The following is a 60,948-nucleotide window of genomic DNA, read 5'->3' as shown; positions in this document are numbered from 1 at the left end:
AACACGGACCTTTCAATGCTCAATCGTGATGACTTCAACATTAACATACGAATCAACCCCTTGCACATGGTTCCACACACTTTATTTAAAACAACTCCTTTTTATTTTATGATTTTAAATTGTTTTGCCTTTTTCGCAAAAATTTTCATTTTATTTTCAAACGGTGAGCTTTTTACATCAACTTTGACAAGAATGAAATCTTTTTTTTATTTTTTCATCATTTTCTTAATTTTATGACTATGTCTGATTAATTTATTCATAAATTTTTCACTTTAGTTTGGGTTGGCTTTTAGGTTTTCTTTTTGTATACATCATTTTCAAGGGAAATTTTATAATTTCTAGAACTTTTGTGTGGATTTGATGTGTTGAGATGGTTGGGATGAGGATATTGGTTCTGATTTTGAAGCTATCCTTGAGGTATCATCTCTATTTAGTGGATAATCCAAGGATATACCCAAAATCAAGATCGCTTCAATATCAATTCTAATGGACATAACACCGTTAGAACTAGTCATCAACTAGACATTATCTTGCCTTTAACTAGTCATAACGCATTTATGTCCACTCGGGCTCCCCAACCACCTCAATTTCCTTACAAATCAAATCATTTTAATCCTTAAAATTCTTATCAATATTCAAAAATTAAAATGCCATGCCTAATTGCATGTCAATTCTCATACTACATCCTAAAATTTTTCTCTAAAATTCATCATCATTTTTTTTGGCATAAAAATGTTACATTTTATAATATCTTGATATAATTACTGACTTCACTTATTTAAAAAAATTGTTTATCATCCTCATCATTTCATGTATTTTATCACTTAGATAAACTTGATATTTTTTCTTGGGGATAATCAAATGGAAGGAATACAATAGGATATACATTTATGAACATACAATGACATGCACAATTTTTATTTTTCTTACAAAGCATGTAAACTGTTGTTTTCAATGAATCCACTACTATTGTGCATATATATTTAATTTTATTACTGGAACTTTATCACCGACTTAGATTGAAAATATTTTTTGTTGTGTTTTGAGGGGTGGGGTTAGACATTTTTGAGTACAAGTTATGTTATTTAGGCTTAGGAGCTGGTTTATCTTGGATAAATCTGGACTGGAAAGTCCAAACTTCACAGATTCTGTTGAACGGATACCGTTAAATTGCCGTACTAACGATAACACGTAAAGTTGTCATATTGGTATCATTGGGGAGAGACACAAGCTTGCTATACTGCCCTTGGTTGGAATCCACAAGGGAAAAGTCATCCAGGTGCTCCAATAGCAACATGACGTAGGACGGTAATGAAAAAATGCAAGTTAGATGTCATAAATGAGAATTTTTACAAGCTTTGTTATACAGCCAGCAACAGAGTCACATGGAAAGCATTTTGTAGTAACCTAAGCTCCATTTGATGTCTGCATTCTTTTTTTCTTGTGGAGGCTTGCTTCCATGGAGGATTACCAACTCTGTTTTGATCCATTAATTGACTATTCTCAAACTATTCTTGATAATTAAGGTAAACGATTCGTGTTTAATGACTTAAGAGCCTACAGACTTCAAAAAACGTTTATCTTAGCCTAATTTACATTGTTTCTCAAGTCTAAACATCCCAGAATCTAACACAAAACTGCATATCCCATAAAGTGTCTAACCCTTCCACTCAAAAAACCTCAAAAACAACATAATTTCCTTGCTTTATATACAATAGAAGTAGAATATTATTCAACTATATCTGATATAAGATAAAATTGAAGATACATGACAATATATCGAATGTTTGTACAATATGTAGAATAAATGACTTACAATAATAATAAAAATAAGACAATATCTAAATATAAAATAAAACATGCTTGTTATGTCTATCATTTGGTAACCAACAGAAGAGTATTGCACTTAAATGTACATAAAATCTAACAAATTGCACTAAACATCATCTCATATGAGAAGATTTGGATTGGGTAATCAGTAAGGACGCCAAACAGCTGAATCACCAGGTGGTGGGGCATGTTGTGGTTGTTGTCCTCTCGGTCCATTCAATAACTGACGACTTGCATTTTCATCTGCAACACGTGCTGCCGTTCCACAATTTCCAATCAAGCTTAAATCTGTATTTCCAGCCATTAATTGTTGATGATGTTGTCGACCGCCATGTGATCCAGTTCCAGTGACAATGTGATCCATAACACTTTGTAATTCACCATGCATTAGTGAATTTTGTGATGAATGCGATTGAAGTGAATGCGAATGGAAGCCATGTGATTGATTTGCGGCTGTATAGAGCTGTGTATATAATAGACTTGCTGGCAAAACAGGATAAATTGAGCCATTACATCCATTGCCACCATTTCCATAAGAATTTTGATTTTGGAAATTTTGATTTCCATTGGAACCGCCCAAGTTTGGCGTATTTGATGTCAACAAATCATCTTGAACTGGCGATTCAGCTTGCGATGAATCACTCAGACTACGCGGACCATTTTGACTTGTATGTAAGCCATAATCATTTGCTTGATTTTGATTGTAACGCGCCACCACTAATCCATTTGCTGTTCCATTTACAGTAAGGTTGTCACCGTGATTTCCAGTCACTACACTCGCATTCATTAACGATTGATGATTCATTTGTGATGCTGGCGGTGTTCCAACTAAATTACTCAAATGCTGATCCAAGTCTGTTGCTGTTGAATCAGGTAACACTAATATTAAATTTTATTAGAATAAAACATTCAACAATTAATTCAATTTATTTTGTTACTCACTTGGTACACAATCTCGTCCTGTAAAGTCTTGCGATGACGTTTCTGTTGGTGAACATGAGAAGCCTAATGCAGGATTATTGAATTGTGCAGCTGTTGGTGTTGTACATGCAGCTGGCAAACTACCACTTGCAAGATATGGTGGATATGCTGATGTTGAACCGTAACCCCAATGGGCTGAGTTTGTTGAGCTCAAACCGAATTGTGACATGTCTGGAAATGAGAGGAATGGGGAATCGAGAGTTTTAGTAAGGAGTTTTTGAAAGTTTTTGATATTTTGGGTGGAATTAGAGAATTTCTATTGAACTTTGAATGTTTTTAGTGATTCGGATTTTTGAGATAATCTTGTGTGAAGTCAAATATTTTTGGAAACCTGAAATGGCAATGTGTAATGGCTTGTACGGTAAAAGGGTTGTCCACGAAAAATTAAAGTTTAGACACAGCTGGACTAGTCCAAACCCAATAAGCCAGTGCTTCTCAACCTTTCTCAAGCAGTGGACGTTTGGTGTGTTTTCATTCATTTTACGACACATTTGAGTGTTTTGGTGACACAATAGCGTGTCGCGGAGCATCATTTGAGAACCACTGTATGTAAACTGATGTCAAGTGGTTCTTACAGTCATGTTACATAGGATTGACACTATATTACCAGAGAAATGACTTATTTCTGCAGATTCACGCAATGCAGCAGCCCTAGTACCAAAATATCTCAAAAATATCATTATTAATCATACAGTCATGTCACTCATTAATTCCATATGTTTATTTTAGACGCCAATTTTCATGATAATGAGCTAACGTTTCCATGCATTAATTCTCATATAAGCTAATTTAAAATTATCATCACAATGATAAAAATCATCAAAACAATTTTTGTTTATGCTAATTAAAATAATTCAGCAAGTCACAAAAATTGTTCACATGACGAGGAACAAAAAATTCTTTTAATATATTTTAATTAAATCTTCACATCCTGAACTCACTCTCTAGAGCATCATATTTATAAATTTTTAACAATCTTTTGTAAAATAATTTTTTTTAGCGTGCAGCAACCCCTTCTTCATTAAATTTGCACCCACTTTCAGTCGTGTTTCTTTTGAATAAGTTATTTTTATGCCTTTTTTTGCTTATGATGTGTTGCTACCCACCACACTTGTTATCTTGATATGATATGCATGCATATTATTAATTTATATTTATGTATGTAGGATGAAAATATGTTCAAATTTTTTTTTTTGACTGTTTCTCGTGGATAAATGTAAGGAAGGAGGTTGAAATTTTAGGCATCATAAAAAGGATTACATGTTTAATATTCTCACCACCATCAAGAGTATACATACTTTTTTTCTTCTTTTATTAAATGGCATCATATTCATGTGAGTCATGAGTGGATTTACTTATGAGTAAAGATGGTGGAAAGTGGGTAGGTATTAAAGCTTTTTTTTCGTGAGATTATGATTAATTCTAAAGTCATTTTGAGAATTTATTGAAGGAGTTGCGTGATACTTGAGAAATACATCTTGGTACAGATACTGCGAGTGTTTGGCATGAATCTAGAATTGTCTAATCAGGTCTCATCAACAATAAATGGATTCAAGTTACACTTAATACAAAATAACTGAATTTGGCCTAAAAATTAAGATTGCATTATGTAAGAACCCAATTAGTGACTTGATTCTACCAAAGTTAAGTTACAGGTCACAATGACTTTGTTAGATACCAGAAGGTTAAAAAATGTCAGAATTGAACTTGGTTTCAAGATTTTCTGGCTCACGGCCAGAAATGATGAAAGATCTGGCACCAGGACGGCATGACTCTGACCTGAAGTCAAATTTGGTGGAATCTGGGCTCAGTACAGACTCAAGCCGTCGGCCTGGAAATGATTCTTTCAAATTTTCTACGTCATGAACCTCCTGCGATCCAATTTCGAAAATTAATTGCAATTCGACCAATAGGTATTTTCCTCCCAATCCAGAACCATGCCAGAGTCACGCCAGTCTGGTGCCTGATTTTGAATTGATAAACCGACTTTTTTTATTGTGATTTCATCAAAATTCATTTAAAAAGCAGATTAAACTCATGAATACTGACAAAAAGGATGGAGTTTGGCATTTAATCTCAATATTTGTGTAGGCAGTAAGCTTCATGGCTCTTTTCAAGAGTTAAAAAATTTTTTTTTAATTCATTCAAGTATTTTTAATAAAACTCATTATCCTTTTGAGTTGTGAAATTAAAATAAAAATATTTTCCGCTACAGGATGAATGAAAACTGTGTATGCTACTGCTATGTACGATGTAAATGAGAAGGAACCACATTTGAATAAAAATTATGATTATTACCTTCATCATACAACACAAAAAAAAAGTTAAAGTACTTTATGTTTACATATACATACATTCATTACACTTATCTCATGTGTAGAATCTCAACAATCTCTACATCTATGCATGTTTATATGATTTAATATCTTTCTCATGCCAAGTAAATAAAATTAAATCCAAATTTTGCACTGTTTTTTAAGGGCAAACATTTGATGTTGGATTATGTAGAATTAAAAATGTACTCGACATGATCAGGAATAGCAAGGAACATTTTATTTATACGTTGTAATCCTTTATTTTATTATAATAAATAAGATGATTAATGAACGAAAAAGTTTTATTTTTGAAAATATTCTGTGTATGAATAATTTTTCAATATTTTTTTGTTCCATGCCATGACCGCATGTGAATTTTTCATATTTATTGAAGATTATTCGGAAATATTTGCATGAAAAATTTCAATTTTCTGAATTATTTTCATAATAATGGTGTAATTTTAATGAATTATGGATGAATTTGGCAGGGAAAAAGTTTGGCAGTTAAATTTTCAAAAATTCATATCCGCCATTTTGTTTTTTTCTCCACTTCGAGTTTTGTTTTACAAATTTTCAGCTTATAATGCAATATTGAGAACTAAATCTTCTCCTATCAAATTGAAAAATTCACAATCTAAATTCAATCAAAAAAATCCAAATACTTACTTTGACAATTTCCAATCGGTGGCATTCGAAAACTAAGTGGATCAGCTGGAAAGTGGAAAGGCCTCTGTCCAAAAGCAAAATGAAATTGCTGTTGCTGCCCTGTTAAAACAATAAAAAATAAATAAATTCTCATTAATATTTTAAATTTTCATTTTTTAACGAGAGTGGATGAGGAAAAAAAATGGAAAATTTTCCGGTTCACTGATAATTTTCAAAAAAGCTAAAATGCAAAAATTATACGGGAAAATGGGAGGCGATGGCGAGAAAGAGAGAGCTGGATGATGGAGTGAGTGAAGTTTGCGGTTTTTCATCTATTTAATCCACCATTTTGTATAATTATTAATGTGCATTGCTGTTTAATCGCTGATACTTTTTATGCTGAAATATTTTTATGCATTTTTAATTAATTTTTTAGTAATTTTTGCAGTCAAGTGGAAACTTTTATATTTTTTGCAATTTCATTAAACGACAAGAGGATGGGAATCAAATTAAAGAAAAAAATTTCATCCTCAAGTTCCTGTCTTCTTTTACAATTTATCTAAAGTGACATGAACAACGTTAAGCAGAATGTAATTTAGTGTTTTAAAAGAGAAATGACATTCTATGGTGGTAAATACAGATGGAAGTGTGTACGGACAGATATTTTAGAGAAACTTTTACTATTATTCTTTATATCATCTGTTAAAGGAACGACAAAATATGTTTGTATGGGCAAAGTTAAATGTTGAAAGTTAGTCAGAGTTTAATTTTAAGTTCTTTAATGATTTAGGCAACATACGTCAGCTTTAATCAGGACTTGAAGACTGTGTTCAGCAAATATTCAACTGGTTTTGGTTCTGTTTGTTGTAATTCACTACTATCTTGCATAACTTAGCTGAATTCAGCATTATTTGAGTAAAATAGCTAAATTCAGTCGTATTTGACTAAATTAGTTGAATTCAGCATTATTTAATAGTTATTTAATTGATTGCAAAACTATTAAACTGAATTACCTGAATTCAGCTCTATTTTGTTGAATTCATTGAATTGGTCAATTTAGTCAAATACATCATTGTGTAGGTAAATGTAACTAAATTCAGCCCAAATCAGGTAAGTGCAACAATAGTCAGCTAAATTCAGCACGATTCAGTCAAGTTCAGCATTAGACAGCTAAGTTCAGCACAAATCAGCTAAGTTCAGCACAAGTCAGTTGAATTCAGTACAAGTCAGCTGAATTCAGCACTATATTTAGTCTACATTTTGTCCAAACAAACTCCAAAACATAACAATCCATAGAATCGTCCACTTATCAACACACAAATATCCAGATGCAGTAAGCGTAAATCCAGTTAGTTAGTTACAAAAAGCAGTAAGAGAAGTAGCATAAAAAAATATGACAGAAAGGAATTACAAGGATGTTAGTTTATAACTTTATCATGAAAACCAAAAAGAGAGAGAGAGTGAGACAGGATTTTAATGAAATGAAGAGTCAGGGAATTAAGGCATGTGCCTGTCATCTCTCTGTTTTTTACGACTATTTTAGAATGTCTACATTTTATACAATAATATAGTGTGGCATATTGCAAAAAGAGGACATAAAGAAGTAGTTGGCAGGAATAAGAAGAAGATTAAAATGCAATGAGTAAAAAAGAGTTTTTTTTTGTTGACACATTATGAAATGGACAAATTTAAGGACATTCACATGAAAATGAAAAGTTTTTCATCAAATCCTGCCTGCCTGCCTACCTATATCTCCCCCTTTTTTAGAATAAAATATTTGATCTGCAAAATTAATGAAGGACTTTCAATTAGAAAAATGGGGAAAAGAAAAGAGAACAATAAGATGTAGAAAAATATCCGTCTACAATTGCCACATCGGAGATACAAAATTGTTTCGCCCTTCCCTTTTAGTCATGCATGCATGTGTGAGTCGAAAAAAGCAATTAAATTGAAAATGTACAATAAATAATTTTCTAATTTGACAACACATTTTGTATAGCGTACATTCATGTATTATATACAGTATAGGATGATGAGGAGCATCCCCATATGTAAGTATGAATATTGAATATTCAATATAAAATATAGATGCGGTGAGTTTTTGTTTTAGTGGACTGGGTTATGGGTGATAAAAAACAATTGAACATTTTGTGCTACAATTAATCAAAATATTTATTTTATTATTAGAATTTTTTATTTAGCTTATGTAACTAATAGCTGCAATAGTTTTGTATCGGATGTGACATTTTGTGACATGTTGTCAATATTTTATGTTACAATGTTTTGCATATAATTTTTATATAATTACTTAAATTGGAAATGTTATTCGATTATTATTTGAAATAATTTCATTTCAATTTTGAATGCTTTACTTATTTTCGGACATCCGGTGTATGTCTCGACTTCGACAATTTCTTAATATCGATACGGATTCGAAATTGATCCGAGTTTGAGATCGAGCTGTATTCAAGATTGAGCCGAATTCAATATTGAGCAGGATTCGAGATCGAGCTGGATTCAAGATCGAGCCGGATTCGAGGTCCAGCTGGATTCATGATCGAGCTGGATTCAAGATTGAGCTGGATTCAAGATCGAGCTGGATTCAAGATCGAGCTGAATTCAAGATCGAGCTGGATTCGAGATCGAGCTGGATTCAAGATCGAACTGGATTTACAATCAAGCTCGATTTAAGATCGAGCTGGATTCAATATCGAACTGGATTCAAGATCGAGCTGGATTCAAGATCGAGCTGGATTCAAGATCGAGCTGGATTCAAGATCGAGCTGGATTCAAGATCGAGCTAGATTCAAGATCGAGCTGGATTCAAGATCGAGCTGGATTCAAGATCGAGCTGGATTCAAGATTGAGCTGGATTCAAGATTGAGCTAGATTCAAGATCGAGCTGGATTCGAGGTCGAGTTGGATTCAAGATCGAGCTGGATTCAAGATTTTTTTCCCGAAAACTCAGACTTAGATTTTAAATTAAGGATGAATTCCAACCTCGAAAATTCGATCCAAAATTACCAATTTAAACGCCAAAAATTTCAATCCAATTCCCTCATAGCTCTCTTTATATCCACACCAAATCCAATTATACATCGAAACAAGAAGAATTAAAATAAATAAAAAAAGGTTAGATCGTATAGGTGTGGTGTCTGAACAGAAGATAAGAATAAAAGGCAGCCATTAAAATCCTTCAATGAATGAATAAATTTTCTATAGCTAAATAAATTTAAATAAATTTATATTTATACTGTCTACATGTGCTCTATGAAACGATGATATAAAGAATATACTAAAGGAAAAATAGAATTAACAAAAAGGGTTGGATAAAAAAAAAAAGTAATGAAGGTGGTCAGAAGATTGAGATTTTTGCAATGAATATAAAATTAGAATAAAAAAATGAGGATGGATTGTGAGTTATGAGGTGGATTTGGAGCGCGTTTTAGTTGATGGTCAATTGGATTGTTTGAATTGCTTCTTCGTAAAAAGTAAACGAGAATGTGGTGACTGAACAGAGTAGTATCTAGGGTATCGAGTCATATTTAGGTGATTTTGTCAGTGAGAGAGTACGATCTCTGTAGCTGAGAAGCTAGACAACGGATCAGATATCTGTATTTCTCATTTGTAAGAGTGAGAGTTCGATTCCCACCAGACCGGTCTCTCAATCATTATATGAATGTGATTTGGAAATGCCATGAATTGTCACAATGGTTACGACGTTACAAAGAAAAAGATACAGCATCAGGTCGATGTGTGGACTATATAGAGCTATAATCGACATGGTCTCGGCATTATCGAGATATGAGGCTGTCTCCACATCACAATTTTGGTGTTAATGAGCTTTTGATCCTAATTAAAACTGGACTTGGAATTTCAGAAATAGAAACTTGAAAAATGGACACAAAAAAAGTTTCCTCCCGAGTAAATCGCGCTCAAAAAAATCCTATATCATCATCATGTGATGGAAGAACAAGGAAAAAATAATTAAAGAGATTTTGCATATATAACATAAAATTTTTATTGTCAGTTCCAGATTCTTTTTCTATTCAGCAGCAAAACTCTTTCCATGTATAAAAAACTAAGAGAATGAGTAAAGATCCCATTCGCCTTGATAAATGTCGTATTTCCCCAAGGAAATAAATTTTCAAAAATAGAAAACTATTTTTCATTGTCTTCATTCATTGCCTTTAAAATTTCTACTTATATAGTTTTCTGAAATGAGTTTGAGGATGATAAAAGATAGAAGCAAAAATTGTGGTTTTGGCGCCTGGAAAATTTTTTTTTTTCTTTTTTTTTGCTCCTCCATTTTCTATTTTCCTCTCGTTTTTCATTTCTTTTATATCTGTCTCCCATTTTCTATTCATCTTTTTTTGTTCCAACATTTTCATTTTATGCTTGTAGATGAAGATTCTCTTATTTTTTGGAAACCAGCATTTACAGTTCGCGACATCTGTGACATCTTTGTATACTACATGTAGGATGGTCACATTGCAGATTATATAAGAAATGGAAATAATAAAAAAAGTTTTATACTTACTTGTCTTTGATCGGGGCTCTCTGGAAGAAGAAGAATGGGAAAGTCTAATTAAGTTGACAATATTATTTTTCAGAAAATGAGAGTTTTAGTAACAAATTTTGCATTTAGAGTTGATAAGGAAGTGAAATTGGCAAGTTGTTGATTGGAAGATTACACATTAAAGCACATCCACATGGATACATCGACAATATAGGATTTCCGATTGGACAAAGAGCCGGAGCAGCACAAATGAAGAAGCCGCTTTCGTTTAGCGTCCATATAGCTACTTCCATTTTATGTTAATAAACCAGATTCAACCTTCCGTTGTGGAAGCTCGATTGTGGAACATTTTTCATTTGTGTCGCTCGTGTTGCCATTAAAACTAGTCATTAACAAGACATTTACTTGCCAAAAATCCCAAAATAATGATCTTAAAGATTGGATACAACTAGAAAGTGGATTTGTTATGTATTACGAAACATCTGAGCTATGAACATACTCAACAGTCACAGCCCTGTATTCATATGGAAGCTTTTTAAAGGCTATTCAAGGAGAAGTCATCTGGAAAGCACATGTCGTAGAAATGACGAGAAATGTGACCTTAAACTGGTGTAGGGCTTGATTTGATAAAACCATGAGTCACGTCAGCCTGTGCAACATTTCATGCTTCTTCTACGCTATGTAATTTCCGAGTTAAGTTGCAATTTTATGATATGACTGCGTTTAGGAGCTACAAAATCAAATGTCATAGCTTTTTACTTGCTTTATAGCTTTTAGAAAAAGCTTAAAATTGCTTCCATATCTATCAACTCTAAAATCTGCCACATACAAAACTATTCTTATGATTCTCTTACCTTGGTCCATCAACAGTTACTGTTATCATCAAATTCGAGTATTTCCATGAAATTTCATTAAGTTGATTGGTCAAAAATTCATCATCCATGTCAAGAAAACATTCCAGATTGGCAATAAATAAGATAAGAAAAAATAATCAATAAATATCAAGTCATAAAATCAAAATTAAGCCTAAATTATCTTACCTTTAATAGCTTTATTGTATGTCGTAATTTGTGGCGGACTTGTTGATACTGTGATGGTCAATGTGAAACTTTTTCCTATATACATAGAAAATAAGGACAAAAGAAAATGGAAATCGAGGTCAGTACATGTATATACATCCATAAAATACAATACATATAGGATTGAATTATGAAAACACACAGAACGACGGACGGAGAGTGTGAGAGAAAGGAGGCAACAAAAAAAAATTGGTTAACCATCGAGAAGGTTCCAAGGAAAGAAGAGGCAAAAAGTGTGGCAATGTACAAGAATTAATCACAAGAGAAAATTTTCGGACTTGATGGTTAATTGAAACAATTTTTTCATATAGGTATATAAATATGTGAAGTGGCATAAAAGAAGGGGAGGTTGGGGTTATGAATATAAACATATATGAGCTCCTCAACTGGTTTACCTCAAAATCAAACCAATACATTTCCCTTTCCTATCCATACATTCAACTTATTTATGTATAATGTGTGTGATAACTACCTTAGTCTTTAGTAAAATTGGCCTTCCGCCCTCCCCACTCACTCTTGATCTCCTCATTTTCATACATATACAGCACATACACAGCACCGTAAAACCTCGAACACCAAAAAAATACACACTTTTTTTTAAGCCGTAGACCAAGTTTGTGTTTCGAGTAAAACAACAAACTCGAGGAGAAAGCAAGGAAAAATGTTTTGCACGCAATTTTGAAATAGGAAGAAAAAGGAACAGCAAAATTGCGTGTATCATGTCCTTCAATGTTCTTTTTGTGGTTATTGATAACTTGTGCGTGCGTGAGGATATGAGAAAATAAAAACTCATTAAAAAACCTCAATGTGCATGAGGATGTGAATTATAGTGAGGTTTGGGGAAGTTTGAAGAGGTTTATGGAGCATTCGATTAAGTATTGAGGATTAAGGATTGAAAAAATGGGATTTTGAGGTATAAAATGTAATCTGGTAGCAGATTTAGATGGTTTATAGTTACAATGCTTCTAGCAGGCAACGGACAGCAAGTTGACGAGCAGATCATCATCATCAATGGATTTTGTACAGCAGAAACTAGTCAAAACTCTTAAAACGACCTTTCTGTACCCAAAATTCTTCAATTCGGATCTCAGTTTGAATTGGCTTAAACATAAGATCGTGTCTTGCACCAAGAATGGATGTGCCAATGTAAGCCATTCTCCCGAATAGCAGAAGCTGATTAATATATTCGAAGTCTGGTCCCAGGATGGCGTGACTCTGACATGCTACCGGATTGAAACCAAAATGAACATCAAGTCAGTGTAACATCAATCTCAGGCTAAGGCGACCTGAGACTTGAGCCTGGGGGCAGTAGCATATGCTATTCGGTTCCAGTTCGTAATAACAAACCCAATTACAGTCCTTCATAAATAAACTCAAAAATTTCCAATCCACAACAATTCAATCATTAAATGACATTCCTATCAAAACAGCCGTCACATCTCCTCCCATCCACTCCCCCCAATCAATATTCTAAAAAAAGCAACTGCCTTAAAAAATTCTTTCAAGTCGATTGTCAGTTAGGAAATTGTTCAATGCAATATATTTCGATTCACTTGACGATAGTGGCATCAGCACATATTCATATAACAAGTCTATTGACATTGCGTGCATGTTTGTGATATTAAATGATTATGTATGAAGCTTATAGCCTCACACCCATTTTCGATTATTTTATTGTAGAAAATTTCTGCGTATTTGCATTTAGCCAAAAATTCAAACCTCTCGCCTTTTCCTGACTGACAAAATATACAACACAAGTGCATAGATGTGTGCCATATAAACCACATCCTAATCATCATCATGATATGGTTATTTCTCATTCCATCAAGCACGCACGACATTAAGTTTTCATTATAAAAAATTTAGTTTTGTTGATGCCTTTAAAATTTATGAAGGCATGATTGAGGCCAAATGTTGCCTTAATGCCTCGACGGTAAATTTATGTTTTACAAATAATTCAAAAATCAATCAAAAATTTTGTACGCATGTTTGACAAATTTGTCATGTTAAACATCTCAACAACACGCGAATTTCCTTTATTTTAATATCAGCACAGCCAAAAAATTGTAGGAAATCAATCTCATCTCATGTGGCATGCCACATACAGCATGCTTAATTTTTTTTTCCTGCAAAATGGTTTGTGTACATTTTTTTTTTGGGCGAGCAGCAAAAATATGAAAAAAATCCCACGAAACATTTTCGCCGCACTTAATAAAGTGGTTGTCAATTAGAAAGCGGGTAAGTGGTCGTGATGATGGCAAAACGAGATGAATAAAAAAAATGGCAATGTGAAGGAAAAAAAAATGTGAGTGATATGAAATGGACCTCACCGCGTTAACGCGGCTTTGAAATGAAATGAATGAGAATGGGGATTGAATATAAAAAAAAAGATGTGTACATGTATAATGCTTTACGCGTTATTCGGGTTTTGGCTGAACAAAAAAAAAAGAATTCATTTCGTTTTGTGGATAACCAGAAAAACCAATTTACCACTTATCAACTACACACAAAGGATAGTGAGACAGTTGAGAGAAATTTGGCTCTTTTTTGTCGATGGTGAGAAAGAAATCAAGGATGTTCTTGATTGAATATTGCTATTGAGGTGTACAATTGGATGATTGAATGATTATTGCAATTTAAAATGCTTAAATTCACTTAATATTGTGTAATAACTTGATTTTTGCAAGATTTTTTGAATTAACGGATTTTTGAGATTTGAATTTTAATTTACTTTCGTTAAGTTTAACGAATATAGCTTCAGACCCCTTTTGTTGACATTTTCCTTCAGAATTAATTGAAATAATATTTCAAAGAATGTATTTAATTAAATTTACTGATTATTGTGAGCTAAAATTGGCTTAGTTGCTTAGAACCTTCAATAGTAATCCTTTAGAATCCTTTAATATTGGAAACATTAATTCTTTTATAAGAATTCAGTTAATTTTGCTTAATTTTTCCACTTTGTATTTTTCTTGAGTCAATAGCCAAACATTCCTTAATGTCTACCAAAATAAAAATTCATTATCGCCAACAATGCCTCTTCCAAGTACTACATCCTCATTATAAAGCAACTTAATTAATTAATTACAACTGTAAATTCCACACACCATCCATAATCGCTAATGATTTTCGATCTGAGGCAATCGAAACCAATCCATTTATGAACATCACAATTCCACATCCAAACATATACACACACAACTCATAAACGATATGATAATATTTTCTGGTCATGTAAAATTGGTTTTGTCCATTTAACTGCTTCTTCTGTAATTGTAATCCGCAATGTGCCCACTATTTAATTTGATTTTTTATTGACTACCCATTTATTGGTGTGCCACAATCAGTAACCATTTTACAAAACCAATTGTTGGCTTCAACATACCGCATATACATTCGTACGTCCATAAACATCGAATACTGAAAATAGTCAAAAAATATAGTTTTTTCATGTGATGTGTTATATCCTCATGTATTCCTTTTTTTTTAATTCTGAAATGTGTGCCCAAAAGGCTGCCCATTTTCCCATAAAAGTTTATTTTTATGATTTGCAATTTTTGGTCCGAAACTCAGCCTAAGTCTCATCCAAACAACATTTTAATTCCATTATGAAAAATCAATTTCTCATCTCTCGGTCCGTACATTCAATGAATAACTTTTTTATCGTACACCATTTACTACACCCATCACAGTGAGCCATAACCGGAGGAATGAATAAAAAACCAAAATGAAGTGGATTTTTTTTTTTTTTTGCTATTGAGTTCTTTTTTTTCGGGTAGTCAGTATATTGTGCATTCCACACACAATCAAATCAGCAATTTTGTATGCAACCAGAAAAGTGGCTCATGTCGTTGATGTGAAAGCATTTTTACACTCTCCGCAGTCAAGGTTTAATGAAAAAGGCAAACAATGTGCAAGTAAAAAAATATTTTTTTTTTGTGCTGTGAAGTTTTTATGAAGAAAATTGATGTTTGGGTTTACTTTGGCGAGATGGCTGGGATGTGATTGAGGGATTGTGATGGTTTTTCATGTTTTAAGCAGCTTAAATGGTGTAAATTTCAATATTTTGCAAAATTTGAGTCAAAATCTGATGTTTTGGATTGTTTTCAAGTTATTTTCAAAGCGAAGCTTCAATATTTAAGAATCGTCGCTTTAAAAACATTTTCTTCAAACAAAAACTCAAATTTGAATCTCAAAAATCCGTTAAAATTTCTCATCAATCCCAATTCAACAAAATTAACCAAAAATGCACCACAAAACCCAACTACAACACACTTCCTTACTACCTTTCATCCATTCAAACTAGACACAATCCAATCATTAAGGGACAACCAAGATTCCATCAATAAACAAAACCAAAAACCTCACAAGTCAAAACTGCTAAAATCCTCCCAATTTATATGGCATGTCATGCACTTAATACTGCAAAAAAAATCCTCTTTTTTATGCTCGAAATTCTCAGTTTTGCTATTGCACCAAAAAACAGAATTTTTTTGCACAATCTACGAATAAAAAATTGAAATTTACGTTTATTGACCATCGCTGATGCTTTTTTATGGTTTTTATGTCTCATGTCGCAATGAGGATGCAGCAAAAAAATTGTGCGATTTCACAGCTTTCTGAAAAGTATCAGTCAGCGTGTGTAAATTGGATAAATTGCATTATTATTAACACCAGTCGTTTATCGGAGAAGATTGTGAGAACAAAAAATCTGATTCATGAGTGCTGGTGGTAAGGGAAGCGGATTGGAATGGACTGGAGGAATGGATGTTTATGTTGGGTCAGTGTTGTTTGGATGTTTTGGGTTTTTAAGTCAATTTAAGGAGCACTTTGGTTTGTTCTTTTGTGAATTGTTCATTTTATAGGCAAGAATGGACTGATTCTCTGTTAGGCAGTGACTTGACGGGTCTTGAAGTCTCATCCAACTTAGATTCTACTTCTGAATGACATCTACTCACTTGCCATCAAATTCTAACCTTAAAATTGAAGATTCTAAGCCAGTGAGAAGCAATTTTTAATTTTTACGGCACATTTTGACAATAAGCGTCGACCAAAACCTCACACGATGTACGGTTCTCGTTATTTCTAAACATTTTTGGCACATAGGATGTCCTCTACTGTTCTAAACATCAAAAAATGTCTCAAATCCCATTAAAAATCAGAACTTTTTATCTAAATCAAATTAAATTTTCATCAACGCATCTAAAACTGCAGGAAACTGCACAAACAAAAAAAGAGGCTAAAAAGCAGCATCGACAACATTTGTTCAAACTAAACTGCAAATTGCACAAAAAAATAATTCTTCCTTTTGATCTCCCGTTTGATTTTTCAATTCACAATAAAATCTTTGTCTCTCACATTATCATCGACTGCTGTACAAGTCCATAATGCACATTTAGAAAATTTTCTATAGACTGCAAAATGAGAGAGAGAGAAAAAAAATTTATGCAAATTGCAATGTTATGCAGATATTTTCTGATGGCGGGTAATAGAAGTTCATTAAAAAGCCGGTTCACTCCCACTTAACTCAACTCATCTACAATTCACAATGTGTACATGTGCATTCACAGTTAAGTAATGACCAATTTTGAATGTTCAATTTTCGCTTTATGTTTTTTGTGCTTCGAAATTTTTTTTTATTCTTCTCATTCCTGTTTTTCCTCCAATATTTTCCTCTACTTTATATTTTTCAAAATGCATTTTGCTCTTTTATGCAATGGATTAAACCATTGAACGTTCAACATAAACTGGGCAAAATGAGAGGTAGGAAAAAATGTATAAATGCAGAATATTTTGAGAAAATGAGCAGATTTAGCATTAACTTTTGATGTCATTAGGCTTTTGCCACTTTTTTGTGCTTAAATATATTATTATTTGTAGATTTATCCAGTGATTTGATAGAAAATTTTCAAAAAAACTTTTCGAGGTGAGACAAAAAAATTCACCGTTTTGAAGGTTTTGAGCGAAATTTTGAAATTTTAATGACCGTTAAATCTTAAATTGAGTTGAATTTTGTGTATTTTATATTAATCTTTATGTTTTTCTTAATTTTGAATTTCCAGATTCAAATAACCTCAAAATATTTTCAAACAAAAGATTCAAGATTCATAAGTCCATAAAATGCGCTCCAAACTCCCTCACAACCATCAAATTCCACCCTTTTTACTAATTTCACTCAACTCTCTTCCTCTGCTGGTGAATGGCAGCGGCAATAGCATAAAGTATATTGAATGTGATTATAAAGCATAACATAGAGAGTTCATTATGCAAATTGTACAAGTGCAATTTATATGTGCAATCTCAAAATGCCTGTTTATGCCATCGTCGCGCTAAACTGCAGCAAAAAAAAAAAACCTTTTTGCCTCTGGTTTATTTTCGCAGGTATAGGGCAGAGGAAAAAAAAAAACATTTTAGAGCTTTTCATCTTTCCGCTCATCGAACGAGATTGTTAAAAAATTTCTGTGTGTATGTGGATGTGGATTGCATACGCATTTTATGCTGATACTGTAGATTTTTACCATATCTCATTTTATTGTTGTACAACATGCAGCAAAAAAGCGATTTGTGTGATTTTATCGACAACATTGCAATTTTCTTTATTTTATTCGATGACTAGATGTGAAGGGGGTTAAAAAAATCTCTGTCTACGCTCAATCAACTGCAAAATAAAGTGGATTTTTGTATAGAAAATTAGATTTAAATATAGATATTCACAATAATAAGGGACATTATAATGCAGATGACTAAAAGTGGAAACCTGTATTTTAGTGCTATAAAAATACTAAATTCAAACTTCATTTTACCATTTTTTTACTCTCTTCATTTCCGTTTTATAAAATATATAAAAAAATGTTCAATTGCATAAATTTTGATGCAAACCAAATTTGTTGGTGCCTCGGCAATGACTATGAAACATTTTAGCCTAGCTAAATCAATTTATGCCATTGCATGGTGCATTTCACATTTATATACACACTCCATGCCGCACACACGGTCACTTTAATTTATTTATTGTGCCTTTAAATTTTTTTATTTTTTTGTTGACTATATATTTATTTTTTGTAGAATGAATGGATGAATATTCTGTGGTGATTTGTTATGATTGACTTTATAGAGAGAGATAAAATTTTATGTATGTGCCATCAACAAAATTAGTTAATTGAATGAATAATGAAAGGACTGTTTTTTGAGTTTTGTACGATTTTTAGATAAATTTATCTAAATATTCATTAAGTTTGTTAGTGAAATTTTATAAAATTGAAATATTTTAGAGTGTTTGAAATAGAGATGAAGTTGTTGAATATGAATGTAGAGGATTTAGCACTTAAAATCGCTGCAATGATGAGTGTTTCAGCATTTAGGATGAGAATGCAGTTTTTAGAGAAAATTTTTCAAAACATTATTGAATAAATCTACAAAATTTAGCATTTTTGTTATCTAAATTTAGTTAAATTCAATTCTTGCCACTTTTTTGTGCATTAATCAATGAAATTTTTAATTTATACTTAAGTTTAAGATGGAAAATTATCAAAAATACTTTTCGAGGTGAGACTAGAAAATTCACCATTTTGAATTATTTTCAAATCTATAAAAACAGTTAAAATATTTCAAATTCAATTTAAATATTTTTACACTTTTAAATTACTTAATTTTGAAATATTTCACATTTCCAAGCACATTAAAAATTCATCATCCAGTCTCTTTCATGTTAATCAATTTAATCACTTGAAAAACTCATCAAAAGTGATGCTCTTCTGATTTATTACTTCAAATTTGCATTTCATTTCAAGAAAATAAACTTAATTTCTCCTCTAAAATGTTTAGATTAATTGAAAATTTCTTAACAAATTAATCATTTTCCATTAAAAATCTTGAGAAATGTCAACCAGCAGCACATACAGCATCATGCATGCACACATTGTAAATATAAAAATTTTAAAGCAATTTGTCTTCATTTATATAAATTATTTACGCGTGAAAAAATGTCACATCTCAACATATGTGTGTGAAAAGTGAAAATTGCTTTCAATTCTTTTTTCAACATTTTTTTAATTTTCCTCCTACGTCGTCTGAAGTTTGTTTCTCTTAGAAAAGGGGTAAAAGAAGAATGAAATTAATTACAAATTATTTAATTTATTCATTCGAAATTTTTTACAAATAGCGTCAGATTTCTTTATTTTGTTTGCAGGAATAATGAAGAGTTAAGTTATTTAAAAGTTGTTTAAAATCTCAATAAATTTAGATTTTGGGGTGAATTTTGTAGGAAATGGAGCTGAGTTTTGGTCAATTTGACTGCTATTGGCTATTATTTTTGGAAATTTATAGCAAATTCTACATTTTATGCAGTTTTAAATTCAATAAATTGCTTAGAATTGCTATTTTCCCTACTCGTCCCCTTCCCGTCCCTAATCCACACAACCAATCCTCCTTATGACTTTATTTTAATTCCATTTCTTTATATCCCACTTCATTTAAATCCAACAATCTTCTCAAAAAAACAAGAAAAAAGAAAAATTGCTCAACATTATTTTCATTTAATTTTGCCATCATTGTTTTTCGCACACACATGATTAAACAAATGCTTTTCTTTCGTTTCTTCTGTTCATTTTTTTCTAGAATTAACATACGACTTGCTTGGTGTGAGATGAAAAATATATATATGAGGGGTATAAATGAACAATCCTTTCTGCCTTTCTTCTTTCATTCATTTCTTTATTTTATTCTCTTTTTCACCTTTTATCCATAAAGGATAATATGTTTAAGTACTTATGCATATATGTAGACGTGTAGTGTGTAGGAAAAAGTTAGTTAGTCTTATTTAGAAGTTTTGTTGGTGAAGACGCATTTGTGTTTGGTGAGCAATCTAACAGAAATAGATTATTTTGGAGTTTTTGTCCTGTTTGGGTCAAAAATACAGTTCTAATCAAGACCAATCGTAATGTTACGCAACAAGGTCCAATACATGGTAATGTCCAGTATTGTCCGACTCTTACGGATGGTAGCCAGCAGTAGAACAAGTTTTAGACGCCATCTAAGGTAGTTAATGAGTTATCAGTCAGCAATCTAAATAGGTAAATGTATTTATGCTTTTATGATTAGATTGCTATAGATTCATTAGTTCAAGATGAGATTTACCGAATTATATCGATTATCGACTAGTTATCTATAACTTTTAAGAGACAAATTATGGAGGAACGATAATTAAGTGGAGCGGAGCATCTTTTGAACTAAAAACTGCCTAAAAATGCAGTATTCCTCCAAAACGAATAGAATTTTCTAGAGATTATACTGTTCAAAAATCAGCAAAAATCACAAAATCTTTAGAATCTCCCATAACCTTTAGAATCTCCCAAAATCTTCAGAATATCTCCAAAAATGTGACAAAAAGCACAAAACCTCTTTAAAAATTCATGCTATAAAATTAACAGTACCATATAAATTTCTTTTGATGAAGTACACAACAACAGCAGCAACATAACTCTTTCCTACAAAATGATAAAAAAAAAGAAAAATTGTTGAAAGAACTCAAAAAAAAAGAAAGAAGAAAAGCAAAGTAAGAATGAATGATAAAAGGATATGAGGAGAGATTTTAAATTCAAAAAAGACGTGTGTTGTTTAATTAAAATACAGAAAAAGGATATAAAACGATTCATCAGCAGTTGAGAAAGAGAAAGAATTAAAGAAAAAAAGGAGCTCCGGAGGGGATGAGTGTATCATCTGCAGAATTTAAAGAAAAGACCACAATTAGTTCTTTGGGTTCTTTTTCATCTCATTCTGTCTAGATCTGTATAATAAAAATACATGAATATATGGTAGCTATTTGTGAGTATTTTCGACATAAGAATAGACATGTCTAAATGACCATAAAGAGGGATCTGAGTAGATATTTGATGAGAGGGAGGAAGATTGATGTTGAATGTGGAAATTGAATGAAAAATCTGTCGTCTAGAAATGGATTCAGAAAGAATTTAATTTTTTTAAAGGAAATCATTCAAAGTAAATTTATATGCGGTCATTTTTGTAGATGAAGGTGAGCTTTTTGTGCTGATTTGTGATATTTTAAAGCATTTTAGAACAAAATTCACTTTATACTCGATACTAGACAGTCGATCTCGATCCTCGGTCTCAATACTCGATATTCGGTATTCGATATTCGATATTCGATATTCGATATTCGATATTCGATATTCGATATTCGATATTCGATATTCGATATTCGATATTCGATATTCGATATTCGGTATTCGATATTCGGTATTCGGTATTCGGTATTCGGTATTCGGTATTCGATATTCGGTATTCGGTATTCGGTATTCGGTATTCGGTATTCGGTATTCGGTATTCGGTATTCGGTACTTGATCTCAATCTCAGTCCTAAGAGTAAACCTTTAGTTCCAATAATGATTAAAGCTTTAAAAAATAATAATTTTCCATCTCCCATAAAATATCCCAAAAAAATGTCTTTAAAAAAGCTCATCGAACATCACAATTCGATTAAAATTACTCATTAAATTTTAATTAAGTTCATATTCAGTACATTTTCTGTGTGTAAAAAGAGGAACAAGAGCAGAGTTAAAATAAAAAAAAGTTCCATGGAAATGAAATTTAATTTATTAATTTCTGATCATCTTTCTCACTCACTCATCCGCTGCAATAATTATTATTCGCACGAAAATTTCGTTCCTTTCATGGCCTGTTATTGTTATTTGTTGTGAATATAATGAAATGTCATAAACAATTTTTTTTTTAATTAATCGCTGATAAAAATAAAAATTTATTCCATTAATTTTTTTGTTTTTCAACTGATTTTTGTGGAAATAATTTATGCAGAGAAAAAAATCAATTAAGCATAATTAAACATCCCAGGGGCCACTCTTATATATACGCATATTAATTTGTACATACGTGTTATATATGTGCAACCTTTTTTTTTTATTCCTCATATATGGTTTTTAATTTATTTTTCGTCATTTCAAAAAAAAAGCCTGGATTTAATAATAAAAATTACTGGTAGCTGACACATTAAGGTTGCACTTATAAATGGAGAGGAAAAATAAAAAATTGTGCTAAAATTGCACACCAGAAAATATGCACATCGAATTACGTGGGAGTGAAAAGAAAAATCGATAATTTTTCAAAAAATTATGTGTGTTGTTTTTATTTTAAATGCAATTCAACGCAGCTGCGTATGTAATTTGTGTTATGTTTAATTTTGAAAACTTTTTCCAATAGAAATTTATTATTTTTGCAAGCAACTTTTATAGTAGTGAACAATTTAATTTTAAGACAGAATGTCTAATTGTTGAGAATTTATTAACGGTCAGCTGATATTTAAATTATTTTCGCATCTTTTGATCAATTGGTTGATCGCATCTTTAGTAGTTGTAAGCCCCTTTCTAAAACACATTTAGTTTGTTTACAATCTTCAAACAATAAATATCACATTTAATTGGTTTTAGTGCAAAATTAAGTTTTAAGAGATAAATTGTCGTCATTATAGCAATAATATTTAATGAGTAAGAGAATCAGACTTTAAATTTTAAGATTATTCACTTAATTTTGTTAAATTTTCTTCTTGACTTCAAATTAAAGACTAGAAAACAGAAAAATATTCAAAAAAAAGTCAAACTTGCTCATCTTGATGCCAAAATTTAAGAATTCGATGCTTGAATAACTTCATTTGCTTGACTTTAAGTAAAACTTAAATAAAATGCGCTTAGATTTACCTTAATCTATTATAATCCACAACTTATCTTTGCCTTGACTGGCATTTCACTTTTTTGTGCGTTCAAATATGTATGAATATATTGTATAAACATGAATAAATATATAAATAAACGCGTATAATGCAAAATATTTGTTGAATTAAATTTTCAAAAAATATATATAATATAAAATGGAATTTATATTTTCAAAATGAATAATTATTGTTTGGCATTTAATTAGTTTTTTTCTGCTTATTCTGTTGTATTTGCTATATATGCTGTTATCGTGGCAACGAGAATCGAAAATAATTTCATATGAGATATTAAAATTGCAATTTTTAATATTGAGATATAAAAAGTTATTGAATTGAATAATGAAAAGCAAAAATGGGGAAATTTTTGCTGTAAATTTTAAAAAAATAAATGAAAATTGTGGTTGAATAAGCAAAGTTTTAGAATTGAGAGCATTAAAATGATTGTAGGAATTGAAATTTTATAGTTTTCAGTATGAAACTAAGGCAATTAAATGAAAAATTTATGAATTTTCAATCAATTTAAAAAAAAAATTAATTAAATTTATTTTTAAAACTTTTTTCAATTTTATCGATTTTTGTTGACTTTTCTATAGACAATGAAGAAAATTTCACAATAATAAAAAAAGCAGCAAATGAAAAATTTTCAGATCTCATTTTTATAGCCTTAAAAATATTCCGTTCGTATAATATTGGATGTTGAAAAGAAAAAAAAAATTATTAATATCTACTGTGTAAAAGAGAAATAAGAGACCTATAAATTCCAATCATGCAGCCATTAATAAACAAATATTTTAATATCGTAAAAGTTACACACATTTTCAGTTTTATATTATCCGGGTATACTTCTCTATACTCTATACACACATATGTGTGCTTATTTGTTTTCAGATTATGAAAAACCCAAACCTTCAACTTCCCACCGTCGAGACACATTTTCAATTGAACACAGGAATATAAAAGGAAATTGGGGTAAAAGTGAAAAATTAAAATCTAGCGAATGTTTGAATTGCAGTTAAAAGGCACGCACATTTCTGTTGGAATATTCATATCTGAATTTATTAGAGAATTTAATGAAAGGAGCATGAAGTTGAAGAGTTTTGGAATGTAGTTTGAACATAAAAGCATTTTAAAAGATTAGAATCATGAAAATATCAATATTTGATGATTAATAAATTTTAACGGTCATTTTAAATTTGAAATTTTGAGTTATTCAATTGAAATTTTACGTACGCATTGCGTACGTATTTTGGTTTTCAATTCTTTCTCAAACTTTGAGTTAATAAGATTTTAAGCTGTAAATCCATCTAAATATAATTAAATTCAATAGTTAACAACAGAATAAAGCAAATTCAAGGCCCCAAAACCTTGAGAATTCGTCAAAACAACAACACAAACTATATATTTCCCAATAAATCCGCACAAAAATATTTCCATACAAAACAAATTCGAAGAAACTTGAATTTTTCAAATGCCGAAGTAAATTAACATATTTCAACGATATTAAGTGCTTGATTTATGGGATTTAATGTTAAAAGCGTAATTTTCATAAGAGTGAGTTGAAAAATAAATCGAACATAATTCCTTGTATGAATTTCACAGGATCAATAAGGATTTGCGCATTAATTTTCATAAAGAGCTTCAGCTTTTAATAATGATTTTGAAAAGGAGAAATGAGATGAGTTTTAAAGGAGTAATTGAGTGATTGGAATCGTTTTAAATTGATAGATTGATAAGCTTTAATCAAATATTTATGAATGTCTGGAAGAATTTAGAAGTTTTTGCTGGATTTGAAGAATTGTTCAAAGATTCTTAAATGTAAAAGTTTCCAAATGCATCAAGAACAAGAATTAATGTTGTTAACAGAATTAGACCCAACAAATAAAACTTATTTAGTGTAAACCGATGTCTCAATTAGTAAGAAAAGAATTCTTCTCTTCCCGTCGCCTTTTTTTCTCAAAAGAAACAGAAAAAATTCCCATACGAAGGAAATTCTTGATTTTTTTTCAGTCAACAAACTCCCCCAAGCCGAGTCAAGAATATAAAAATCCTTTTTTTTTTCAAAAGAAATTCTCCCTCATAAGAAAAAAAAGGAAGAAATAAAAAAAGGAGCAACAGGAGAATCACTTACAGTGAAATGAATTTATTGCCTCGTCATTGCCTCTAAGTGAAAGGGAAGAAAGTACGCAATTGATAATGATCTGAGTATTAAAGCAAGCAACAAGAAAAGAAAAAATACCGTAGGGGTTTGGTTGTTGAAGAAAAGGATTATAACTTGTCACAAGATGTTGCTTGGAGGTTGCTTTGGTATTAAATAAGTGGTGATAATAAGATTACAATAAAGACTCACCTCTTCCACTCCTACCAACGAATCGTAAGTCATTAAATTTTGCAATTTGATTTTTCATTACTGCCGTTGCATTTCGTAGTTCCGCACAATAATTTTCATCATTTCCAGCCTGGAAATTTTTTCATAATTTTTTGGTCAAAAAAAAACTTAAATTTGCTGATGAGATTAAATGAACTCACCCGTACTGTAACCATTGTTCCATCATTTACATCACCAAGTGCCACAACTTTAAATGCAACTGGCAATGTTTTATTTGATCGCCAGTGTGATGGAAGTACTGTACATACAAATAGTGGTGAACCGGTTCGTATTAATTCACCCGGATGTTCTGATAGGAAATCACCCAATGTTCTCTCCGCAAGAATGTCTGATGTCATTTTTGTGTATGTCTCTTGGAGAATTTGTTCAGGTGTGAGGGGTTGATTATTATTATTATTATTATTATTATTACTATTATTATTGTTGTTGCTGTTATTATTGTTGTTCGATGAGGAATTACTGCTATTATTTCCATTTGTATTATTTGAGTTGTTACTTGTCGAGCCACTAGCATTATTGTTACTATTATTATTACTGCTATTGTTACTTGATGTGTTAGTTGACGTATTTGTGCTGGCCGTCGTGCCAGAATTTCCACTATTTCCCGTTAAATGCATTTTTAATTATCAAGACAAACTTTCTCACTGTTTTGTAACTTTTTTTCTCACTATTCTATGTCTACCGTCTACCATATGAATGTCACTTGATATGCATGCTTAATGTACATCTGTTGAAATATAAAATACATTAAATTTCATTTTTCTCACATATAATCGGGTTGAGTCAGGTGAATAATTTGTCATATATATCGCAAAAGTTATTCATTTGATTCACAATTATGTCGTAGATGAGAGAGGATTTACGTGGTGGTGCTTTTATGTGAATTTGAGTGGTAAAAATGTCTTAATTTTACAAGAAATTTGAGAATTATCAATTCAACGACTTTTTAGAATTTGAATTTTCGCATCTTTTTACTGCATTAAGATGCAAAGTTGAACAAAGAAATTTTAATTTAATTTGTTGAGAACTGCATTTTAATCAGTTTTTAGAGTAAATTAGACAATCATTGCAAGCTAAACAATCACAACAGCATCCAGAACACCAGTTCAAACATTTAAAACTAAAGAAACACGCATATTTTAGCTAAAAATTGAATATACACTAAAATGTTCACAAAACAACATCCGGAACTCGTGTTCTTAACTAAATCAAATATATTCAACCCCAAAAAATCTCACAACAATCCCATTAACAGTGTGCAAAAACCTCCACGGATATAGAAAAGTAAAGTAAAGTGTCACAGATTAATTCGAATATGCTCGCTTAAAAGAGAGAGAGACGAGAGATGAAGGCTAGGCAAACGATAATACAATGACAATGAATAAGAGGAAGAAATTAATCCTCAAAATGCAAGTTGTATGTACAACAATAGGAAACCTCTAAACAAGTGACAACGTAACCTACATCTAACCATATTATAGACATCAATGAAAGTCTAAAAATGTACACAGATGATAACAACTATGTGAGAAACAAATGTCTACGCAAATAGACAAGACACAAGAGTTTAGTTTAGTGCATAAGCAAAACACTGGTTGATAGAAGTAGCAACATTTACGCAAATTTAATATTGTTGCTATTCGTATCATCATCACAAGGCATTTTCACAAGTTATTTTGTTGCTATTATTGCTGATGATTTTTCCGGAACATAAACAAAAATATTTCCCCCCATAAGTATGTATGGGTCATACAAAAAACAACATTAATGTGTGTATATGTGTGTGCGGTTGAAAATGACTGAAAATGCATCAAGTAGTAAATTATGGAAAAGTCGTGTGATATGTATTTCTGTTGTTATGCATGACGCATTCATCATTCAGGATGTTTCAACACTTTCTCTCATTGACTGATGAAAATTATGTTGCAGTAAGGACTATCGCATTTGTCGACACAAATATTCCCCAAATATTATGCTCGAGGAAATATTTATGATAGTTGATGATGGCTTCTAAATAAACACACATCAGATATTATAGAATTGAGATTTTTTTGGGTATGAGAAACTAGAAAATTTTTGCATATGCATATAGGGGTGGAGGCAACATCATAATATTTATTACCCATTTTCATTGTTGCTATGCAAAATTAGGAGAACAACTATTTTTCCTAACATACTGATTTGCACTTTATATGGCTAAAAATCTCAACTTATGAAAATTCTCAACTGACACATACGCAAATATTTTGGTCAAATAATGTTGCTATAAATAGGATTTATGGAATGAGGACGGTCAAAATTGAAAATACTTCAAATACTATACCCCCACAATTCACGATTATATTCATATCAAATGTCGTAATTTGAGGATGATGAGCAAAGATATTTAAATTAACAATTATAATTGCATTTAATCACTTTGCAATGCATACAATTCGCATGAAGGATATTGGTTGGCTGAATATGGCATTTGCATTTGAATTTATTTAGATGATATCTAAATTATCATCTCATGGTGATTAATATATGCATGTATAACTAGGAATTGATTTAATTGTACTTCTTGAGGAATTGGAATGAGATGTAAATAATTGAAAATGTGATGTAAAACGTGTTTTAATTGAATAAATAGTCTTAAATCATATGCATATTGATTGTTCTGCTTTATATTTGAATAGATTGAAGATTAGAGATATAATTTGCAAATTGAGGTAGAGATTTGATTAATTCTTTAATGTGTTTCTGTTTTAAATTCAAATCTTATGATTTTAAAACACCAACGGATAATCTTAATTCAAATTTTCACCTTCGATAAGTTTTTGCTTCAAATTTTGCTAACGGCAATTTTAAATTTGAAATTTTTTGCATCACTTTCTTGGTTTAACGACAATTTTGAATTTTCGCATCACTTTTTTCGTTTAATTTTTTTTTCCGCCGAATTTTGTATCGTAAAACACATTTTAATTAATTTTACTACAATGGCTACAATTGGAGAGCATTACAACAGAAAAGTTAGTTACTTTTATGATGGTAAGTATGAAAATTTCAAAGATTACTGTGATAAATCAATAAAAAAGTCAATTTTCATGATCCAGTAAAATTTAATTAAATTTTTTCAATCTTCCAGCTACAATTGGAGACAGTTATTTTGGTGAAAAGCATCCAATGAAACCATTCAGAATCGTAATTGCCCATCATTTAATCATGAAATATGGATTATACAAAAAAATGAAAATTTATCGTCCATATCGTGCAACACAGGAAGATATGTTAAAGTTCCATGCAGAAGATTATGTATTATTTTTGAGAAACATCAACGAAGGCTTTGTTTTATCAAATGAAGTGAAAGATTTAACTAAACGATTCTCAATTGGAACAAAAGAAAATGATTGTCCAATTTTTAAAGGAGTTTATGATTTGGCACAAGTCAGTACCGGTGGATCCATAAGTGCTGCTTCAAGTATCGTTCTAGGCAATGCTGATATTGCTATAAATTGGGCTGGTGGATTACATCATGCAAAGAAAGCAGAAGCAAGAGGATTTTGTTACATCAATGATATCGTACTTTGCATTTTGGAATTATTAAAGTTCTACAAACGAGTTCTGTACATTGACATAGACGTACATCATGGAGATGGCGTCGAGGAAGCATTTTTCACAACTGATCGTGTCATGACAGTAAGTTTTCATCGATTTGGTGATGAATTTTTTCCTGGAACTGGCGGATTTAATGACATTGGAGCTGGAAAAGGAAAATATTATTCAATTAATGTTCCATTAAAGGCTGGATTAGATGATGATGACTATGAAAAGATTTTTATTCCTGTAATGTTGAGAGTTATGGAAGTTTATGATCCATCTGTCATTGTACTCCAATGTGGTGCTGATTCTTTAGCTGGTGATCGTCTTGGTGACTTTAATTTAACTTTAAGAGGACATGGAAGGTGTGTGGAGTTTATGAGACGATATAACATTCCATTGATCTTGCTAGGTGAGTTATATTACAATTATAATGAATTAATAGACAGTAATTCATATTTTTTTTACAGGCGGCGGTGGATATACAGTCAAAAATGTATCTCGTTGTTGGTGCTACGAAACGGCAATTGCATTAAATACAGAAATACCAGATGAACTTCCTAAGAATCAATATTCGAAATATTTTAGACATATAACAAAGCTTCACATCAAGCCAGAACGAGTAACTAATTACAATACACCCGAATATCTCAATCAATGTATTGAACATGCTTATGAAACTTTGAGAAACCTTCAACCAGTTCCAAGTGCTCAATATATGGATACTCCACCATTGTTAGTGGAACCGTCTACAGAAGAATCAGTTCCACGATTAAATCCAAGTTCGGTTCATTCGCGGCCTCCGAGTGCTGACCAATCATTGTCTCCAAATTTAAGACGACGATCACCGCCGAAATCTCCAGACTCTAATAAACGTACATCTCCATTTTCAGTTAAATCCAATGTGACAGAAATAGTACGATTTTGGACTGATAATCTTTCAACAGATATTCGTCACCATCAAGACCCATCTTCAGAGTATATTCAATCATTGAATGCCGTTCTTGAGATTTCAGATGATGATGAAAATACTGATCAAAAAAGTTTAACGGATGAAAAAAGTGAAGACAAAATTATAACGGATGAGAACAGCGATCACACAATGTCAGCAGAAAGTGCAGATACTAGCATAATAACACTTTCAGAAATTGATTCTGATGAAGATTTTAATATCGAGGAGAATCAGGACGTTTTCGAATAAGTTAAAAAGCAACTGAAATTGTATGTCAATAATTGAGTTATTAAGTTGAAAGAAATGTCAAGATTTAGAGGCAAAATATAAGATTTTTGAGTCAAATTTACGAGGATTTCATTTTATTTGAGGTAATTGACTTTATTTAAAAATTTAAAATCAATTATTTGTAGTAAATTTAAATTCAAACGTTAAATTACTATTTAACGGTCTTTTTAAATTCAAATTTCTAACGGATTTTGAAATTTTGAGGTTAAAATTTTTGACATTTAACACGATTTTGGACTTAAAGTCAGTTTTCTATCGTTCACTTAGTTAAGAAGTCTAAAAACTATTCAGAAACATCCAATTCACACACCTAACCTAAAATGTCCCCACAAATTTCTAACCTTAAAATATCCTAACCTAAAAAACCTTCAATTCCAAAAACATTCGTCCACATTAGATCAATTAATTACATTCTCTATTCATTCAATGACAATTCCGTAAAGAGCACTCAAACTGTCCACTTTACACACACAAAAAAATTTCCTCTCAAATATCCCTTCATGGCCTTAATGTCAATCCATTATTTAACCAACAATCAAATTGTGATGAATCTTTGAATGATGAAACACAACTTTTTTTTACATTCACATCCACAAGAGAGCATCATTTGAGGCATATCCGCAAAAATGTCAATTGAAATCAAAATGAAAATGAGAAAGTGAGGAGGTTGAAAAAAAAATAACCATGAATGAATATCCTGCGGAATGTTATGTGGCTTTGTTGGTTCACATCAGTGTGTGCCAACATTACGCGAAAGAGGCGAAAATAAGGTTGAGGATGATGAAAAAAATTGGTAATGGAGTAAAAAAAATAAAAATTTAACGCCGCACTGCATACAATCTATTGATGGACATGAAAAAATCCTCGCCAAATAAACAATTCATCCCGCACCATTTATCTCTTCATGAAATGGAATGGAGGCACAAAAATATAAAAATCGGCGGGTTAAAAGTTTTGTATTTTTTTATTTTTTATTCCTTTCTCGCGACTCACACACACTGCACATATCACGGAAAAGCCAAAATTATATTTTTTTCGGTTTGGTTTTTATTTTTTTGTATTTCGGATGTTCACTTTTTTCCGTTGTTGCTGTTTATGCTTAAATTCCAGAGGATATGTGTATTTTTATGGTATGTACATTTTTACGTTTTACAATTTTATAACACAGACTGGAGAATACAAAATTGTGAAATTTTTCGAATAAAACAACTTTTTTTCTGCTGTTGTTTAATGAATGAATTAAAAAATTATTATGGAGAAGCTATGTGTATTGTGGAATTACAAAGTGTTACATTATATTAAGTCCTTATTTGCTTGTTTGAGATGGTAATGGGAAATTTATGGATTGTGCTTGTTGGACAACTCTTAAAGCTACTGATTCAGATTTTGAAAATGTTAAATCATTTTGGGGTTTTAAACGCAAAGAGTAACAACTTTAAATAGCAAATTGTACAAATTAGTTAGTAGGGAATTGACACTAGTTCATCATAAGTTGGGCAATCAAAAGAGCTAGAATTTAGATCAATCTCGCGGATCATGGATACAAAAGTTAAAATGATAGGGATACTAGAGTTGTAAATTCACCATGAAAGGCTTTTATTGGAACGGATCTGAATGCATTATAACCTATAAATAATTGAAACTAGAACTGGCATGAGCACTGATTTGAAGAGTCTTGGATTAGCTACTGCACAACAATCACTGAACTTAGGTTATGCGTTTTATACCTGAGCTTATACATACATAAAAAAGATTTAAGAATTATTGTTAAGGATAACGCTCGGTTTAAAGGTTTTATTGAAATGAGAACGATTCTTAACCTATTTTACAAATATTAACACACTTTTACGCGGTCTGATAAAATGGAAAATTCATGAAAATTCAAATGTTAAAAATGATTTATCACAAATTGAAAGACATTTCCTTGAAAACGTAAATTGAATCAAGATTAAACATCCCAAATCAATTTTATTTAAAACAATTCACTAGCTTAATCATCCTTTTGCACACAATTAAAACTGAATATATCCACACAACACAATATTATCTATAATTTTTTGCACATATCAAATTGAAGCGTAAATTGATTGAATTTCATTTCATTGCACAATTTGCAACTTTTTTTTACATTAAAAAAAAAAGTTTCAATTTTAAAATCATTCATCTCGTCTCGTTCCCTCCAAAATGGACAACATTAAATGTGATTTAATTTATTTTTTTACTTTTTTATTCCGTTTATAATCACTGATTTAATTGACATTTGTGTGATGTTTTTAACACATCAATTAGTTTAAGATCCTTGTCATTTTGTGAGGCTTTTGTGGCTGTGTTTTGATGAACGTGTTTTCTGGCATAATTAATGATTGCTGTTTTTTTCCACACGGAAAAATTCAATGAATAAAAAAACAATATTTATTTTGCGCTATGATTTTAAAAAGCTCATAGAAACGACGTCATGCAAGCAATATAAAAGGATTAAATTTTCCATTTCGTCAAGTTTTTACAGTCGTATGTAAATTTGAGGGATAAATTTATCCACAAAACGACATGAAAATGTTATACAATTTTAGCCATAATTAAATTGCACTCAATAATTGAATAGATTTTAATTAATGTGAATGAAATGAAAATTTTGCGTGTTTTTTAGGCATCCACCGACTCAACTCCACTATCACAAATTTATATTTTAGCAAAATTACTTTTATTTTCTGTCTATTCCACAATAGTTTTTTTAACTTTTTAATTTCATCACTTCCTGTTCAGTCAAAATAATATTATTATTTTCTGAGTGATCACACACACAAAAACCCAAGTGCCACGATATCCGCAAATAATGGCAAACCAGAAAAGCCTCAAGCCCAAAACAGAAAAAAAAAAATATAAATATCGCGAGACGACGAGAACAGTAGGAGAAGGAATGAAAATCCTTTTTATTTTCCTGCACGCGTTTTCTGGTTTTTTTGTTTTTTATTTTTTTCGGTTGTATGTGGCACGATTTAAATTTAAAAAAAGAATTGTATGGAAAGGAAATTTCTACACGTCAAAATTCTTTATTTTTTCTATTTTTTTTTTTTTTATTTGCACGCTCACGATAGCACATCAATTTTCCTATTAAGCACTTTCACTCGATAATTTTCCCATGAAAAATTTTCTTTTTTTTTTCTTTTATTCACCAATATATGTTACTATTCTTTTTTATTTATATGTGTACTACACACATTCGATCCTACTTATTATTATTATTAAATGTTGCGGATTGAAATGAAATGCAAGCACGCGAGAATCCCGTCGAGAAATGGATAAGAACTAACTTGTGAAAGAATTTTCCTTTCTGCTTCCGAACATTAAAATTGTATATTATTCAACTACCGATCTCCGATAATTTGAGAGTGAAACTATTTTCTGCACAACCGAAAACCAGAAGAAAAACCCTTTTACACGTCCCAAAATATATATATAGAAATTTTGTGTGTATATATACATGGATTGGAGATATGTGTTATAGCTTCCACTATTGCTCGCCTGCTTATTGTATATACAACAATGTGTACATCATCATGTGAGTGCGCAATCATAAAATATAAAATCCGGAGAGTATATATATATATATACATAAAAGGGAGCAAATACACATGATAATAATATGTACAACATTAATTAGAGAAAACATGCCGGGGGTTTTTGTGGAAAATGCTGCTTTTCCGAAGCAGAAAATTTCTTCTTTTTATTCTCATATTTTTTTTTGTGTTATGTTGTTGTACTCACGCTGTTCTATTTTGCCTTTCAGTTCTTTCGTCATCAACCCAAAACTGGAATATGCGTTTTCTGTGAGCACCGATGACGATAAATGATGATGATGACGATGAGAGCTGAACGAGATATATATTTTTGCTGAGAGAATATGCTCAACATGTGAGTAGTTTTTCCATAAATTTTTCTTTCAATTTTGCTTTAGTTGTAGTTGTGTCTGTGTGAAAAATTCTTGTAGGTGAGATAACGAAGTGGATTTTGTGAAAGGGTTGGAAGAAATATTCTTATTCTGTATTTTGCCTTTTGATGAGTTGAAATTTAGAGGAATTTTGAGTTTTGTGAACAAATTTGGCTAGATTTTTAATCAATTTATGATTCGTTTAGGGAGATAATTTGAAATTCTTCATTTAATAGTGGTTAATTCGACAATATTTTCTAACTTTTCAACAAAATCTTAAAAATTTATTGAAGAAATTTTCAAAATTTAAAGAAATATAAAAATTTGGAGTGAATCTGATAAACGAACAATTTTTCAAGAATTTTAAACTCTACAGTATGTAAAATATGGGCTATAATCCAACTACCGATATTATCTTTCATACAAATTTTATTGATTTTGATTCTTAAAAATAAAGAATTTATGTCTCCAGTGTGGCTAGTTGCTTGTCTATTCCTACGGACAACTGTCCTCGCTAAGCAATCAAACAAGTGAAATTAAAACCCATCCACTAATATTCCTTAAGACTTGATTTTACAAAACTAAATTACGCATAACTTAAAATTGCCTGAATATTTTCTATTTTCCGAACAAAATTCTTCTTTGTCGACGTGTTTTACATCTTTTTATAAACAAAATTAATAATTTAATCTCGAAAAATTCTTCATTTAAATTCTGTATAATCTATCTATGCGCACAATGAATACAATGAGCATCTTGTGAGGTCCACTGAGAGTTTTAAAAATTTACTTGTTTTAATTTCTTACTTTTATTACATTTTATTACTCCTTTTTAACTACCGACGTCGAGTAGGAAAGATTTTTTATTAAAAAAAAATTTTGTTATGTAAACAAACCTTGAAGTAGTCTGGTTCGATTGCAAATGCTCTCTCACAGTGAAGCAGCAAGTAATTGTTTTAAAACAAATTTTTTCATCTATTTTATTAACTTTGTAAGCGTGTTTTTTCTTATAAATGCGAAAGAAGAAAGAAGAAAAAGTTTTTTATGATCGTGTTTTGTGTTGATCGTAAAATGAATTATTTCTCTTCGACGTCGTTGATCTATTCGATGAAAATTTGTCATTTTCAGATCTTTGTATTTTAAAAAAATTAATTACCCATTTGTCATGCACGTTGCAGTTAAAGTGAAATGTATTTTCTTTATAATTTACGATGAATTCGTGACTCGACGGTGAATTTTTGAGTTTTTTTAGAACCTTTACTGAATATTTTCTCACTTTCACATCATGATCAGTAAATCATTTCTTCAACAATGTTTCTTTATTTAATTTTAGAGAGATTTGTTAATAAATTTTACGAGTTTGTTTGTTATTTATTTCGATTTTTATGGCAATTTTCTCTTTTTGGAAGTATTGAATGATTTAATGTAGTTTTTGGGGACAATAAATTTAACTATTTAGGAACATTTGTTAAGAAAAAGAAAAAAAGAATTATTTTAACCAAGAAAATGCAATAAAATTGAATTTTAATTGTTTTACTCTTTTAAAAAGTTCTACTTTTATTGAGTTAACACTTAGTTTGTAATTTAATGATATAGGACTATTTTGTATTGAGAATTCAGGCTAGTTTACAATGATTCTGCAATCTTTGATTTAAAAAATTACAAAGTAAGACTTTATATAATTCCATTAACTGATTTTCTCACAAAATTCTTGAATTTTGAGTTCAAATAGAGATATTTAGACTTTACGATAGATAATATTCAGATTATCAACAAGAATGACTCTATATTAGATAAAATTTGTCTATAAATTCCAACTAATATCCAAAAACATTAAGTGATCTGCATTATTTTGAACAAAACCATTTCTAACCTAAAAGAAATCAACAATTTTACCACAATCGAATATAGAATCATACAAAGTTACTAAACCAAAAAAGAACTTCCAACAAGTCTTGTTCAAAACAATAAAACTCAATCATTTCCGCTTCAAAATTTCACACATAAGCTTTTACCAAGAAACCAAACCCCACAATTTTAATATAAACTAGTCAAAATTATCGATTAACACTCAACATATCAAAAATCGATATCGACAACAATTTCGAATATACAGCATATGAAAATGTTTCACAAAAAAACAAAAGAGACAAAACCCACAAAATGTATATTTCATTCACATTATACATTACAACTGTACATAATTGAATCAAAATATTTTTGCGTATTCACACAAAATTTCCACCACAAAAACCCTTTCCTTTGAGCCTCAATTCTCTCTCTAATTCATTAAATTGCACCCCAAAAATATCACATCAATTGTCAAAAATGGAAATAAGAACATTTGACATTTACCCACAGAAAAAAAAACCCGCGAAAATGTTTACCGCACTCCGCGATCACTTTTTTGTGGTTTTACATGCAAAAAAAAATTCCTTTTTTCACCACACACTCAAAAACACACACCAAAAAAAATTTTTTTTGTTTTCCTATTCGGTCACAAATTGCGGCTGGTGTTGATATTACACTGAATAAAAAGAATTGAAAAAAATATTTCCTCAAAAAAACTTGGAAAAAATTTTTTTTAACCCACGATTCCGTCGCGGTAGAAATGGTCAATTTTTGTATGACCGCACACATTCGAGGCGAGCATGGAATATTGATGACTGCGATGTGAAGTTAATTTCCGTTTTTTTTGTTCATCTACAAAAAAAAAAGAAATTCTTTTTTCCCATTGAGTATATAAGCAGAAGCAGTAGCATATATAAGAGCATTTTGTGAAGGTGTAAACGAAAAATTAACAAAAAAATTTTAAAATTTTTCATGAGAGCGAAAATTGAGAGTAAAAAGACTGATGATGATGACGATGATTTCCACATATGTGTGCTCATATATTTTAAAATTTTCATTTTTCCTTCACATCGACCACACAAACATAAGCAATGAGCACAATTTGAGAATGAATAACAAATACAGTCGAAAGATTTTTCCTTTTTAATTAAAATTGTTTTTGATAAAAAAAGACTCAAAAATCTCTTCAGCAACACTAACACATGTAAATGGAGAGGATTAAAAATGATGATGATTCTCACATGGAAAATCCTTTCGTTCTCTCAATTCTCGCACTGGAAAATGTTTTTGTAAAAATGCCATGTGATTCTTGTTGAAAAACTATTTTCATTTACCCTTTTTTATTTGTGTTGTCATGTACATGCTGTATGTATAGCAAGTTAATATTGGAAAATTTATGCCGTATGTGAATTGTTTTCGTAATTTGGGTTCACCTCATGGGAGTTCAAATATTTCTGTTTTTTTTTCATCGCTAATTGAATTTTCATTGAAAGTATTTAATTAATGGGATTTTAAAAACATGAATGATATTTTGTTGCGGATTTTTTTTTTGTGCAATTGAATTTTTAAAGGGACTGCAGCTTTTTGGGTTGAATTTCAATTATTGCTGTAATAATTATGAGATGAGTCGATTTAATTTAACCTATAAAATGAGTTTTCTTAAATTCCATAGTTGTAATTTTCTGCAACACATTGCAATCAGATTTGAAAGCTTTTGTTTACTCAAACATGTCAAGTAAATGAGCTTTTGAGTGATATGAGCAGCAAATTCATCTTAATTTGGTTTGGAATACTAAGTCATCAACTAATCAATCCAAATTAGGTATAAAGTTTAGAAAATCAAAATTCAAACTTATCTTGAATTAAATTAGAAAATAATATAAAAAGTTAACAATTTTCTGTGTTTGCACAAAAATATTACAAGAAAAGATATGCAACCGTTTAATATAACCGATTCAATGCGTATAAAAGTCTTTAGATGAAAGTTATTATTCTTTGATTCTTACTAACTTACTTACTTTGATGCCAATACCATATGCAATACTGTGACTATCGACAGCTTCCTTCTTGAGTTTTTGAATAAAATCACTGAAATCTAGAGCTAGTCTAAAGAGTTTAGTGGCTAATAACTGCTTAACGAATGAGATCAGTCAGACCTCTCAGAACTAGTCTTTTGATCAGAATCACTAATTTGATTTCATTACTGCCATTATATATGAAAAACAAGTGATCGCAGGGTCAGTATTGCAATAATTAAGTACTTAAGTACTAAGACATTTGACCATGGAGCTATTAAGACTCGCTATATATAAGGCATACTTCTGTCTGCATTTGGACATTTACATGGTCAATTGACTATTATTAATTAAAGATACTAAACAATTTCAAACTGCACAGCTTGATCTTCTCTAAATACTTCATTTTTTGACAACTTCTATGTCTTCAATCTCTATCTTCTACATTACATTACAAGTACTGAACAAAACCTCATGAAACTTTGATTTTACACCCCAAAAATTATCCAGAATTTATACCATAATCCTTTCCTTACTTCACATACCAACATCATGTTGATTAGTTCTCATTCCTGTCAAAATTATTATCACCAATATTTTCATTTCCCACTAAAAATGTTACCAAAAAAAGCAATACAAAAACCAAAAAATATAAAATAATCATAAAATAAACCCACATTCCAATGTACTTACATTCCATCCATCCATACTCAAAAATACCAACAAGAAATCAAAATAAAAAAAATATTAAATCGAAAAGTTTTCTAAAAAAAACCCAAAAAAAAGCAGTCATCAACGTCATCATCATTGAATATCAGTCATGGAGCAGTAAAATAAAATAAAAAAGCATCAAGTAAAATTTATATACACCGAGTATCACGAAAGCAATAGCAAAAGCAGCACCAATACCGACACAAAGTTGCGGTCAAAAATGGGGTTTGGTTTAAAAAGCTTTCTCTCTCTTACTCGTGCACACAGTTGTGTGTGCACAAAATTTTCTGCTGCTATGTGCTGAGGCATTCTTTTTTTTTGCCTACATAAATTTATAAGCATTTGTGTGTGTGTCTGTGTGTGCGGTAGTCGAAAAAGAATTATTTTGGTGGAAGATAAATTTTTTGAAAATATTTTTTTTTGGGAACAAAAAAATCTTTTTTGAGTCACAAACACACACAAAAACCAAGTGAAGCTTTACAAACACATACGCATATGGGGAATAAGTTGTTTGAAAATTTTGCCAAAGCTGTTGTTGTTCCTACATTTAAACTAATTTACATACGATACGATTGCCATGCCTCACCATCATCATCATCGTCATATGTACGAGTTATACGAAGTTTATAGAGCAAAATACATAAATTTTTCATCTCAATTCAAACTCTTTTTTTTCCTGTGTGTGATGCTCTCGACACAGTCTCGAGAAAGAAAATATAATTAAAAAAAATTGTTTTCTTTCATTTCATTTTCTTTTCTTTTTCTCGAATGTGATGTAGAGAGCATCACGTTTGTTGGTTCCACACAGCGACCGCCTTTTCGAGTTTCAAGCGCGTCACTATGCTGATGATGATGATGATGATAAAGGAAGATGGATGGAGTAGGAGAGAAAGTTTATTTTTTCTGATGGTTGCCATTTTTAAAATGAAACTTTTTCTTGTTTGCTTATTTTTCGGGTTAACGTGTTTTTGCATAACTTGAGTGTAAGACTTGAATGTGCTTCTACTTGAGAATGAAGTGAGTAATGAGGCTGAAGATTTTTTTATTAGATTTTTGCCATGTTTTTATGGATGATGAGCAGGTTTTCTTAAGAATAATTATATTATTGTGAGGAATATTCAAAAATAACTTTTCGAGGTGGAGACAAAATGACGGATGAATATTTTAAAATCAATAAATTCGTTAAAAACTAATCAAATCACTAACAAATTAAAGATTTTTAAATGGATGTCACCCGAAGCAATAAGTCAACACTCAAAGAACACAAAGCACGCTTCAGTCCTCAACCAAATCTAAATATCTCAACCATCTTCTTCGTCTCCTTCTTACACAAATTAAAAATATATATCTTTTTTGGAAATTTCCTTAAAACTCTTCAAAAAAAAAGCAATACCAAACAATGTCGGTAAAGCAAATTATGGCAAGTGTGTGTCCCCACGAAATAGTGGGTTCTTTGGCTGCTTGCAAAAACGCATTGATTTTATGTGTGAAAATGGCAAAAACTCCTCCTTCCACATCATCTCGAAATTTTCCTTTTTCTTTTCCATTCTCACTTTCTCTTTCTCTTTCTCTCTCTCTATGTGCTTCCTTTCATTCAGAATCTCATTCAGCAGGCAACCAGAAACCGACTAACGAGACCGAAATTGGGTTTATGGGGAATTTTACTCCCCTTTTTAGCTCTTTCAAATCCTTTTTTTGCCACTCTTTTTATTCCCTTGAATTTTGCTTGCTTGCTAGTGTTTTGCATGTATATGAATTAAGCCACACTTTCCCTTTCATTTCAATTGAATTTCAATATGTAAAAGTTTTTCAACTTGTGTGTGTGTTTGTTGTATATACATTGTAAAAGGAAATCGATCATAATTTGTTGGTTTGCCCTTGATTAGGTTTTTTGGTATATACACTTTCAATTTTCTATCTTTTCTCTATTTTGAATGAGTTTATGTTAGATATGAATATCTCAGGCATGAGGATGAAAATGTTGCTGTTCAGATAGATAAACAAAAATTTTGCTTCTTTATTGTTGATGATTAGAAATTCCTCATGCTCTTTCGTCCATGAATTATAATTAAAAATTCCTGAAGGATAGCGGGAGCAGTGAATTTTTTTGTGCTTGATGCTTCTTTGGATAGAAGTAATCTGGAAGATTGAGGAGATTTTTGGGATTTTGAGGGGTTAAGGCGCATATTACTAGTAAGAATGGCAAACCCGACTTAAAAATACAGGTGGTCCTGATCAGTGACATATAATTTCTATTGATGGACATCCGTAGGGTTGCAATCAGGTTCAAACACTGTGATCATGATCATCAGTTGATACTTTAAACTCTCGAAACCTTTAATTCAGCTTCAAAATAAGGGCAGCAAATCTCAAACTCCAAAAAAACGGAGAAGATCATTGATTCTCAATCCCAAATCTCTAAATACAAATGTAAATTCACGTGCAATATTCATGCAAACTAAAATTTCCAATTTTCATCTATTCCTTCCGTCTGCAGTTCCACTTCATTTGCTAATTAATGACGCATACAGAATTAATTTATTTAAATTCTTTCTCATTTGTTTATCACAAAAAACAAGAAATTGAAAGTCAAATTATTCTCCTTTTGAATTTTTAATTCATTTGATGTTCTTCAATCCAGAAAAACAAAAAGTCGAGTATGGATTAAGCAGCAATAGCAGACACACGGCATCACATAATAAATCGTTTACGTCGGTGAACCCTTTTTTTGTCTTTCTCACATGCTCTTTAGTGTTTTTAATGAAATAAAACCCTCTTTTTTTGCATTTACTGCTGTTCTTGCTTTGAACACAACCGAAATTCTTTGTGATAGAAGAATTCTTGTTTTTACCGGACGTAAGGTCCAGTTTTAAAATGAATATTTTTAACTACTGAAGTAATTTGGAATGGACATTTGTTTAATGCACGCTTTTCATCTTTTTTAATGAGGGAGAAATTTGTTCAGAATTTTATTATTTTGAGAAATTTTTCTTCCCTTTTGTCTTACTCGTTTGCTGTTTTTCGAGAAAAATATTTTCTGTATATTTTGCTATTCGAGCTAGTGATGGTCCTCGTTAAATTTTATGAATGTAAATATTTCAAAGTAGAATAACGAGGAGGAAAAGGATAAACACAGAGATTTTATATTTTTTCTGATTTAATTTTTGAAGTTTTGAAATTATTTTTAATTCATTGAAGATTAAAGATTTTTTGCATTTTGAAAAAATTTCGGAATTTTGTATTATTTTTGAATTTTATAAAATTTTAAATTTCTGAGTTAAATTTGTTAAAATATATTTTCGAACTTGTTTGGTTTTATTATTTTCATATTTGATCAGATGTATTTTATCACTCGGCCTTGAAAATCTTCTACATTAATAAAATGTTATTTAGATTTTGAGGTTTAAAAACATATTTTTAGAATATATTGATATTAATTCAAATTTATTAAAAGAATCTTTAAATTTAACACCAAATTCCTGAAAAGTTAAAAATTTAAGAATATTTTGACTATATTTTTAAATATATATTTTGACAAATGTTGCCGATAAAAACACCTCAAAAAAAAATGTTTTTTGTGCAAAATATAAACACAGAAATAATAAATAAGCCTCGAAAGTCGATAAACTTCTCAGCTCTACAAATAAATTATAAATTTCATCATCAAAGTGGTTTTAAAATTGAAACCTCGATATTGAAAAATTGAAACATAAGTTTGTGTCTTGTCAAGCGACAAAGACGTTATTTTCTTCTTCCTATTTTTATCTGTTTTGAATAATGACTAAATTTAATAATTCAAAGTGTAAATATACTGGAAAAAACAGTAAATTCAACTCGAATTATGTGTTGATCAACACAGTGATCGTTGTTCTAGTTTCAATAATTTGTTATGCAATTTCTGATTTGATTTTCAAGAGAATATTCGTCAATGATTTGATAAGATGTGAATCTCAAAATTCTAATTCATCATTAATTAATTTTGAGATCTCTGAAAATCCTCCCAAACTAAAATACTGGAAATTATCAATCGTTGAGTGGAATAAAAATGGAAATTTGCGATCAATGGACAGAGTTTTTAAAAAACTTGGTTATGAATTTGTAAATGCATCAAATGGAGATGATTGGGATATTCTGTGGAGTAAAGAACATCCTTACTATTATCATCGCATTTATCCATTCAATGAAACAAAACTTGAACCACACCAAAAAATTAATCATTTCCCAGGAAATAATTTTCTCGTCGGTAAAAGCAAAATGTCGATTCTTAATAATGGATCAAGGTACATCTTACCTGCATTTAGGAATGAAAATATGGAAGAACTGAGAAATTACATAAAAGCTAATCCACATAAACAGTTTGTCAAGAAAAGCATCCATAATCGCGGTGTAAAAATCGTCGAAGCTAATGAAATTAATGAAAATGTCACTGAAACTTTTTATCAAGTATTTTTGGACAATCCATTCTTAATTGATGGACATGCATTTGATTTTGGAGTTTTTGTGTTGATCACATCGATCGATCCACTTCGAATTTATCGATATGACGAAGAAGTTTTGCTGAGATTCTGTCCAAAAAAATATCATCCATTTAATAAGACAGACACGAAGAAATATGTCGTTGCTGATGATCATTTGCCGACTTATAAAATGAAAATTTTCAATGAAACGTACAAAAATTATAAAACTTCATTTAAAATTCTATTTGAAGATTATATCAAAGATCGGGGTCATAGCGTGGATAGACTTTGGAAGCAAATCGATGATGCGATTGCGACGATCATATTAAATAGTAGTACAAATATTAAGAATAAGGTAGGAATTTATGACTTAGACTAGGTTTGGAAGGATCACGTCTCCACTAGAGTACATCCAAAATCCTGTCAACTCTGGCTTAAACTTGATTTAACCTCTTTATCGTTTAACTTCCAGTTACATGACTTATCACAATCTTCTAAAAATTTCTTCGAACTTGTTCGATTTGACTTTGTGTTTGATGAAAATATGAATCCTTATGTGATGGAAATAAATATGAGTCCAAACATGACACCAGTTTCTAGTAAATTTGAAGAAAATTCAATATTTTATGAACAAATAATTTACAATGTTGTTAAGATGATTGGTGGAGGGAGCTATATGGAATTTATGGGAAGGTATGCTGACTTATTTTGCATGACATATACAATTTTGTTATTTTAATTATTGATTCTAGATTCAATAACGACACAACAACAGTTCATGATAAAAATATTGCTGTTGATCCCAAAAATTGCATTGAAAATGACTGCATCATGAATTGCAAACATTTTAAATGCAGACTCTGTCTTCCATGCTTGAATGACAATATGCTGTATGAAATCAGAGAGGCTTACAGAGAGCACATGCATGAAGGAAGTTTTATTAGAGTTTTTCCAAAGAAAATTCATTTTAAAGATAAGAATTTTAGGTCTAGATTAGATTATAAGGATAATATGCTGATTGATTGGTATAAAGCTAAATGTAAAAGGGATGTGAGGTGGTGTTAAATAAAATTAATTTTAAAATAGTCAGACTAACTTTAATATTATTGAAGTTCCATTTTTTGAATTTTTTCTTCAAACTATATTTTTTGCGCCTAGAAGATATGCAAAGAAGTTGCTCGGTGTATTCAACTAATTCTTATAAGATTCCAATTAGACTGATCATGCAAATTTAATTTATGAATTGTTCAAAATCAGAGCATTGAAAATTAAGTCGGCAAATGCATTCATTCTTAAAATATCTAAATCATCATCTTCAAACTAAATTCTCTTCTATTTTAAAAATTATCAAAGCCATCAACGACACCGAAGAATTCTCAACCATTTTAATTTACATCACATCCCTAAATGGTCCATATATGTAGTGCAAATGTACATAAAAAGAATTGTTTTTTTTTTCATCCTTTTTCGCCTTTCTTCAAACGATAAATTATAATTGTAAATGTTTATTCTCGGCCCTTTTTTGTTTCACACACAGATCCGTCCATTGTCTTTGTTATTTATTGTCCTTTCTTCTTTTTTCAAATTGAAATGAGTTTAAAATGAAAATTTTTAATTGAAAAAAAGGAAGATAGCAAGTTGAAGATTTTTATCCATAAAATATATTTTAATATGTCGGTGTTAAACCAGTAAAAGTTGGGCTATAAATTTTAATTAATTTATTAGATGAGATGAAAGGCAATTTTGCATAAATTAAAATTTTCTTCTAAGATAATTACATCCAATTTCCTATATGGCATTGATTTATTAGACTCACATGGATGGTTGGAGAATTTTTAAGGAAATTTGATAATTGACCCATCCCATTTTTATCATCTGCATGTATTGGAATAGTAATGACTTATTTATTGCCTTATATCTTTCGGCACGAGACTTTGACCCTCCTTTGATCCTCATTTTGTGCATCAAATTTCACAATCGACGTCTTGCGCAACTTGGGAGACACACTGGCACCGAAGATCATTTTATTTTAACTAAAAAGTTTCAAATTTTTAATAGACAGATCAAATTTTATAGACAAACTGGCACCAAATCTTAAATTTCATATTTTGGGAAGTGTGACAAATTATGAGCTGATGATAGCCTGTAAACATGAGAAGGCCACACATGAAACAGTTTTTAGAACGATCAGCACCGGTTAATGCTTCAATTAAAATTACTGTTTACAAAAAAAAATGAGTTGTGCTATTTTCATGAAAATTAAATGAGTCGTTAAGATTTTCTTGGAAAACTTGAGATTCTTTGTTTTGTGACGCATTTAAATGGAGATGAATTTACAGCTGTAAGGATATAAAAGTCTAAATATCAGCTTGTAATTTTAATCTTAGTGTCCAAAGGATGTATTAGCACTTTAAAGAGTCAAAATGTGGGGTAAAATTGCCATCTAGCTAATCATTTCTACAGCTTCGTTTTAAGTCACCTGTGTTGCAAATTTCAATATCTTAGAGATTAGACCACTTAAATCTGTGTTAAAAGAGTTGCTAGATTGCTCACAATCTCAAGAATCTCAAAAACCCATTCCGACAATCCTCAGAACATCTCCACATTTTCCCATCTTAACTCATCTTCAATAAACACTACAAAAACGTTTTTATTATCATCAACACACTGAATAATAAAAACAAAAGAAAACTTCTTCGTCTTCTTTTCATCTTCATCTTGTGAGGTCGTATGGCAAAAATCGAGACTTCATTCGACCCGTCATGAACTGGGTCTTGTAATAACAAATATTAATTCGATACTTTCATCCTCATTACGTCATGAAACAAAATTAAGAACAAACATAAAAAAATATTGCAAAACACATGCGGCAACTTCCTTAAAATACACAATGCCATGTGTGGTCTGTCGACATGAAGTCTACACAAGTGGCTTGATCTGTTGGATTTTTTCGAAAACAAAAGTGAGAATTTTTTCTACATATTCAGCATGTGTGCATAAAATTAACAATTTTAACCCTTTCAATATTCATTTAGACACCTCCACACATACACACACGTGAGCTGTTTTGAGTTTCAATTAAATGATCGAAGATGGAGCAAGCGCTGGTTTGTGTCTGGGATTTTATATCGCTAACAATTTTTAAATTTATCGTTCAGATTCGTTTCTGTTAATTGGTATGAATGTGTTGATGAATGGGAGGAAATGATTTTGCCTTAATTGATGTGTGATGAACTTTTTTTTTTACATTTTCGGGTTTTGTTTTAATTGGAACCGTTAAAGTTATGTTTGGTTATGTTGGTGATTTGAGGAAATGGACGAGTTGGAAATGAATGAAATTTGTTGTTTTTCTGTGTCTATGGATGACTTTGAAGCTAATAAGTCTAGTTTTCCTGGATTATGAGTAGTTTATGAGTTAAAGTTTTGGTTTCTATCGATTGTTAGACTGTAAAGCTACAGTTAGTTGTGTGACTAAATCAATGTCTTGTAGTGTTATCTCAGCGGTGCAATGGAAGTGTTGTGATGTCATTACTGCCAAAATTTTAGCTGATTGAAAGCCAACTGACCCAAATTCTCACCACAGAGCTCAGAAATCATTTTATATCAAAAAAATCCTTCAAATTTCACAATCCATCCTCAAAGCACACAAAAAAATTCATTTCCTTTTTGATTTTTTATTGATTACCAAAAGGAACTTCCAACCAACAAATTTTTTTATTTATTTTCCTCATATTTGACTTCCTTTCAAAGTCTCACTGCTGTAATGCATAATGCTTCAGGAACCAAACCATCAAAAAACCCTAAATGAAGTAAAAGTAAAATTAGCATGAAAGCGGCAGTGCACAAAAAGTACACAAAAAAGGCATAAAATTGATTGACATGAAATTTACATAAGCCAATGAAAAGTGCACGAAGGTATAAAATTGGCACAAAGAATGCAGCACAGAAATGAAATACAAAAAAATAAAAAAAGTCAGACAACACAGGAAACAAAGTCAAACAGCATAAAAACCATCAAACTCTGGGCAATTTAATGATTGCATTTTAGTTCACAAATGTTCCAATTTTTCACAATTTTACAATACAGTCGCACATTGCAGTACAATTGACAACAAGCGTTTTTTTTTGTAAAGTGACAAAAATTGCATCATGCTTAATTGCTTGGCCGAGTAATACCACCATGAAAATGTATTGCATTTTGCCGATCAAACAAACTAACAAAACAAAAACACTCTTTTATGTCTATGTCTCATGAAAATCGCTTCCATTCGTTATAGTTGAATAATTTCTTTGATGGTATCGGAAAATAATAAAAAAAATAATGGGACATAGACACAAAACGACAGAAGCTAAGAGTGTCAGGGCATGAATTAACAAAAAAAAAATTTGCAATTTTACGAACTATTTTGATGAAATTGGGGCTATGTTGGGTTGTTTGGTCATATTGGACATTAGTTGATGAACTCCTGGGGATACTGAGTCTGCAACCTGAAGATATGATGCAAACTTGACTTCAAGTTGTCTGCAATGATTCTTCTCAATACTAACATTCCCAAAATTTTAGATAAAGTCAATAATCTCCCAAAAATGCGCTCCTAACCACCCCCATTCAAAATTCAAATCTTCCAACTCAACCCAACATCTACCTCTTCATTCATGCACCGCTGTCATTCTATCTATGTGTATGGGAAATGGAACGGAATTGGAAAGACAAAAAAGAAGTTTAACAATAATTATTTTTTTTGCTTTTTTTTATAGAAAAGCAAGTACGCAAATAGAGAAAATTAATTGCTAGTGCTACGTAACCTGTCTTTTGTGGTGTTAATTATGCAGAAAAAGCGGGTTGGGTGAGGCTCGAATGAGAAAATTGCTGTGAATTGAACGGATGTGAATAAAATGGCTTTTTATGTTGGACGTTTTTTAGGTGATTGGCACAGAAAAAAAATAATTTTTGAATTTTGTTGAGTGGAAAAATATTGCAAATTGTGGGTTGGTAATGTTAAATGATTCCCTGGCTTGTATGTTGAAGGCACATGAATCTTGAGTATGATAATGTCCATAAGTTCCTAAGATTTGACAGAATATGAAAAGCAGGTCTGATAACAACTGCAATTAATAACTTAAAAACTCATACAAAAGTTCTCAATGAAAATAAATTCATCACTTTTTTTTATTACGCCTGTTCAGTCATGTTCACTGTATCCTGACCAAAATATGCTCTCATCAACGCAATTGTGATTTTTTTTAGTCATATCTTTTTTGCATCCTGCACAAAAATGGCCTTTCCACATGAGTGAGAAAACAAACATGAAATTTCATATGTTCAGTTTTGGTTAATGTCGGGCACAATTTGTTAGTTGTGATTTTCATCTGCTCTTTAGCATTATGTTATGATAATATGATTGTAACTTTTGAATGAGTCCACAAAAAATATGAAAATAATTACAACTCTCACTCTGTCCGCATGTGTGCACCACAAAATATTTTCTCATTTTAAATATTAATTTTGATAATTAATTACGGTGTGATGAATGGCTTGTCGAAATGTGAATAATTGTTCTGTTCTGCTCATTTTGTGTTTTTAATTGTTATTTTGGTTGGTAGAAATGGAAAAAAAAAAACTTTTAATGGCTTTTTGTGATTTTTGAGTTTTGTTTATATTGCAATTTTGACTAATTTAAGCAATTTTTGTTTATTTTTCTAAATACAGTTGAATTAATAAAATGTACGATGAAATTAGCATTGTAACAATTTTGAATAGAAGTTTATCGTTAAGAGGAATGTGACCAAAAATTTTTAACTCCATTTCAGCTTCGCCAATTTGTGTAAATAGATCTTTAATCTACAAAATTTAATTTTTTGAAATGTAAATTACTTTAAATTTAACCAAAGTTTACCTGACTCTTTAATTCCTTGCTATAATAAAAATGATAATTATCTGCGATATTTTCCAGCGTTTTCCGTTTTAAGTTTTGAAATCTTTCCCCGGAACTGATGAGAAATGTTCTAATAATTATTGCTATTATTAATGTCACAATGGCCGTTAAAACAATCATGTTGATATCATATCTCGTTAAATTTATTGTCAGCTGAAATGACTGCAAAAAAATTTAAATTATTATATCTTCAGTATAATCATTTACATCCTTACAACAATACACATTATATTTGTTTGATACGACATATTTACTGTTAATTGATGTCCAAATGCATTCTGAAAACTTTTTAATGCTGCTAAAATTTCTTTAAATTCTTCTGATTGCTTAACAATCGATAAAGTTGTAAAATTATGTTCAAAACTTCTTTTAAATTCTTTTAATTTAATTGTCATCAATTCTTCATTTGCTTTAAGTATGAAATAAATTAAAAGTACTGAAATTTGGACATATGATGATAAGATATATATAAAAACAATAGCAAAGCTTTTTGTGGTAATGATTAAGCAGCAGATATAGTAGATTGTTAAAAGTAAAAATATTACTAAACTTGAAAAATATATTAATATTTTTCTCTTTAAAATTTTCTTTGATTTTTCACTAAATTTTAGTCTTCTGACTCTTTCAAAGCATTCACAAATTTCAAATCGTTTAAAATTTTGTATAAAATAAATGCAAAATATAATAGTTATAAAGTTGAACGTTGTGATGTCTCCGATAATAATTGTCATCAAGTTTTTGTCATATTTTGCATTATATAAATATAATGTTCTCAGTTTGATTTGAATCACTTGAATAATTTGAATTATTAATATTGAAAAAGTTAAAATACAATTTATAACGCATTTCAATTTTGACACTTGTAATAAATTGTCCTTAGTCAGTGTAAAGCACGTTATTCCAAATATATTAAACACATTTAAGAGATTTTTATTTATTTTCCACATTTTTAAGGTTATGAGAAATTGAGAACTCGATGTGACTCAATCCATAAGTCAAATGTCTAGTTTGTAGAAAGAATCATTAAAGCTTTTATTAAATTAAACAAATCAATTAGTTATAATTAATGAAAAACATTTCATATTAATTCAAGCTCCAATTTCAAATTGTATTAACACAACAAAATATGACAGTATAAGTGAAACAATAATCATCATGAATTTGTAGTTCAGTAAAAACATTCGGAAAATTTTTACATTCATTTGAGTCAAGTAAGGTCCAGTAAGGAATTCGAAAATCTAGAATTAAATTTTAAATCATATTAATCATTTTATAAAATCTACAAAATTCTTACTTCATTTTTTGAGTCTTTACTAATATAAAAATAACATTGCGATAGTTTTTCCACAGTCAATTTACTTTCATATGTTATATCGTGTCCGAATTTTGTGTAAAATATCAAGTAAATAATGTAAGGAATCGCAGTCGATAATGTGGCTAAATAAACGGTAATTCCATAATCATGTCGATACAGTTGAACATGATTAAAGAGCTGAAATTGAAAAAAAAAATTATTATTGAAATAATTGAACAAAAAGTTAAAACTTACCAAAATTGTTATTATAACTGTAAAGTTGACAGCTGTTTGTGTAAGCTGATTTCCAAAATTTTCATGATAAAGTTCAAATAATTCGCCAACTCGTCGTAATTTTTCTAAATTTTCTTTAACATTTCTATCAACTTCAAAATAATCTAACTGAAACCTTACTTGCCTCAAAATAAATATTACATAAAGTTTAAAATTATAATTGAAACTAACAAATGCAATTGTTGGAAAATAAACATACATATTAAAAATGTGAAGAATTATACCTGGAATTTTTTTAAAGTCTAAAAATGCAAAATATTGAGGAAGAACGCAAATAAATTGAATGAAAATTGTTGTAATTAAATTTCTGAGACACAATTTCTTGTATTTATCTACAGAACCTTCATTTAGTTCATCTAAATTCAAAATACTATCAATAAATTTAAAAGTCTCCCTAAACCGCTTACTTTGTGTCAGAACTAGCAAATAAACTCCACCAATTGACAAAAAATAAAATAAAGTCAAAAGTCGATTCGACAGCGTTGAATATTGCTTCAATTCAGCTATACTATCATCATAAAAATATTTTCGTATTCTCGCACTGACTGTATAAGTAATTAGATAACACAAACCAAGTGTAATATAAACTAGATTAACAAATGCTCGAAATTTTGATACAATAAAATGATTATGCTTCTTCTTTATGCACAAAATAGATGAAAAAGAATAAAGTTTTAGGAAAAATTCTTTAAAATTTTTCACCATTTTTTAATAAACTTGTTGTTGGCTAGACGTCTGAATGAAAAGTAATTAAAAACGGAAATGACTCAATAAAATTGTATCGAAATCAATCAATATGTTATGAATATTTAATGAATGTTAAATTTAGACACTCAATTTAATTAAATAGTACATTATACTTAGACTTTAATGTTCATTTCATATTGATGTAATTGTTGTAATTTAGACATTAAAAGTCATGACTATTTTGACTAGTCATGTTTGCATTTGATTGCAATAGTTGGGACAAGAAATTCAAGAATGGAAATCATATTGGAATCATCTAAATTGTGCTTCTCACGACATTTGCTTACATTCCAATCTCAGATTGAAGTAAAACTATAAAATACGTCCAAGACATTGCCAATACCGAAGACATAAACTTACGATTCAACAAAGATTTGTTGAAAATTTTAAAATTGTTGTTCTTTGACAGCAATTTAATTGAAAGTAGTTTGATCTGAGAGAAATTTATGAATTAGAAAACAGTTTCTTATTAGTTATGTCAACTAACTTTCTCACGTTGATCCTTCTCACAGCACAGATAAGCCAATTGATTATTTAGTGATGACAAAATTAACTTTCTTTCATTATCAATGTCCTCAGCAAAATTCGTTATGTAAAGAGCCATTTGAGCAAGGAATGGAAAATATGTTGCAAAGCCAGCCATCTTCATGAAATAGTCGTAATCCGTTCTTAACATTTGGATGAGATTGAAGCTCTGAAAAAAATTTTAATAAATTCAATTTTAAGTCAAAAAAAATTAAAAAAACTTACAAAAGTCACATTTGAAAATATATAATTGATAGAAATTAATGTCAATTGAAATCCAAAATTTTGTTCAAAATATTCGAGTAAATTTTCAATTTGAATGAAATTTGATAAATTTTTCTCCACATTGTCCTTATTCCACATAGACTCTTGTAAACTTTCCTTAACTTCTTTCAAAGCAATCACAATAAATTGTTGAAAGTCCCAAAAGAAAACAAGTACGAAAGTGAAAAGTAATGAAGAACATTCTCAAATTTCTTGTTGACCAGACAACACCCACAATCATATTCATCAACAGCTCTAACTATTTTTAAAGTATCATTACGACGAAAAAGTTGTGTAATAATAAGAATAAATCCACCGATATAAAAACATCCAACAGCAGCTTGCATAATTATTTTAGAAAATTCTGAATATTGTGTCATATGAAGTGCTTCCTTTTTGAGGAATTTTCCTCTTATATCTCTAAATATGCTAAACAATACCATGAAACCGATAATCGAAGATATTTTTGCAATTCCATAAAATTTATAGAATTTTGATTCTTCAAATTTTCCATTTTTATTAACTTTTATAAAACAAACTCCAATAATATTATTAAATGTAAGCAGCCAGTTATATGTCATTATAGTTGATCGCTGAACTAAAATACACTGAACAATTTGATTGCTATTCAGTTGAGATAATTTAGCTAAATATGTATTGATATTCGATTAATTGGTTTTATGACTTTTCTGACTAATTGTTATGATCGTAATTTTTCGAAATAGAAATAAATGGAATTAGAGATGTTGTCAGTAATGTCGGAGATTGAAGCTTCCGATTATGAACCGTCACGGTGCTGTTAGGTCAACTTCGAGTTTTACCGTTAGTATGATGACTAAATGATGACTTAACGAACACTTTGTGCTGTTCGTATGATAACATTCTTTTTACAGCGAAAATTTTATCTGAATTCAAATGTTCGCATCAAGACGAATACTTAGACTGCCTACATTCCCATCTCATATTGAATTAATACAATAAAATACAGCAAAGAAATAGACACAACTGAGTACATAAACTTGTGATCTAGAAAAATTTGATTAAAAATTTTAAAATTGTTATTTTTTGAATGCATTTTGATGATAAACTCCTGAATCTGAAATGAAAAATTAAAAAAATCACAAAATATTTTCATAGATTTTAGACAAATTTCGAAATCGACTCGATTTTTATATGGAATAGAGTTCCACTTTTCAATACAAAATCCGAGTTGACTCATATTTTAGCTTACCATTCTCCGATGCTCCTTAGTGCAGATCAAATAAGATACTTCATCATTTAACACCATCAAAACCATTCTTTGCTCATTTTCAACATCCTCTGCCAATTTGGATAAGTAAAGCTTCATTTGTAATAGAAATGGGAAAAATGTTACAAAGCTTGTAAGCTTCATAGAATAATCGTAGGTTGACTTCAAAGCTTGAACTAAATTGAAACACTTAAAAATAAATTAATAAATTTTCAAAATAATATTAAATTTGATTGTAAATCTTACAAAAGTGACAATCGAGAAAACGTAATTAACTGAAACTATTGTGAGCTGAAATCCATAATATCTCTCAAATTCTACAAGTATCTGTTCAATTTTGATGAGATTTGTAAAATATTTTTCAAATTTTTTCTTATCTAACGAGGAATTTTGTAAATTTTCTTTTACTTCTTCCAATGCAATTACGACAAATTGTTGAACATTGCAGAAAAATGTGAAAATTGTCACAGTAGTTAGATAAAGTTGAGATGACAGATACCAAAGAATGTACGAAGGCAAATAGTCACTCTTAAGAATTCTCACATTTCTGATTGTGATTGACACTATAAATATTCCGATATTAAAAATTGTTCTAAAGCAGCAACTTTTCATTAATTTTTCTTTTGATTCATTTTTCAACTCAAAATCATAAATTGCTTTTATAAATTTTAACGTTTGATTTCGACGAAAATAATGAACAAAAATTAATGTTAATCCACACATGTAAAAGCACTGAACGGCAACATTTAAAATTATTTTTGAAAATCTTGAATATTGATCTAATTCAATTGCTTCTTTTCGAAACATTGTTGCCTTAAATTCCTTAGACATAGCAAAAAGAGTTAGCAAAATAATTAATAATAATGTTTTTATAATTCCATAAATTTTGAAATTTTTCGACTCTTTCCATTCGTTGTTTTTGGTGATTTTTATGAAACAAACACCGGCAAAATTGTTAAATATGAGCAACCAGCGGCAGTTCATGATGAATATTGGTCAAATTTTTATTGTTGTTCAACAAAAAGTCGAAATTTGATTACAATTAGATAAAAACATGACAAATAAGGAACTCAATTATTTATTTTGTGAATATTACTAATTGCATGATTCCCAATTGATGTTTTAATACTGTTTATATACCAATTTCAAATTGGATAAAAATGATGAAATATGACAGCATTACAGATATTATTTGCATCATTAATCTATAATTTAGAGAAAATAGTCCATAAATCTTAATATCAATCTGATCCATGTACGGTCCAATTAAGAATTCTGAAAACTAAAAATAAAGTGTTTTAATAATTGATAAAATCTGACTTTTGACATTTTGAAGGGATTTAAAGCTAGTCCAACTGTCCTACCTCAGCCTTAATATCACTACTGCTATGCTCAGTGCATCCAATTAATTTCAATGCAACTATACGTTTGTGACTGACAAGTTCTTCCCCAAGGTTTGAGTATTTTTTTATAGCAAATAATCCAGGAAGAAGGCTACAAAATGTTGCAAAGTAAGATCCTATGGTATGTTCATGTCGATATAGTTGAACATGATTAAAGCACTACAATTAAATCATATTAAGGAATATCATTTTCCAATAAACTAACTTACCATTAACGTCAACATTACTGCCCAATCTGAGTATAGAATCGTAATTTGTTTTCCAAAGATTATTTGAAATTCTTGTAATATTTTAGCTAAATATTTGATTTTACATAAACTTTTAAAAATAATCTGTCTATTAAGATTCCCGCTGTCTAAATTAAGTAAAATCTGATCCATATGAAGGATCAAATATTTTTTAAAAGCGTCAACAAAATGTATAAAGGCAAGTGTTGGGATAGTATTGTAAGTACTCAATAAATGCAACACAATTCCTACTTTTTTCTCGAAAGTCAAGAAACTTAAGCAAATTGGCAATGTCCACACGGCATAAATACAAACTATAGATATGAAGTTTTTATTACGATAATTTTCATATTTATTTAAAAATGAAGCACAAAAGTCGTCAAATTTATTGATTTTGTTTAAGAAATTTGTAATCTTTTTACTACTAAAATTTTGAATTATAATCACTATGAACGAAGTCCAGTGGAAAGACACAATTGCAACAGATAGTAATGCATATGAAAATTGAGAAAAATCTTTATAACTTGACATCACATTGGTATAAACCAATCCTCTTAATTTTGTATTGAAAAAAAATAATGCTTGATAAATAACGACTAGAAAGTATTTTAAAATATTTAAATATGCTTGAAAATTTGATGAAATTAAGTCATTTTCTTCACATTTGACTGCTAATACACCGCAAAAATTATAAAATTCAACAAAAAATTTTCCAAATTTTCTTGATTTTAAAAACATTTTAATTCAAATTTTTAAAAGTTAGATGCAAAAGGTTTGATAGCTCAATTTAGATTAAGTATTAAACCGAATAAGTTGAAAATAATTATGTTAATGAAAAATTATCGACATTTACAAATTTTATTCATATGTTTTGACTGAAATGTCAATAAATAAATGATTGATTCACACGCCTAGCTCAAACTGCACCAGCACAATAAAATACAGCAAAGAAGCAGACATAACTGAGTACATAAATTTGTGATCCAGTAAAATCTTGTTGAAAACAATAAAATTGTTGTTTTTTGTCAACAAATTAGTGATGAATTCTTTAATCTGAATTGAAAGTATAGAATATTTAAATTAATTGAGTTCACATTTTGAGCTCTGAAATAAATTTCTACTTACCATATTACGATGAGTCTTACCACAACTCAGAAAAGACAGCTGATCACTGAAAATCATCAATATAATTTTCTTCTCATTTTCAACATCTTCAGCTAAATTTGCTAAATAAAACTTCATTTGCAGTAGAAATGGCAAGAATGTAACAAATCCTGTAAGCTTCATTTCAAAATCATAATTAGACTTTAAAGCTTGAACTGCATTGAATAACTAAAAATATTAAAAGTTAAAAATTCTTTTTTACTTTCGATATTTTAGTTCTTACATAAGTCACAATTGAAAACACAAAATTAACAGTGATTATTTTCAATTGAAATCCAAATGTGGCCTCAAAAGCTTCTAAAAAAATTTCTATTTTAATTAGCTTTGTTATCGATTCTTCAAAGATTTTGATATTTAACGAAGAGTCTTCAAGATCTTTTTGGATGTCATGCAAAGCGACTTTAATGAATTGTTGAAAATTACAGAAAAATATGAAAATTGAATTTATAGCCAAATACAGTTGAATTGATAAGAACCAAATAAAATATGCTGGAAGGTGATCATTTCTTAAAAGTTTTCCATTTCTGATGAAAATTGAAATAAAAGTCATTCCTAAATTCACAATCATTATAGATTTACAGGCTTTATAGAGCTGTAATTTTGAATCATTTTTTAATTCGTAGTCTTCAATAGCTTTGAAAAATTTTAATATTTTTCTACGACGACAATATTGAATGCCTGAAATCATTAAAGCACACAGAAAGAAACTTTGAGCACCTGAATATAAAACTATTACAGAAAATATCGAATATTCTTTAAGTATTAAAAATTCTTCCTTGAAAAATTCGCTCATGCACTCCCGTAAAATTGAAAACAATAATAGCAAAATAAAGATCGAAATTGCTTTTAAAATTCCAAAAATAATAAATATTTTTGATTCCTTCCATTCATTGTTTTTTGTGACTTTAATAAAGCAAACACCACAAACGTTATAAAATGCGAGTAGCCAGTGAAAGGTCATGATGCCTTTTGTAAAGAAAAAATACAAAATTATTATAATACACGTTAATATAATTGTTGCTTAAATTACATTATTTTATAAATTGTGACAAAAAATCGATATTTCATTAAAGGTAAAATTTATAATTAAAAAGTAATTATGGTTGAATATTTATAAATATATATGGATAATTGAGTGATTATTCATTTTTTTAATATTTTTTTGAATTTCAAAAATTATTTAACTTTGCTTTTATTTAACAAATTCTTTAAAATTTAAATTCCCAGCTCATACTGCATCAAAACAATAAAATATGATACAGATATTGACACAACTGTGAACAGAAATTTGTGGTCTAACAAGAAATTATTGAAAATCTTAAAGTTATTGTTCCTGAATAGCAGACTGATGTGGAATTCCTTGATCTAAAAGAAAACCTTTATTAACCTTGAACTTCCTATTCCAAGAAGAGTTAGTCACTTACCATAATCTTGTGATGCTTAGTCCAAAAACTATAAAAAGTCTGATCATTCAAAGCCATCAGAATTTTGTGTTTTTTAAAAGTGATTTCTTCAGCAAGATTTGAAATAAAAATTCCAATTTGCGCCAAAAATGGTAAAAGTGTCACAAAGCTTACGAGTTTTAGAGTCAAATCAAAATTATTTGATACAGTTTGTATGAAATTAAAGAACTGAAATTAAATTATTAATTTTAAACATAATTAAATTAAAATAATTTTAACTTACATAAGTCACGATTGAAAATACACAATTAACAGTGATCAATGTCAATTGAAGTCCAAAAGTATCTTCAAAATCATTAAGAAAGTTCTCAATCTTTACATAATTCAACATAATTTTTTCTAATTTTCCATCATTCCAAACAAAATTGTCTAAATTCATCTCAATTTCTGTTAAAGCAATAACAATAAATTGTTGAAAATTGCACAAAAAGTTCAGCATGGACAGTCCAATCAAATGAGATTGAAAAGTCGCAAACCACACAATGTAGGCATAAAATTTCTTAGTCTTAATAATTTTCATGTTTCTAATTATGATAATTGTTGAAACAATTCCAAAATAAAAAATGGAATTCAATATGCAAACCTTCTTAAGCTTCTTTTTTGAATCATTTTTCAATTTATATTTTGAAATTTGATTTAAAATTTTTAATATTTGTTTGTGACGTAGAAATTGTAACAATAATATCGCATATGCGCTTGTATGAAAATATTTGTTTGAAGATTCAAAAACAATTCTTGAAAATTTTGAATAATGCTGTAATTTTCTGGCTTCTGATATGTAGATTCTCTTTCTAACACAATTGAATGATAAACTTGCTGTTATCAGACATATGACAATAAATCTTAAAATTCCATAAATTTTGAAACATTTTGATTCCTTTAACTCTGAATTTTTTGCTCTTTTTATGAAAAAAAATCCACAAAAATTATTTAAAAACTTCAGCCACTGATAGTTCATGACGATATGAAAATGATAAATTACCAAGAACAGGAAGCAAATAAGTTTTTCTATTAATTTAATTAATTCCACAAAATTTAATTAAATTTATAATGAATTGATATTTTACTATTTTACTACTTTTAATCATGTTTATTTATAAAATTTATTTTATCATGTCCATAATGACTTTGAATCTATGACATAATTTATTTATCTTATTTGAAACAAAATATTGTCAACAAATCAATTAATTGTAGTCATTTGAGTATTCTTAATCGAGCTCAAAATCGATTCGGCTTAATTTGATTAATAATTTAGTTTTCCGAATTGCGTAATACGACGTAATTTCTATATTAATGTCATCAATTTCTATTAAATTAGTATAAGTTCAAAATAATTTAAATTCCTAATTCAAATTGCACTAAAACAATGAAATAAGATGTAAATATCGTAACAACTGCAAATAGAAATTTGAAATCCAAAGGAATCCAATTAAAGATCTTAAAATTATTATTTTGTGGCAGCATTTTGATAAAATAATCTTTGATCTGAAATTTTAAAAAGAAGTTGGAAAGAAATGGACAATTAAGTTAAACGAAATGTTGAATAATGAATATATCCATCTCAAAACATTAAAGTAATTACCATTTCTTTCTGCATTTTTGAGCAAGTTTTATGTGAAAACTGATCACTTAAAATGACAAATATCTCTTCTTTTTCAACTGCAACTTCTTCTGCAAGATTTCCAACAAACATCTTTATCTGCAAGAATGTTTGTAAAAATGTTATCAAATTCATTAATTTTGTTGACGGGTCAATAAACGATCTCAATCCTTGAAAAAATGTCTAAAAATAATGAATAATCAAAACTGAGTTAATAGAAATTTAAACTTAACTTACAAGAGTTAGAAATAAAAATACGCAGCTGATTGTAACCAGAGTCAGTTGAAATCCAAAAATTCTCTCAAAAGCTCCAAGAAAATTTTCTATTTTCAACATTTTTTCCAAAAGTTTTTCACTCAAAAAATAATATTTAATCTCATTTTTCACTTCTTTTAATGAAATCAAAATAAATTGCTGAAAATTGCAAAATAAATTTATAATTGCCAGCAATGCTAAATGCGTTTGAAGTACTTCGTAGTAAATAACATACGATAATAAATATGATGCGTCAAACAAGAAAACAATCCGAAAAAGAACTCCAGCTATGAAAATGCCAACATTAAATATTGTGTTGAGAATGCATTTGTTCCTTAATTTAATTTTAGATTTTTCGGATAATTTAAAAGAATCAATTGCACTAAAAAATCTTAAAATTTCGCGTCGTCGAAAATATTGAATGATAATCACTGTACTGCCACATACTTGCATAAAGTTTATGGATATATTTAAAATATTTCTTGAGAAATTTGAAACATTTTTCATTCCTCCATCTTCAACTCTAATAATCTGCTTGATTCTCTCTTTATTTAAATTAATAAAGTATCCACATAGCACAAGAATTAGTAGTTTTATGAATGCATATATCCTTAAAAACTTTGATTCGATCCATTTATTTTTGGTGAATATTTTTACATAACTTATTCCTGATATATTGTTCAATATTAAGAGCCAAATATAGTTCATACTGTCCTGGAATAACAATAATTTGTAAAAGAACTAGACGCTCCTATAATATTCACATTAACCTTACAAAATATTCATAATTAAGGTCCACGAATTAATCAACTTTATTTATTACTCCACCTCCACCATTACCTTAAATTCCCAATTCAAATTGAATTAAAACGATAAAGTAGGACATGAAAATTGACGCAACAGCAAACAAAAATTTGTAATCAAGTAAAATACAGTTAAAAATTCTGAAGTTATAGTTTTTTGACAGCAGTTTGATGAAAAGCTCCTTGATCTGGAATTAGCAGATTTTTAAACATTTTCATGAATTTTGATATAAACGATCAGAGTCAGTCTCATGTCAAGCACTGTTAACTTAAGAACTAAAAATTACTAAATCTCACCAAATTCTTTTGATAATCCGTACAAACCAAATAATGCAGATCATCACTCAATATAAATAAAATTCTACTTTTCACTTGTGAAACTTTCTCAGCAAAGTTTGATATAAAGTATGTCGCTTGAATAACAATTGGAATGAAAGTTATCAGAT

The 60,948-nt window shown here is 29.9% G+C and overlaps 3 protein-coding genes across 4 annotated transcripts; 2 read left to right on the top strand and 1 right to left on the bottom strand.

The window, feature by feature from the left end:
- Positions 1-620: 620 nt before the first annotated feature.
- RunxA (Runt related A) lies at positions 621-35,239 on the bottom strand. 2 transcript variants are annotated; one of them, XM_070646370.1, is made up of 9 exons: positions 35,138-35,239; positions 25,636-26,222; positions 25,457-25,565; positions 11,331-11,405; positions 11,145-11,163; positions 10,312-10,331; positions 5,793-5,891; positions 2,773-2,982; positions 621-2,709 (listed from the first exon to the last, which is right to left on the bottom strand). In XM_070646370.1, the coding sequence occupies exons 2-9, from the start codon at positions 26,110-26,112 to the stop codon at positions 1,976-1,978; spliced, it is 1,743 nt and encodes a 580-aa protein (XP_070502471.1). In that variant the 5' UTR covers positions 26,113-26,222; positions 35,138-35,239; the 3' UTR covers positions 621-1,975. The 2 variants fall into 2 exon arrangements, with proteins under 2 accessions (XP_070502471.1, XP_070502470.1); XM_070646369.1 differs by lacking the exon at positions 35,138-35,239 and adding an exon at positions 33,014-33,633.
- On the top strand, positions 28,400-30,371 carry LOC139095119 (histone deacetylase 1-like). Its single transcript, XM_070646371.1, has 3 exons — positions 28,400-28,525; positions 28,623-29,486; positions 29,545-30,371. The coding sequence occupies exons 1-3, from the start codon at positions 28,474-28,476 to the stop codon at positions 30,273-30,275; spliced, it is 1,647 nt and encodes a 548-aa protein (XP_070502472.1). The 5' UTR covers positions 28,400-28,473; the 3' UTR covers positions 30,276-30,371.
- Positions 35,240-42,880: 7,641 nt separating the features above from the next.
- On the top strand, positions 42,881-43,654 carry LOC139095062 (probable tubulin polyglutamylase ttll-15). Its single transcript, XM_070646310.1, has one exon. The coding sequence runs from the start codon at positions 42,881-42,883 to the stop codon at positions 43,652-43,654; it is 774 nt and encodes a 257-aa protein (XP_070502411.1).
- The last annotated feature ends 17,294 nt before the right edge of the window (positions 43,655-60,948 follow it).

This window comes from Chironomus tepperi, unplaced genomic scaffold, assembly GCF_022539635.2.
Source record: "Chironomus tepperi strain 1889 unplaced genomic scaffold, CSIRO-AGI_Ctep_v1 contig_359, whole genome shotgun sequence".
NCBI lineage: Eukaryota > Metazoa > Arthropoda > Insecta > Diptera > Chironomidae > Chironomus > Chironomus tepperi.
This window is presented reverse-complemented; position numbering and strand designations above follow the sequence as displayed.

What these genes read in the sequence shown, in the direction of transcription:
- RunxA (XM_070646370.1), bottom strand. Translation starts at nt 26,112, where the DNA reads ATGCATTTAACGGGAAATAGTGGAAATTCTGGCACGACGGCCAGCACA. An exon ending in GAACAATGGTTACAGTACGG is followed by an intron (nt 25,566 to 25,635) that starts GTGAGTTCATTT and finishes AAAAATTTCCAG; the next exon opens with GCTGGAAATGATGAAAATTA. An exon ending in ACCGATTGGAAATTGTCAAA is followed by an intron (nt 2,983 to 5,792) that starts GTAAGTATTTGG and finishes TCTCATTTCCAG; the next exon opens with ACATGTCACAATTCGGTTTG.
- LOC139095119 (XM_070646371.1), top strand. Translation starts at nt 28,474, where the DNA reads ATGGCTACAATTGGAGAGCATTACAACAGAAAAGTTAGTTACTTTTAT. An exon ending in AGTTAGTTACTTTTATGATG is followed by an intron (nt 28,526 to 28,622) that starts GTAAGTATGAAA and finishes TCAATCTTCCAG; the next exon opens with CTACAATTGGAGACAGTTAT. An exon ending in CATTCCATTGATCTTGCTAG is followed by an intron (nt 29,487 to 29,544) that starts GTGAGTTATATT and finishes TTTTTTTTACAG; the next exon opens with GCGGCGGTGGATATACAGTC.
- LOC139095062 (XM_070646310.1), top strand. Translation starts at nt 42,881, where the DNA reads ATGGACAGAGTTTTTAAAAAACTTGGTTATGAATTTGTAAATGCATCA.